Source organism: Urocampus carinirostris, chromosome 6, assembly GCF_059441175.1.
Source record: "Urocampus carinirostris isolate Australia breed hairy pipefish chromosome 6, RoL_Ucar_1.0, whole genome shotgun sequence".
Classification (NCBI taxonomy): Eukaryota; Metazoa; Chordata; class Actinopteri; order Syngnathiformes; family Syngnathidae; genus Urocampus; species Urocampus carinirostris.
In genome coordinates, this window is record NC_142354.1 from 17,761,737 (window position 1) to 17,822,684 (window position 60,948).

General features: G+C 39.5%; 1 protein-coding gene and 1 pseudogene across 1 annotated transcript; one reads left to right on the forward strand and one right to left on the reverse strand.

The window, feature by feature from the left end:
* Positions 1-5,396: 5,396 nt before the first annotated feature.
* Positions 5,397-5,516, forward strand: LOC148363974 (U2 spliceosomal RNA; annotated as a pseudogene).
* Positions 5,517-30,029: 24,513 nt separating this feature from the next.
* On the reverse strand, positions 30,030-57,981 carry slc6a11b (solute carrier family 6 member 11b). Its single transcript, XM_088338102.1, has 15 exons — positions 57,789-57,981; positions 57,345-57,636; positions 56,025-56,159; positions 55,813-55,953; positions 55,652-55,733; positions 50,254-50,386; positions 48,362-48,496; positions 42,060-42,163; positions 41,854-41,978; positions 41,222-41,334; positions 38,791-38,928; positions 36,307-36,409; positions 35,992-36,092; positions 35,590-35,760; positions 30,030-31,245 (listed from the first exon to the last, which is right to left on the reverse strand). Exons 2-15 carry the CDS (start codon positions 57,553-57,555, stop codon positions 31,102-31,104), a joined length of 1,836 nt encoding a protein of 611 aa, XP_088194228.1. The 5' UTR covers positions 57,556-57,636; positions 57,789-57,981; the 3' UTR covers positions 30,030-31,101.
* Positions 57,982-60,948: the final 2,967 nt, after the last annotated feature.

Here is a 60,948-nt window from a genome sequence, read left to right on the forward strand (position 1 = left end):
AAGTCAAGTCATGTTTATTTGAGACGCCCTTAATCACAAGGAGTCTCAAAGGGCTTCACAGACCACAGAATGTCAATGCCTAATGTGTAGCTTTGTTTTTCAGTACTATGCTCTATCATTACGCCTGCTTTGTACCATTATAGAGCATATTATTTTATTAAACGTTTATTTTTCATTTTCAAAACAATACAGGTTACCTATACAAGCCATAAACATATTTATATAAACCTTAAACATACAAAATATAGCACTAAAGCAACTTACGAAAAAATTCAACTTACGACCGATCGTCCGAAACCCATCTCGTTTGTAGGTAGGGCAGCGTCTGTACAGCATGTCTTGCATTCATTAAAAGGCTTAAATAAGGCTTTTATGTTTCATTCTTACAAATTTGTTTTTTGTTCTTTTATGTCCAATATGGCTCGTTCTACATTTTGGAGTCCCCACCCCTAGGCAAGCTTGATGTTCTACCTGCAGAGCCAGTTTAAAAAAGTACTCGGGCTTTAAATGTGCTACTTGTGTTCAATATATTTATTTGATTTATACTGTTATTATTTTGTTTTTCTTTCAAGTACTTGAATTTACCTTGATCACTTTTATGTATTTTTTTTTAAATTAATTTATTGTTAATTGGACGGACTTTGTTGATTTGATGCATGTTCTCATTGCTAAAGTTCTCGATAACTCTTTATATGTTATGTTGTTACTGAAGTATTCGAGCATCTCTAATATGTGCACGTATGTGTAATGTAAGTATATCTTACACTTATTCAGCCTGTTGTTCAGTATTTTATTTTCATTTAAATTGCCTTTCGAGATTTGTTTTTGGTGCCGGATTTTATCAAATACATATCCCCAAAAATGGGACCTATACTCAGGGTGCAACTTACATATGATTTTTTCTGTCTTAATCCTGCATGTTTTGGCCTCGTGCAATTTATACTGTGGAGCGATTTATAATCCTGAAAATATGGTACTTTTGATGACTTACAAAACCAAATGACACAACAGCAAAGTCACCATACATATTTGTCTGTGTAATTTTTTAAATGTACGAACTCGTAAATTTAAAATTGGTTGACAATACAATCTTGGGGCTTTGAGGTGAGCATGATTTATGTACCTATACTCAAATTGCACAAATATAAAGAACATTTAAGTGTTTATTTGCAGGGTTAATTGCTTACTTGGCCCCATAACAGTTTAATGTATACATAAATATTAACCACACATCATTTTATTTATTTATTTATTTATTTTTATGAATGATCAAAACAAATCTAAGTAAAGTGTAAAACTGTTTCCTAGTCCCCTTGTTCGGGTATGTTCTGGCCGCCTCATCTTTTACTTCACTTGTTTAAAGTGATACAGCTATTTCTCTCTGTGAGGCAAAGGCGAACATTGCATTTGCTACACTGCAGGCTGGTGTACCCTTTATCACAATGCCTGCAGCTTCCATTATTTGTTTTCAGTGGGAAATGTGCCATTTTGATGTCTTTGCGGACATCCAATGAGAGATGTCAACATGACTCGGGTCGTGCACATGGCTTTTTGGAGGGTGTCACACTCCCATTACCAGAGGTTGTTTGTCCTCTCTTTGTTATTTCGTTCACCCAATCAGAGCAGAATCAATTAATATACATACGAAAAAGACATAACGACAACAAAAAATGCATTCTCATCAATCTCATTGATGTCTATTCGTCATTTTGGTTTGCAGAAATTACATCCTGCACATTGAATCGATGACCTGTCTCTGTTAGTGGCCTTCTGAAACGCAAGCAGTCAAACATAAATTAACATACTAAAGTACCAATCTTATTTGCACTTTCCACATTCAGATCCGAACAATTCAAATCACATCTCAAAAGCATTCCCCTCATCTATTCTCCACTTCGCACATTTTGACTACCACCATGCTCAATAATGCCATATGGAAAAATTGACATAATGGGCTAAAAATCAATTTTGATGAATGTATTCAAATGAAACTAAATATGTACACGCTCTAGACATTGTATTAATAACAACAAAACTGTCTAAGGCTTTTCATTGACCGGAATATGACGATTTTAGGCCAAGGAATCAAAGGCAAGTTGAGGTTCAGACGTTTTGCAGGGTTTGTGACTGCAGGGCCAGAGGGCTTTACTTATCAACATGACTACCAGTACTGTCCAATGAATATCTGGGCAGGTTCAACAGGATCCATTAATAAATAGAAATGGGTTCTTTAGAAAATAAGAACATTGAAAGATGTTTTAGGGGTGGTAACTGTTCATTAAATAATCGATCCATCCATCCACTATCTGCAATGCTTATCCTCAGTAGGGTCACTGGGTGCTGGAGCCCATCTCATCTGTCTTTGGGCAGTGGGCAGAGGACACCCTGAACTGGTTGACAGCCAGTTGCAGGGCACACAGGGACAATCCGGACCCGCCAATCAACCTGACATGCATAGCCGCTGTTCACTCACCAAAAGTCCTTTTTTACATCTGCACAAAATCCATCCACACGCGTTAACCACTGCACTGCCCTGCTGCCCCATTTAATAATCCCAAATAACAATTCGCATTAAAAAAGGTAACATAAATGTGCTTTAAACATGAAAGACACAAAATGTTTGTGGCTCGCTTCAGGGTTAAAGAGAAAAGATGGAAATTTAAGTTGGTAGGTAGAAAGGATTTTGAGGACATTCATCAGAAAAAATATGACTGGAAGAGTGAAAAGGGAAAAAAAAACTTTTGGAGGAAGGGCTGAGTTGCTGTTGTCCAGTGTTGGCAAGACGCCTTGTGGAGGGAGTCTGGCCTGCCTGGGTCAAAGATGAATATATATAAAACAAAATAAGAGAGCGACAAAGTGCTAGCGGAGGATTAACGACAGCGAGGCGCCGCTGCTGGCTTAACTATTGCATGTCATCGTCAAGCAAAGGTTAACGTAAATGCTAGTGACAGCTCGGCCACGGGCCTCAGAGCGTCCCGGCCTTGCTCGTGACATAGGGAGAAGACTGAGAAGGAGATGAAAGTGAGGGGGACAGAGAAAAAGTGACGGAAACGAGAGAAACAAGGACAAGAACGTAAAAAAAAAGACATAACGTGACTGTCTGACTTTGGACATGGAGCTCAGAAGCGGTGACTGGATGCTGACTCACAAGTCCCCCAGACACGGCGCTTGTCACACGACCCGTTGCCGAGGTTGACAAGAGGACATGATGCTTGATAATTATTTTATGACATTTTTTTAACTTGGCTTTTTGATTTTTTAGAAACTTGTGATGTAGCTGGCTAGCTAGTCAACAGCTCACAGGGTCCCTGGAATTCCTATAACAGACGTCGCCAACCCGTTAAATGAGAACCACTTTGTAATTACTGTTTAGTGCAAAGGAATACCATTTTAATATGCATTTCTAAAATATTTATCAGGTTCTACTCTAGTGGTTTGGAAAATTATTTGCCCCTTTCCTGAAATCTGTGTTTTTTGCAAACGAATCACAAAGGTTTCAGATTATCAAAGGGTTGTCAATATCACACCTGAGTCAACCCAACGAAATAAAAAAATGCAGTTTTTAATTGTGTTTCAATTTGTTATGGCAAAACATGTGACAGAGTAAATGCCCCCTGAACCCAATAGTCCACAAAAGGTCACAAAGCCATTTCTAAGGCAGTGGCGCTCCACCGAACCACTGACAGAGCCATTATTCACAAATGGAGAAAACTGGGAACAGTGGCAGACCTTCCCACAAGTGGCCGGCCAAATAAGATTACTCCAAGAGTGCGGCAACAACTCATCCAGGACGTTACAAAATAACTGGCCTAAGATAAGATCAGTGTTCACGACTCCCATACAAGAAAGACACTGGTCAAAAATGGCATCCATGGGAATCTCCCAGTCAAATAAAAACCTGCTGGCACAAATTATAACACAAAGAGTCGTCTCACATTTGCCAAAAAGCATCTTGAGTATCATCAATACTTTTGGAGAAATTCTGTGGACTGATGAGTTAAAGATTTGGCCTAATTTTGTTTGAAATATATGGTATGGGTCTTTAAAAAATATTTTTTATATATGTTCCTATACTACACATGCCGTACATAGAGTCATCAACATTTCCAAGAAAATTTTTGTCTGCTCTATGCTCAGTCCAAAGAACATTGTCGGCTTGTAATACCGCAGCAGAGCTAACAACATTATAAAGGACTCCTCTCACCTGCCACAACCTCTTTGACCTGTTTTAGCTATCTGCATTTGTTGGTGATGTTTGTGGTGATTCCTTGGGCACTACTTTTGTTTTTTTTCTGTGCTGATTTCCATCCAATACTGGCTTGATACTTTGCCCAGGCAATTGACCAAATCTCTGAGTTCCTGTTCGTCTTCTGCCAATCCAGCAATATCATCAGCAGAATGGAAGTTTCAGAATTGATGTTGTGTCCTCCAATACTGACTTTACCTTCAGGTTGCTCCAAAACTTCGAACATGATCCCCTACAGGAAGATGTTGAATCAAGTTGGAGAGAGAATGCAGTCTTGTCTCACACCGACTGTGGTTCGAAACCATGCTCCACTGGTACCATTTTTCAGTACTGCACTGTAGGCATTGGCATGCAGTTGTTCAATGGTCTGAACTAGTTTCTGGCCCATGCTGTACTTATGCATGGTGATCCATGAAGCAGCATTCCATACTCTGTCAAACGTCTTCTTGAAATCAACATAAAGAGGTGTCTCTGGTGTTGTTGAAACTTCTCAAATAGGGTGCGCAGAATAATAATCTGTTCTGTGGTGCTCCTTCACTGGAATGACAAAAGGCTGAGAAGAGAATGCTTGTATTTGTGCTTTCCTTGTAGTAGTGACAAGGCAGATTGGTGAAGAGGGAAATCAGCTGGAAGGAGGAAACTTGAAGTCAGAAGTGAGTGACCAAATGTAAGTTTTTATTGAACTTAATTTAAGGAAATACTTTTTAGAGTGTCATATTGCAGTTATCCAGATTATACAGATGAGGAAGCCAGAGGTCCACTAAAAAATTTAACAATCTGTTTCACAAATACCTAAACATTTGATTTTATTTTGTTCAAGTATTGATCAATTCGCGGTTCATTCATTTTGACAAAGAATTACTAGTTTAAAATACAAGTTAATTTCAAAGACAAGTAATCAAATATTTATAATCAAACAATTCAACAAGAGGAAATTGGACAAGAAGGGTTTTCTGGAGTGTTTCGAAACGTTTCTTGTTCAAAGTCAAAATAGCTGATGAAATAAGCAGATATTTCTTATAGCGTGTTTACATTTTTCGTCCCCAGCACCAAAATTGGCAGTTAGGTATTTTTAATAATGTTACCAATACCTTGTGGGAGAAAAGGAAGACACAGTGTCTCCAGTCTTCCGGAGTTCTCTCGTCAGTCCTTAGCTTGGCCTTTGCCATGATCTTTGATTTTTGCAATCCGGAGATGGAATAAGAGCTTGCTCTGTCCACTCCACGCATCGGCCAGGTATTGCAGTACCTCCGGGAACGGTGCATTCGCAATGATCGCAACAAGGCTATAGGGCTAGGACCTTAGCTTAGCCTTTTGGCTGAGAGTAAGTGTCCCGGCTCCTAGGCTTTGTAGCGTATAATGAACTGACCGATAACGGATAATGGATAATGAATTACGAAGATAGATCAATAACCCTTAAAAACCCCAAAACCCCCTCTCTCTTTTTTAAAGAGAGGGAGATGTGGTTGTTCTGTGAGCTTTGGTTGAGAGAAAAAAGCGCTGGGAAAAAGCTTGTCTGTTGTAACAAATTTCAGCACACGTAGCATGAACGTCTTTGAGACGTCTTTCAGCACACGTGCCATGAGCATGGCACTTGTGGTTCTGGTGCCCCGGCAAAGAGAGCGAGGCAGCTCTTGCCGCTGGCTTCTAAATGCTTCATGACGTCATCAACCACCAGAAGCATGTCATTGGAACCTGCAACTTGACTTCTTTTAAAGACAAAGCACTAGGAACCATTACTAAAACAAACGTCTCTAGACACACAAAATGGGACCAATAATAAAATACTCAGGCATGAATCATGAATCATCACACATAGACAAATAACTAATCATTTTATTACAAGCTAACATTTGGGCGATTTGAATCTTGATAATAAAATGTAATTTTCCCGGAAATGGAACATTGTTGTCTGGATGCACACTTATGGATGCCTTATGTGCAAGTTTGAAGCTGTCACCTCACGGGAGTGAATCCGTCCATCAGTGGACGTCACGAGATGGCTTCAGTTGACTGGCGTGGTTCTGTCCGTCATAGTCGTGGGGAGACTGGTATAAGTAGGTTTAATAGGCGGTGTAGGAAGTCCAACAAGAAGAACAAGGAGTATCTTGGGGGACTAATGGTGAGGCTTTCAAACTTCCATCTTTTTGACAGAGTCTGCAGCTTAAAAATGGGGAGTTTGTATTCTTGGCAAATGTGTCACCCTGCACAAATAAAGTAAAGTCCAGAGAAATATGAGAGAGCAGAGAGGAGAGCGAGAAGAGATAAAGAGGGACAACAGAGTGATAGATAGAGAAGGAACCTACAGAGAAACCCCAACCTGATTGCATGTTTGTGACATTCACCAACAGTTACTTAAAAAAATGTTATAGTTACTCACAACTTCTTCCAAAAGGTTACTGAGTTAGCAACTGGGTTACTCTATAGTAAAAGTAACTAGTTACCAGGAAAAGTAACTATTTCCCTTACTTTAAAAATAAGTTGTTGTATGTCAAAGAATTTGAAATTTTCTGAGCCGTATTTGAATCAGTTGAACAAAGAAAAAGAAAAAGGTAGTTGTGTAATACAAACATGAAATATTTATTGCCCATCACCAACAACCGATTTATCCTACACTTGATGTGCAACAAAAATAAACAGTAAACAATATACTGTAATGCAACAACCATTAGTCGTAAACCATATAAATTTAATTGAATAAATTAAATCTAACTCTCACAACCTGAGACAAATGGTCCAGTTGACAAACCAAACTTTAATGGTCCGTTGTAGAGATGATAATTCCAACTTGTTTTAGAAAACTGTCTTTTTCGACCTGGTTCACTAAAGGCTCCAAAATGGCTCTTTATATTGTGTTGTTGTTTATTCCATGCAGACTTAAAAAGGGGGAATTTAGAGCCAAATCAACACTTAAACGTAACACGGGAAAAAAAAAACATACATTGAAATTTTTTTGAAGCTACAAAAAAAAGATAAAATTCAAACCAATTTAGCCCTTTTTATACCTCTTTTATGCTCAAGAAGTTCAAAGTCAACAGCACACAATCCCTGTAAATTTGCATTTTGACCAATCACAAGAGGAAATTAAAAGTAACCCTAATTCTAGCCCTAACCTTAACACTAGCCCTAAACCTAACCCTTACCCTAACCATAACCGGCTCTCAATTGGTAGGTAGCTGGTTCCTACTTCCAGTAGCTGGCTCATAGAGCCATTATGTTAGCGGACGACACAAATTGGTTGCTGCAACAGAGACTCAGACGTCTTTTGGCCCATTGGTAAATACTTTGTTCGTAATTATCATCTAACTAGTATACGTTAGTTGCTATTTTGAATGGTGACACGCTCGGAAAAAATCTGACGTAAAATACACGGTGATGAGGGTAAAACCGCTTTAGTCAAAGTAACGCACCGCTTTTTACTCAGTAAAGATAACTGCATTGTAACGTTTGAAACATATCTAGTTAGATTATCATGTTACCGAAAAAAAATGCTGTTATGTAACGTTATCCCCAACACTGTTCACCAATAACACGACGCAAATTCCAGCGATTTATGTTGTATCTCCTGCTGCCGAATTATTTTCCAATCTTTTGGTTGTGATTTCACGGCGCATGCAGAAGCTTTGCAAATAGCCTGGGACCGTACTGCTCGTGCTCAAGATTGGAGAGACACTCCAATACTGTACGCACATGAGCAAAGCGGATAAGAAGGCCCCGGGCTTTGAATTAGGACAGAATTAGCCTACTCTCTGTCTTTCTCTCCTCCGCGCTTTTTTCTTTATTCCCGCGCAGGCGCTCGTAGCATCGTAAACTAAGTCAATCCACTCGTTATCTCAAAGCTCATCGTTTTATGCTAAAAGCCTCGCCATGTTCACACGCCATTAGGAACGAGGAATCTGGATTTACCGTGCTACGCTAACGAGACCTTGGAATTCATAAAAAAAAGACTAATAATAATCCTTCATTATTCTGATTTCGCCCTGATAGATGAATAGCGGCGAAAAGGGACGGAAGGCCGTCGCCACGTGATCCGCCGTGGGATCAGGAAGAGGCGGAATCGGACACAAAAGAGGTAGCGTGAGCAAATTACACAAAATCGGAAGAGGACAAGAAATAGAAACCAAAGTGGCGGCGCAGGAAATTGGAACAGAGAACTGAAAATGAAAGTAGTGGATGTTCCGACGCTCTGCAGACCCGAGGCACCTCAGCTCTGTCCCTTTCAAACTCGGCTTGATTTATTTTTCCGCGACCTCAATTTGACACGTGTCTTTTTTACAGGCATATCTGTGAAGTTTTGCTCTTAATTAAAATGGCTTCGCGACTTCACAAACACGGTTTTCAAATCGTGCAGCTGTATGCCTAGATAAATAGAAATGGCTGTGCAGCACTTTCTCTGTTTTATCAAATTTATTTGACAAGTATTCTTTATTTTGCGTGTGGATAAGAGAGTACTCGGTTGGTCTGGACACATGGAGAGGATGGATGAGGAGCAAATGTTTAAGAGGACCTACAGAACAGAAGTCAACGGAAGGAGACCAAGAGGAAGATTGATGATTGATGGTGTTATGAATGCACTGCAGGAAAGAGGTCTAAATCTAGTGGAGGCTAGAGCTCTTGTTGGTGATAGTATTGAGTGGAGAGCTGTTGTGAAAGGATAGTGGGATGTTTGGATGCATTCTAAGGAATGGGCAGGGTACCTGTATGATGCGGCAGGGGTAAACCAGTGAAAGCTGTCGGGCCCTGCTGTTGAACAAAAGAGTGTGTTGTGTCACCCTGACCTGAGTGACATGGCCTCTTCCTTGTGTCCCGTTTCATCTGGAGGGACGAAAGCATGACCAACATGGGTGCAGAGGTGCTTAACTTGTTTGGGTGTTTGGTCGTTTGGGCTGGCCATGGTCCCAAAAAATTGTTGTGTGTGCTTTTTGCTACGTTTTCCCTTTTTTCATTTTCTTTGTTTTTGTGTATGTGTTTGTCTTTCTGTCGGTCACCCCTCTCGAGGGATATGACCAGGTTAAATAGATAGATGGATAAATCCTCTTTGTATTATTTTATTTTATCTAACATAGAGGTACGAGAGCAGATTACTGAGTAATTACAACCGCCTTGCCGGGATTATGATAGCCCCGCGTTCTCGTCTTCATTAGGAGTTGTTTGTGGTGACGTGTTAAAAAGAATGCGAGAAGACACATGATGCTTCATCAAGTCCCAATCGACCATTACTATTAGATAGCTCATAGTGCTGCTGCGGTACATTCCCGTTATTTAGATCCACCTCCTCACATTATCTTTGGTTACTATTGTAATATTGAAATATATTGCTGCATACATTACCTATTTTGTAGCCTTGTCATGTCAGTTCCTTTTAGAATTAGTTTGGTCAAAGACTCATTGCATTAGGGAAATTCTACTTCAGCTCACATAAGCTAGATTGGGAATTTTCCTTTACCTCTCTACCTCAGGTTTCGATTTTGTCATGCCCTGCTCTTCCAGTACAAAGGTAATTGTGAGCCATTTTTCATACATTCTGCAAACCATTGTATTGTAGCTCATTTGTGCCCAGAATATTCTGTAATAATAAAAGTTTGAGATAAGAGCTGTTTTTTAACCCATCTCACAACCCTGATATAAAATGAAGTAGGAGGAGCTTTCTCTTCAGCGTGTTCTAATCAATATCCGGGATGTAAGAATACATGTGTAAAAACAAGCGCTTTATGTTGAGGTTTTTATTACAATAACAACTTGTTGGAGTTGAAAAAAATGCAGCCAAGGGGTTCAAGCCTGGAGACCTAACCAATTTTTCTCATTTGCATTTATGAAAAAATATTTGCAAACGTCTACATGTACATATTATATTTCTTTGTATATTAGTTTTTAAATGGATTAAATCCTTTACGTTGTTTTGCAATGCTCACAATTAAAGTAAATCAATGTATTAGGTATAATATTTATATTTATTTTTGTGGTATTTTTGTAGCATTAGTCTAGTAATTTTGTAGTAATTCGGTTGCAGTATTTTTGTAGTAGTTCAGTAGTATTTTTGTAGTAGTGATTTTGAAGTATTTATGTAGTATTACTGTAATTTAAATTTGTAGTAATGATGTAGTATTTTCATACTATTTCTGTAGTATTTTGTAGTATTTCGGTACTAGGATTTTGTAGTGTTTATGTAGTACTTTTGAGTATTTCTGGAGTAATTCCTTGTTTTTATTGTATTACTGTAGTAGTAATTTAATAGTATTATTTTTTTTCAGAATAAAGACAAAATGAATATGATCGGTACCTGTTTTCAAGCACTAAATTAGACCTTTCCTTTAGTAATTCGATAGTATTACTGTAGTATTTTTTGAAGTCTTTTTGGAGTATTTTTGCTGAAGTATTTTTATAGTAGAAACACAAAAGTAGAACTGGAACAAAGATGTATCAAACAATCTGCCGGGCCGCACGTACCCCGCGGGCCGTAGTTGGCCCAGGTTTGACTTAGAACAATGTCAAGACTGTAAAACGACCGAATGAATGAATAGATTGAGACATCAAGTGAATACATTAACAAGTATACAAGTAAATCGTTATTAGAATACTTATGTGATGATTAAAATACTGTCAATGAAAAGGTTATATGGGAGAAGGAAACACATCCTCTAATGACTACCTATGCAGTGACACATTTCGAATTTCCAACAATGCGTACAAGCAGAGGAAAACTAAGTCCTTATTCAAATGAATTGTATCTCCTTTTTTCCCCTTGGCTTCCACATGGTGACCTTTCCGAACAAGATAGGTGAAATGTTGCTGATTGGAGCGGCGGCAGTAGGCGATACCTCACACGTTCCCTGAAAACATATTTCCCCTCCAGAACCCCCCAGCAAAATTCATCAACATGCATGTTGCCAAGTCCCTGCAGGTATGTTGAAGGTCCCTACGTACATCAGGAGTGTATGTTACATGTATGCCATTTTCCTGAAGGACAGACATTTGTGTTGGTCTGGAGTTTTATGACTGCTAATATGATGTTGTTTCTATAGTGCAGTGGTTAGCACAATCGCCGATCATGCAAGAAGTCCCTGGTTCGAGACTAGGTGGAAACATATATTGGCTTGGAGAGGGATGGATGCCACCAGGTTGTACTTGCCCAAGACACTACAGAAAATGGTGGCCATATGATCCTACTGGTTCAGGGATCCAACCCACCAATATGCTATTACTGTGAAAGATGAGTTAAAATTTGTGGGCTCAAGTGTGTGGCTGTTCTTGTGATTGAAGGTGAGGCAAAGCCTCATCTGTTATCATGTAAATATAAACTTAAAATTATACTAATTGGCGGAGCGCTCTGGGTGGGTGAGATTCAACCGGAGTTCATTAAGGCTCTGGATTATGTAAGTGACACACCTCTGCAACATCACCTTGACATCAGAGACAGTACCTTTAGACTGGCAGACTGGGGTAGTGGTCCCACTTTTCCACAAGGGGGACCAGAGAGTGTGTTCAAACTTCAGGGGATCACACTTCTAAGCCTTCCCGGTAAGGTTTAGTCGGGAATACTGGAGAGGAGGGTCAGTCATCATGTGTGCCCCACCTCTCCTTTCCTTTCTTTTGGGCTTCCAGGGGCAGGAGGACGTGCGGAGAGCCAAATGCGCCGGTGAAGAGAGATGAAGAAAGCTGTTTGCGCGTCTGCTTTGAAAGGGGGATGAGTTCACCTGAGGCGGGTCCTGTGACCGGCTGGGTTCCTGTTGAGGCTTTCCAAAATAATGTTCTCCGTTTTTTTTATTCTAATTATTATAATACTTACAATTGTTGACACTGGGCAAAATTAAATTCAGACACGCAGCGAAATAATTCCTGGCATGAACATGATACACAAATGCAGAACATTGATCTTGACTCTATAATGTGTTGCGTTCATCATAAGGCTTAAATAAGGCTTTTAATTGTTTGTGACTACTGACAAACTAGTTTTTTTTTTTTTAAAATCCAAAATGGCTCTTTCAACATTTTTGGGTGCTGGCTCCCGGGCTATCTTGTTGTTTTTCAACTTGAGTCATACCAATCTGAAGTAACAATACTTTTTCTTGAGTAACATTGTTGGCTACTCTACCCACCTCTGATAGATAGAAACAAACAAATTCCACTGAATGGTGCAAAAGTGGCACTATGGAAGGCGTCTTAAACCGCTTGCTGACAGTGAGTAGAAAATTTAATTCGTCGCATCCCGTTCATGATCCCGCCGCTGCTCCAGATAAGATTATTCAAAGACGCCCGTCTCATCCCTTTTCACCCTTTGCCGACTGACATTTTCACAGGCGACGGACGTAAACGTTCCACGCTAGCCTTCCGAGGTCGTTATATTGTTAACCTCAATTAGCCCGTGCTTGACAACAGGCGGTCGAGGTCACTTTCGTATTTCATATAACGCCGGAAGTGTTCTGGACGACAACGTCTTTGTCATTCTGCTTTCTAATTGTGTTTAACTCTTTTTATTCCTTCTTTTTCTTGTTTTGACACTCGTCATAACTCCCGATCCATTGAGGCTGTCACGCCTGCCAACAATGACTTGTTTGATGAAAAAGCTCATCGGAACAAATAGAAACTTTTGCTTGGATGAGTTTCCTTCAAAGGAATTGCTAGCATTAAAACTGTCCCCCGTGAAAAAAATGTTTTAGTATTTATACCATCATTTTTTCAAAATATTGGCACACAAAATGGTGACTCTGGCAAGAGAAAACATCTCATCTCATCTCATTAGCTGCACCGCTTATCCTCAGTAGGGTCGCGGGGGTGCTGGAGCCCATCTCAGCTATCATCGGGCAGTGGGCAGGGGACACCCTGAACTGGTTGCCAGCCAATCGCAGGGCACACAGGGACAGACAACTCGCTCGCTCATTCACACCTAGGGACAATTTGGACCGGCCAATCCACCTGAAATGCATGTCTTTGGAATGTGGGAGGAAACCGCAGTGCCCGGAGGAAACCCACCCAAGCACGGGGAGAACATACAAACTCCGCACAGTAGGTCCGGTAGCTGGATTTGAACCCACACAGGAGGTTCCCAAGACCTTAGAACTGTACCGCACATGCGCTAACCACTGCGCCGCCATTCTAATGAATTATAAGAACTAATAATACGCACTGTCCCTTTTACTTACTTCAAACTGTTATCCTGAGGGCCGCAAATGGCCCCTGGGTCGCGAGTTTGAAACCTTTAGTTTATTGTATCATATCACTCAATTAATATGAGCGTTTTTGAATGACTGCACTGTCAAATTAACAAACCAAGAATTATATCAAATAAGTGTAACAGCCTTTAAGGATTAGGAGACTGATTTTTTATTGAGTTTTAGTGTCTGTTACGAAGTAAAAACTAACCCAATGTGTGGCCCACTTTTGGAATCTGAGGAAATAACATTTGGCCCCTCCGCTATCCTACCCATACTTAAAAATTAGTGGAGGCAGTGGAGGCTTCGTATCCCACAGTATGCTCCATTCAACATCCGGGGTTCCACACGATCTTTGGATGAAGAAACAAGAGCTGAATAGAGCAGTTCTGTTGAGAACTTTTATCACAATGCAACAAATCAAGAAATAAACAGAATATTTCGGGCTTGTCAGCAGGACGAACTCCTTCCTTTCAGCGGTATTTTTCGATTGATCGATCTTTACACAAATATGGTCAAATACTACCATAAAACGTCGTGTATAATGTGCACCCAAATGCTAAGTACTTTCTTAGGTCAAAAAAAGGATGTTGTACACAAGAAAAATACATTTAAATAGATTGGCACATTAAGTATCAACCCTCTGGACTTGGTTTCATTATGATAAATCACCATTGGATGGCAGGAGTGGCTTTGGTCATATCTTTGTCTACACATCAAGGAAGCCCCCACTATCCTGATGTTGCTTGCCGTACCAGTGATTGAATTAGACCTGTATGGTGAGTAGGCGTAGAGAAGCTGTGTGGTGAGAAAAGCAAAGACATGGACAGCGATAACAGAGCTCAATTATTTTAAAAAGTAACAATGATTTCCCTTTGTTATATGTGGGGCATTGAGGGATGACGTTTCGTGCATGTCCGCAGTCATGTCATTTCCATGGTGACCAAAATTTGTGATGGTGTTATCGTAAACATTGGTCGCTCAAAAGTTCTTGCAAAGTTCATGCATTGTTCATGCAAAATTTCAATGTTCTTGCAAAAAAATGTTATTTTTCAAGTCAATTGGCCTTGTGTTTATGGAGAGCATTGTTAAGATTTTGGAAGTATCACTAATGCAAAAAACGCACCATAGTTAGTAAGTTCTGCTTAAAATGCGTCCATTTACAAAAAGCCGTTTTTCTCAGATGTTTTCTTAGAAACGAGTATTTTCAAGAACCTAGGAATGTTCTCATGAAATATGAGGGTTCAAGCGTTCTTATACGACCTAGGTGTCATGATGACTAATTAATTTCACTTGTGCCCGCTCGTTTGGCGGCAGCTGCTGCTGGCTAGCTGATTGGTTCCCCGTCCTACTCAAGCTCAGTCCTTTCACACGCCTGTTGTCAGTCCGTCAGCGAACCTCTGTTTTCACAAGGCAAGCATTTTTGATTCTGACTCCTGTCGGTCCTGTTCGTTTCCCCGTTTTCCACCCGTCCGCTCCTGATTTCCCAGTTTGTCTCCGGCTACGACCCGTTTTTTGACCCTGACCACGTTTTCATCTCCTGTCCCGGGTAAAGACCTGATTTCTGACCACGACCTCCTTCTGCTCTCCGGTTCCGGATAACGACCTGTTTTTTCCATCTACTACACTACGATCTCCCACTCCTGAAGATCCACTTCCGCATTCGGAACACGTTCCGTTTCTGTGAACGGCTTGCTTCCCGCGTCCAGCGAGCCCCGGATCGCTCCTTTCTTCTATATCTCAATAAACTCCTCCTATTTGACAGAAACGTCTGGCATGAAATTGGATTTATAAAACACCTTTTTAACTGGAACACATGACACATTAGTGTTGATATTACGCTGCTGTTACACTAACGGCCTTTAAAACGCCAGCAGCGTCGTTATTAAATGTCTTATCTTGTCCGATGGCCCACCTAACCAGTGACCCATTCAAGGCAGCCGACAGCACTCGACGCGGAAATGACTGACATTGTCGTCTGATGCTGGTCTTTTCTTTGGTTTCTTGACCCACTAATACTGAGCGTGTGTGCAAGAGTGTATATGCGTGTAGCTGCAGGGCAATTGGAAGGGGGCGGGGGCTATTAATTTGCAGACGATAGAGTGAAATGAGAACTGGAGAGACCATGTGAAAATGAAACCATGTAAGCGTATAATAAAACTCTGTACATAATCAATAGTGTATTTGTTATTACTTTCCCAATTAACTTTACAACATGCATCTTTTGTGGCTTTTGATGTTAATGTGTGCACTTGCAAGTAAGACTTTAAATATAACCCCCATTTAAAAGCAAGTTCGACATACATTTGACTTAGAAAACAATGATTTGTTTTTTCCTGTTTCAAGAAAATACATAATAGACATCATAGCAAGAACTGATGTCTTTCGTCATCGCTCGCTCCGGAACAAATGGGCACAGCAGTGTAGACGAGTGACCAGACCTAAAGCTATCAATCGAAATTGTTAACAAGACATCGATTGGAACGAACAAATCTCTCCTTACTTCCGTTGACTCAACCTGAGACAATGTGAGTGACGATAGACAAAAAACCCGAAATAGACAAATTGTGGTGAGTTTTGTTTCCGTTCTCTTTGAAGTATTAACCCTCTTATTACCCTGTTTGACAAGCACTATTTAAATTACCGTAACTACACAGCCATTATTAAAAAACAAAACAAAAAAACGATCAAAGTAGATCTAAAAAACACCCATAGAGGTCTCACAGACATCCACGTGTGGCAACGGACCAATCACAGACAAGAAATGAAACAGACGAGGCATAATAAGTAGCGCATTTAGTAAAGCGTTTTTTTTAAAATTCATAACCATTAAAACACTTAAAAAAACATTTGAATCCTTTGAACATTATTAGTTTAGATTGTCGATGGGGAAATGCATTGGCGGTACTGATGGTTCATGTATGATGTGGTTCTCTGTCTCCAGGAACTGCTTCACCATCTACCACACACGCCCATAAAACGCCTAGTCAGGGTGAAAAACAGTTGACAATGTAGGGACAACTGACAAGGCAAGATTTAAAAACTTTTTGGTATATATTTAATACAGTTCTTAATTCCAGTTTATGTTGTCTTACAATGTGTTTATGTCCAGTTCCAGTCTCTATCCATCTACCCTGGTTATATCCCTCGAGAGGAGTGACCGACAGCAAGACAAACACATACAAAAATGAAAAAAAAGGGAAAAAGTAGCAAAAAACCCACAAAAGTTTTTGGGACCATGGCCAACCCAAATGGCCAAACACCCAAACAAGTTAAACACCTCGGCACCCATGTTGGTCATGCTTTCATCCATCCAGATAAAACGGCCATGTCACTCGGGTCAGGGTGACACAACACACTCTTCTGTTCAACAGCAGGGCCCAACAGCTTTCACTGGTTAACCCCTGCCGCATCATACAGGTGCCCTGCCCATCCCTTAGAACACGCCTAAAAACGTCTAAACATCCTTCCAGTCTCTACTTCATCATAATCATGAAAAATCCAAGAGGGTGTTTTTGTTTTTGTTTTTCATTTTAAACTGTTATTCTAACACATATTTATGGTATAAATTGCTAGTGATTGAAAGTTTGGGTTGTTCTGGAAAAAATAGCTAAAGGTAATCACTCATAACATAATTAGTGACTCTTGAATCCGGGTGACGTATATGATACCTGGCCAATAGAGGGAATATGGTTGCTTTGATGCACACTGCTAGTGGTCAGGCTTGGGGTAATAATAGGATACATGGAATTGTGTTACGTAATTAGAACAAAATAATGTAATTGTATTCCGCTACAGTTAAAGAAAAGAATGACGTACTCAGATTGCAGGTAAATTTAGTTAAAATAGGGATTCCTTTTCATTTAAAAGTATATTTACATACACATAATGCTCCGATAGACTAAGTGTGTCTCATCATTACAATCACTGATACAAGAAAGACAGAGATTTCACACGATGTGTGTGAGCCAAAACTGTTAAGCATTGTACTGAATGCACAATTATCACACTGTTTGGCAGATACAAATCTATTTTATTTTTATTCTGTATTTTATTGTTTCCTTCTATTAGCACTCATTTTGTTAAATTGACACCGGCCTGCAGTTTCGTGAGGCTGTTGATGTGTTTGCGAATTCGTACACTAGTAACACATTCAGAAACATTTAGTAAATTTGAGAAATGTCTCCGTTTTGTATTTGTAGATAGATAGATAGATAGATAGATAGATAGATAGATAGATAGATAGATAGATAGATAGATAGATAGATAGATAGATAGATAGATAGATAGATAGATAGATAGATAGATAGATAGATAGATAGATAGATAGATAGATAGATAGATAGATAGATAGATAGATAGATAGATAGATAGATAGATAGATAGATAGATAGATAGATAGATAGATAGATAGATAGATAGATAGATAGATAGATAGATAGATAGATAGATAAATACTTCATTCATCCCCGTAGGGAAATTCACACTTCCATGAGTCTCCCTTGTTGTTTATTAACAGATTAACATGATGCCCTCGGGGTGCTGGTTGTAGTTTAGCGGAGTGGATGACGTCACAAGCTAGTCCGAAAATTCGACGTCCCTGCGGCAGATGGAAATCTTTGTGCCCAGGGATACACCACCTCGTGTTAGCGAGTCCACCTCCTCTCCGCTTCCCGAAGGCTTTCGTCTCTGTCTAACAGCGCTGAATCCGGGTAGCTCTGGCTAGCAGCTCCGGTCCGGGTGGCTCCCAGTTAGCGTCCGGGAAGCTAAACGTGAGCCACGTTTCCGTAAGACACAGCAAACTGCCCTCCCTTTGCGCTTTGAGGTTTTTCACCAGCACAGCCAGTTCGTCTGTCTTATTCGGTAGAAAGATCACATTTACCATGATTACGGAAGGTACCGAAGACTTATTACGCCGCTAGCCGCTTAGCTAGCTCCGGCTTTGCATCCACGATAGGCCTCCTCATCACGCCGGCACGAGAATTCTTCAGGGCAAGGAGTTGATTCCTCGAATAAATGCATTTTTTTGCGTTAAAACCCATGTCCATAGGATAGAAAGTAATCCAAAGTGTAGTTGTCAAACGGGACAAAAACACCGAAGATAGAAGCAAACAATAAAAACAATAAATCACAAAAAGTGTGAGATAACAGGGAGCTGCTGGAAAGGCTGCCGCTCGCAGCTTCGCCGCTTTGATCTTTAACTGTTAACTGTTGTTCAAAATCCTGTCATGGTTGCCATGGTGCCCAAATGGCCCAGCCCGTGTGGCGCCAGCTGCGGCTCGTTGACAGATTGGCTTCCCTTTTATTTAAGCTCAGTGCTCTCACTCACTCTTTGTCAGTCTGTCAACGAACCTCTGCCCTGCAAGACGTGCGTTTTGACTCTATACCGTCTATTTTGTCCTGTTTAATTTCGATATCCAGTTTTGATATCAACCCTGTCCGTCCGTCCTGTCCGGTATCGCTCCATCTGTCCGATATCTGCACGAGCAATTAGTATTGATCTCGTCGGCTTCTGGCTTCCTGTCATTCCACTGCTGCCTTACGTCTTCCGCCCAACGGTCGCCGAATAACTGGTGTTTGGGTTAACGTGCATGACTGCCCCATGTCCCGTAAAATAAAAGCTTGTGTGAGAAACGTCACGCATTTGGGTTCTCCAGCGATTCCGGTTCCTGACATATCCACAATTTAATCATTGTATTGTTATGTTGTGAGAATGTTTTACTTACTATGGTATATTTCCAGGAGGTTTAAGGAGTAAAACTTGAACTTGGACATAAGACATCCCATTATTTGTTAAAAATTTAGAAAGTGGTGTGTATAAAACAATATTGGGTTCTTAATGTCCTCTTATTGTAAACTAAAACAGAGCAAATCCTGTCTTTGATGTGAAAGAGAAAGTTTTATTTTTTGCTTAATAAACTAGGACATTTCTCTAGAACTAAAACTTTCCTCCAATTGTTTTTTAAGGTTACATTGCTAATTTATCTTTAACAAAATGCATTAAATGTATTTATATTGGTCCTTGACGCGACTTGACGGCTACAGAAACTGGAGGTGGCTGGGGGTAGGGACGTCTGGGCTTCCCTTTTAAGGCTGCTGCCCCCTCGACCTGACCCCGGATAAGCGGAAGATAATGGATGGATGGATGGATGGATAGTATTTATATTGTTTCTTTTATCTTTTACCTATATATATATATATATATATATATATATATATATATATATATACAGTATATATATTTGCTATTGGAGTAGTCTAAAAGTAATCGAAAGTAAACAAGTTACATTAATTCACTATCATAATATCCAGATTACTTTACTGATTACATTTTTCAATAGGTAAATAGTAAATGTATCGGATTACATTTTTAACCTTTGGAGCAGGCATTTTTTGGTGACACAATGCATGTGAATGTACAGTATTCGTGTCACAGTTGTCCATGGCGCCCAATTGGCCCCGCCCGTTTGGCGCCAGCTGCAGCTCATTGACTGATTGGCTTCCCTCCTATTCAAGCTCAGTGCTCTTACTCACCCTTTGTGGGTCCATCAACGAACCTCTGCACCCGCAAGACGTGGGTTTTGACTCTGTCCGGTTTCCTGCTTGTGTTTCCTGTCCGGTATGGTTCCCGTCTATTTTGTACTGTTTAATATCGATCTCCAGTTTCGTTCCCGACTATTTTGTTCTGTTTGTTATCGATCTCCAGTGTCTGGTAGCGTTCACGTGTAGTTTGTCCTGTTTAATTTCGATCTCCAGTGTCTGGTATCGTTTCCGTCTATCTCATCCTGCTTGTTATCGGACTCCAGTCTCCAGTGCCTGATATCAATCCTGTCTGTCCCGTCCTGTCCGGTATTGACTCCGTCTGTCCGATATCTACACGTGCAATTGGTATCGATTTTGTCAGCCTATGGATTCCTGTCATTCCACGCCAGACTGCTGCCTTACGTCTTCCGCCCAACGATCGCTGAATCACTGGCGTTTGGGTTAACCAGCATGACTGCCCCATTTCCCGTAAAATAAAGCATGCGTGAGAAACGACCAAAATTGTGAGAAACACGCATCTGGGTCCTCCTCCTGTTCCGGTTCCTCACAATTTGGTCGTGAACTGTCAGTGAGACACCTCAGCTTCTAATGAAACATTTTTGACTTCCAACCCCTCAAAATGTTCAGCGGTTTTAGACCTATCCATACACATATAGTTTTTGAAATATTTGTTCCTTCCCCTACCCTTAGGACAGTACACATGCTAAAAGTCACTATAAAGAAAACTAACTAAAGTGTATAAACATATACATTGAATTTCTAGGTGAATTTTTTATATGGCCTAATTAGATCTTCGTATTAGTCAAAAAGTGGCGACATTTTTTTACAATAGCAGTTTCCCCCAAATCCATTGCAGTCATCAATGAATATTTTTTTTCACTTCGAACCATTCAAAATGTTGGTGGCATCAGACCTATATATACATATGTAGATTTTCAATTATTTATCTCTGTACCCCCTAAACTTGAAGATGGACGTGGTTGCAGCTTACATCAAACAACCCATTGCTTGTCCCACAGGCTCTTTGTAGACTCATCTTGAGTCTTAAGTATGCATGTGTCAGACAGACGGTGGACCCAAACGTGTAACATTTTCACACTAAGCTTTATTTTACGGAAACGGGGAAGTCATGCGCGGTAACAAAAACGCCAGCGATTCGGCGATCGCTGGGCAGAAGAATTGGGGCAGAGAAGTCAGGGAAAACAGGAAGCCAGGGGAAGACGAGCGGAATACCGGACAGGACAGAACAGACGGGATCGATACTAGATACAGGATGCATGAGCAAGATACCGGACAGGAAGGGGACAGACGGGATCGATACCTGATACAGGATGCACGAGCAAGATAACGGACAGGACGGGAAATAAAGGATCCATACCGGATACAAGATGCACGAGCCAGATACCGGACAGTACGGGACAGACGGGACAGACAGGATTAATACCTGACACAGGATGCACGAGCAAGATACCGGACAGGACGGGACTGATGAGATCGATACCGGATATTGGATACACGAGCAAGATACCGGACAGGACGAGATAGACTGGATCGATACCGGACAGGATTCACAAGCAGGATACCGGACAGAAGGGATCAATGCTGGATGCAGGATACCAGACAGGACGGGACAGATGGGATCAATACCGGATACTGGATACACGAGCAGGATGCTGGACAGGACAGGACTGACGGGATCTATACTGGATACAGGAGGCACGAGCAAGATACCGGACAGGACGGGACAGACGGGATCGATACCTGACAAATGATGCACGAGCAAGATACCGGACGATAAAAATGAAAGTTATTGTTATTATTTTAAATTGTCATTGTAATTGGAAGTGTAGTCAATTCATGTTTATTTGTATAGCCCTTATTCACGAGGAGTCTTAAATAGCTGAACAGACTATTGCTAACTACAGACTTTTATTACACCATCCCCAGATCTAAAACCTACATGAAGGTATTATTGTGTGACTTTAAATCTGACCGTGCACATACATTTTATTTTTGCAACGTGTAGTAGGTTATCAACCAAAGTTAAAATAGATGACACGTCATCAAACTGAAATAAAGATAAAAAAAGGGCTAATAAACCAAGATTCAAATTTAGAATTTCTCATCTGACCTCATGAACCAGAGTTTTGTTTGACTGTAGTCTGTTATTTGTTGTGTTTTTAGTTGTTCATTAAATTGCGGGCTTTTGTTCAAAGTACTTAGACTTTAGTTTTTCCTCCATTCATTTTACCAAGTATATAACCTAGAACTACTTCATTAGCATTTCTTTCTTTTGCCTAACAGCATAGGTGGTAAGCATAAAACAAAAACTTGTACATTATCAATAATGTATTATTAACTCATTAATTAACTTTACAACTAGCATATTTTGTGGCCTTTGATGTTGCTGTGTGCACCGCAAATAAGACTCCACAAATAAATATTGTTTTTCAAGGTCAGGATAAATCAAGAGAAATTACACAGCTGCCAAAAGCCATTAGTGCACAATCATGCAAAGCAGAGCCCGCCCAAGAGGCAAAAAAAACCAAACACGCACACTCGTTGCGTTAGCACTAAAGTCAGCCGAGTGCACGCAAAACCGATCAACTGATGCAGTTTTCCTTTTACCCTTCAATGTGTGGACAAAAATAACAATACACTTATCCCTCGCTATAACATGGTTTTACTTTTCACGGTTTCACTACTTCACGGATTTACATTGTGCAATGTGTTCTGCATCCTGATTGGCTAGAAAGTATAACCGCTCACCATATTTTCAGGACTATATGTCGCTCCAACGTATAAGTAGCACCAGCCAAAAAAAGCATCATTAAGAAAGAAAAACATACATGGGGGAGGCTGCAGTACCTGGACTTGAACCGTAAACCTCTGCACCATGGGGCTGTGCGCTAACCACCCAGCCAATGTACCGCCCACTATCACTGATTGAAAAATGTATGCTGCTATTAAGTCTTCATGGTACCATGTCTGCACTTTTAATGTTTAAATTGGGTTATCTTGTTACGGTCTGGCATACCTCCCACCACCAGAGGGCCCTATTTGGCGTTTTGAACAGGGCACGGGCGCGTCCAGTTATCAAACACCTGTGTTGCATGATCCCAAACCCTTGAAAGGACATTTTTGTTCATCAAATTCTGTCAGGTTATTTTGAGTTTTTCTGTTATCCTTTGTGTCGTTTTCTCTTCTACGCCACGTTTGTTTGTTACTTTATTCCTTGCAGTTTGTAATTTCGGTTTTAGTCGTTTGTAGTTTGAACCTTAATTAATTTCTAGTTTTTTTTTAATCTAGTCTCTTATTTGGACATTTTGTTGGTTGCTTTTGTGCCCACTTGTTTGTTTGGTACTTTGGTATTGATTTTTGTTAATGGGTACCGTCCTCTATTTTTGTTGTTGTGACACCACACAAATTACACATGACATTGTGCTTTTCCGTTGTTGAAAGAAGTTTTCCTGCGATTCCTGATTGCCTCTGTCCTCTTTAGCTTCTTGAAGGGGTGAGTGTATGATTTGGCCCTTCTCTTCTGCCTGGCAGGGATGATGCAGCAGGAGGCCAGGTAGGGAATGATGCTAAAAGTGTGTCGTTAGACACACTCTTCGGCGTAGATGTGTAGAGGGGGAGCTGGGTGAAAGAGAAGCAGCGCTTTAGGCCAATTGGTGGAGGAGTAAACTATCAATCCAAGGACAGTCGTATTGATCCAATCCAAATAGTTGCTTAGTAGCGATAATATCAGTATTTGGATCGATCTGGTAAACACTATTTTACAAATATGCAAAATCCTGCCACTCTAATGTGTGGCAAATAAATATCTTTGGCAAACTGGAAATGTGCCTAAGTTAGTCTTTTATTTCTTCACTCTTTACACCTGAACATCATACGATATAAGTAGGCAGAACCGTTCAATGAAAGTGAGACCAATCTTTATTCCAAAAAGTAGTATTTGTATTCTACGACAATATAAAAAACGTGCACAGTTCACCGTTATGATAAAATACAGGAAAATAATTAAAACAATTGAATGCATTTATTGAAATTTTACATTTACATTTATCTTTAATGTGTATAAATTGTGATTTTTATGAACCGTCCAGGCTGTACTTGCCCAAGACACACTTCAGGAAATGGTGCCCCTACGACCCTGGTAGTTAAGGGATACACCCACCCACTACCCTGTACTGTCAAGAAAGCAGCCTCATTCATAGGGTATGATACGGACACATAAAATACCATCTACAATTGTTAACACTTTAAAATGAAAAAAGTAACAATTGTTATGAAGATAGTATTGTACAAAGTAGAGTCCACAAATAACTAAATTTAGTCAAGTCAAGTCATGTTTATTTGTGACGCCCTTCATCACAAAGAGTCTAGAAGGGCTGGCCAGGCCACATATTATTGCAAACCACAAACTATTATGACACTATCCCCTGATCTAAAACCTACACGAGGGCAATAAAAAACTCAAAACTTCAACATGAGGCGACTGAAGAAACCTTGAGAAGGGACCGCACATGAGGTAATTCCCCTTCCAGGATGACCAGGCTGCAATGGATGTTGCAATAACAAATAATACACCGATATTGTCAATATAAAATATAGGTTATTCATATGCTATAGAATAGAAGTGTGTTTTAAGCCTAGATTTAAACAGTTCCTCTGAGTTTGCAGATCGAATATTAGAGGGAAGAGCATTCCACAACATCGGGACCCGAATGGAGAAAGCTCTCGAACCTGCAGATTTCTTCTTGGCTCTTGGGATCACTAGTAGACCAGCATTTTCAGAGCGAAAAGTTTCAGGACGTGTAGAAAATGTTCAAAAATGCATTTTGCTTGATTTGCCGAAAAAAAAGCAAATTATATTAAAAGATGTTCAAAAATACTTAATATATTACTTTTTATTTGGAGGTACATCATTTTAGATTACACGCCACATAAAAGTGTACATTTTTAATAACCACTCTTTTCACCAGTAGATGGCACAAAACACAAACACTGTTCCTCTTAATATGCAACAATTCTAAATAAGGCATTGCAATTATGAAATGGAAAGAACAACCAAATATGAGCTTCTTTTAGAGGATGAATTCTTCAAAATGAGTAAGCAGACAGTTGATGTGTCCTGTGAACAACAAAAATCCGTGGACATTTTTTTTTTACTTCTAGTTTTATGGCGATAAAAATCGTTTCTGTGCAGGGTATCGAAAGTGGCTTACAATTGACAGTGCAAAGTACAAGTGTGCTGTCACGAGGTGGAAGGGAAGGGGTGACCGGACCAGAACGGAGGCAGGAGGCAGGAAGGGAGAACTCAATTGCGTGACGATCCAAAACTTTTATTTACCAAAATAAAAGTTGTCCATAACTCAGGGACAAGACAGAACCAACAGGTTTTAACAAAACGTGCAAACACAGGCTTCTTCCAACTCAACAAAACAGGACCAGGCATAACAGAACGGACAATGTGTATATAATGAGCCAGCCCCCGCAAAGCCCACAATCCAGCCTTAAATAGCAGACACGCGATTAGTTGAACTGCTTCAGCTGGTGCCCAGGGGGCGGGGCAGACCGGTCGCCAAGGCGACCATGACATGTGCAGTGGAAAAAGATCCACAATTACTTGATCTGTTAAAAAAATCTGTTAAATTTGTTTTACTTTATGTCACAATTTTATATGATGAATAATACCTTGTGTATTCACCTACATTTATGCGAAAAAAGTGTCCGTTTTAGGTGTTGCTTTTCTTATTTTACCACATTTATTTTTTCAACCATTAATTGTTGGTTTTGTGAAAAGTTTTTTCTTTTAACTGATCTCAAAAAGAGTTTCACACTCTTATTGTATTAAAATAATTTTGGAAAAACATACAAAGCAATTATTAAACACATCAAAACTTTACAGTTTATTTTAAGAATTATTATTCGTCAAAAATTTATTTTTATCAAAGTGTCTTATTTTACTTTTACTTTCTTTTAATCATTTTAGGAAAAATGTTGTTAAAATAAACAAGAAGAGTAAAATGAGAAGAAATTATGCTTAAAACGTGTCAGAACCAGAACTGGAGGAGGACCCAGATGCGTAACGTTTTCACACAAGCTTTATTTTATGGGAATGGGGCAGTTATGCGCATGAACACAAACGCCAGTGATTCGGCGATCGCTGTGCGGAAGAAGTAAGACATAGGTCCGGCGTGGAAAAACAGGAAGCCAGAGGCCCAAGCAGATACCAGATAGACGGCGTCAATATCGGACAGGAAGGGAAAGACAGGATCGATCCCAGATACACGAGCAGATACCAGACAGACGGGATCTATACCAGATACACGAGCAGATACCAGAAAGACGGGATCGATACCGGACAGGACCGAACAGACAGGATCGATACCTGAAACTTGAGACTGGAGCCAGATATCAAACCGGACGAGACAGACGGGATCGATACTGGATACTGGAGACTGGCGCAGGATATTGGAAAGGATGAGACAGGCGGAATCGATACTGGATACTGTAGCAAGATATCAGACAGGACGAGACAGACGGGATCAATACCAGACACTGGGGACTGTAGTCAGATATCAAACAGGACGAGATAGACGGGATCGATAACGGACAGGATTCACAAGCAGGATACCGGACAGAGTCAAAACACACGTCTCGCAGGTGCAGAGGTTTGTTGACGGACTGACAAGGGGTGAGTGAGAGCACTGAGCTTCAATAGGAGTGAAGCCAATCAGGCAACGAGGCGCAGCTGGCGCCAACTGGGCGGGGGCAAGTGAGAGCAATGGGCTACTGTGACAAAAGGAGGAAAATGATCTTAACAGCAAAACAAAAATTATTCGGAAAGTACATTACCTTATTTACCTAATAAATTGTAAATTCAGTGAGTCAAAGACAATTTATTTTCTCTTTTCTTCTTTGTGGATGTTCATCAGATATTTTAAATGTTAATTCCGTTTTTAATATTGGATACCTGCAAAGGATATTTCAGGATGCCATTTCCTTAATATGACGATTATTGCACACTGTTGTGCATTTTGACTATTATGAACTGTTTACATCATGGTCACCATCGGCCAATCTTGTCCTTCTTTGATATCCACACCCTCTAGGGCAGATGTGTCTTTGTAACCTAGGATATGTAATAAAAAGAAAGGGCTCAAGGAAGGGCCTTTAGAACAGCTTGGACTTTCTCATCTGAAGGCTCCTCTCCCTCAAGCTGGATTTAAACAAGCAACCTGAGAACCATAATGTGAAACTCTCAAAGTAAGAAAATAAGATATCAATGGGTTGTGAACTCACAGGGAAAAAATAACGAACTGGCATGCTAAGAAAACTCCTTTGCAGGTGTCCTATCCTAAAAACAGGATAAACCAATCACTTAATTAGCTAACTAGTAAACTAGCAAATGTCGACCTAGCAATCCCGGAAAATGGCAGGGATTTTTAAATTTGACGAAAGGTTTTGGTGAGGTTTGAAAATGTGAACTTATAGGACAGCCGCCTTATAATAAGGCCCATGGCCAAACCCAAAAATCCAGAAAGTTTGGTGACCTATTTACAGTTGTTTAACCAAGGTAGCATCAGCAGATAAAGTAGCACAGCGGTGAAGCGCTAGCAATGTTTGACAAGTGATGAACTGTGTTTGATGTTCGTAGAAGCCCTTTATCTTTTTAATTATATCATAACTACAGACAAAGCACAACTGAATACAGGTATGGTGGTGCCGTCTTAAGCACAGAGTATGAGAATGCTGAATTTCTCCCCATTGCGTATCTACTGTAAAATATAATACTCAAACCAGGGGGTGGTCAGTTGATATGTGCACAGGGAAGGGAGCATGGCGTATACGGAAACAACAAACCAACGGGAAATCAAAAGGGCAAACATAACCACAGAATTTATGGTGAGTGTGCTGAATTTTAGTCTTTTTGTTTTTAAAATTAATTTTCAATGGAGAAAAAGAAAATGCCTTAAACATTACCCAGAAATAGAGAAGGAGATGGGAGAGGGGTATGAAGCCCGAAGTTTGAATAAATACTGAGTGTCTCGGCTAAGTGTTCGTTTGCAAACTCACACAAGCCAAGAAATACGTCTTTCCTGTTTCCACACACATGTCTTCCGTTTATTTTACTTTGTGAGTATTTTAAAGCAGTTTTAGAAGAGCGGCTTCCATGCAAGTATATATATATATATATATATATATATATGCTAATTTGTAACTAGATAGTTACCTTTCGGAGGATCACTCTACTTTTTGGTGTCAGTAATATGGGGGTTAAATGACGTACCATTTAAATGAAGTAACTAGTAACTTTAACTCATGACTGTCTTTCAGTAATGTGGCACCACACATTGCAACAGACATTACCCAGAGTTCCTACGGCTTAAGGAAGGTTAAATTCAAAACTTTTTAAGACTTTTTAAATGCCTTTTGAAATCAAATTTAATACCAAGCCGAATAAAAAAACAAAAATGAAACAAACCAAACTGAAAAAAATAAATATTTCTTGCACACAATACACTGTGCACCGTACACCCGGCTCAGATTTTAGCCATGGCGAAGAAAATCTGTCGGACAGACACATCTCATTCATTTTATTGAATGATTTAATGATTGATAAATGTAACTAAATATTTTAGTTCAAACAAATATAAAAGTTACTACTGTATTCAAATTTTTAAGAGTTTTGAAAATGGGATTTAAGACATTTTAAGGCAATGCGTGGCTTATTTTTTGAATAATGAATTCAATGCCTTTCCAGACTTTTCAAGGATCTTCGGGAACCCTGTAATTAAGGGTCAAATTTTCGATTTGACACTTAGTTGCTACGTAAACAAGCCTAGGGCGGCTTAATTTTTTGTACTGACAAATATTTAGGAATATGGTGTAAAAAAAGTAAGTAAGAAAAGAGAGCAGGAAAGGAAGCCTGTCATGTCAGTTCTGAACAGATTGTCAAAATTACAATGGAATGAAGGGTAAAGAGTAATTTATTTTTCCATCGTCTTCTTAAGGCTCGGCCCGCCACTCGCTTAATGGCATGAGAAGGTTCTCCGAGGCTTTAGACCTGTTTTGATTTAACCGTCAGCGTCATCGTGAGGCTCTTCAGGCGGAGACGGGGAAACTCACAAAAGCCCTCAAGGACGAAATCCAGCCTGAGGTCACGATCAATATCCTCATCATTTCTTTCTCTAGAATCCAATAATGTGATTTTTTTTTTGCCTTTTGATATTATTACTTCACTAAGATCGTAAGACTCTGATAGTTCAATGTCCAGTCAAAAGTTGAATGCGTTATGAACATTATAAGCGTATTTCAACAAAAGGGTTTGACCATAGAATACATCTTTTTGATACATCTAATTCGTTTTATTGAAATATTTTTTTTTTGCAAAAAAAGATTCTCTTGAACCAACTCATTGTGCCTAAATTATACACTCATCACCATACAACATTGTTTTGGTTACGGTGCCTTACTAGAGAAATGTTTTTGATAAGAAATTAAGCATTAAACCAGTTTTCAGTACAGTGGTCCCTCTTCATACACGCACCTCTATGGATGAAAATTTCGATACACAAGTTTTCTTTTATAAGCTTTGTTTACATAGGAAAATCCAGTTCACGAGCAGTCCCAGAGGCTGCCACTAGAGACCGCTCAATGCTCGTAACTGCTCACCACCCTTGGTTGTAGAGTACCTGTATTCCGCAGAAAGTTCATTTTAATCTCATTACTTTAATCACATTTTATAGCATCTCCCATTGGTGACTTTTTGTTAGGTGTCTGAGAAAAAAAGTAGAATTGTGAATATTGAAACAAAGCAAGAAGTGATGGAAAACACATGTGCGGTGTCTGTGAGTGACCAGGCAAGTAGTACAAATTGGGAAGCAGTGGGCGCCGATCACAAAGCTACAGAAGAATTTACGCTTTGCTGCAATAATTTCGGAGGGAGGTTATATTGCCGTTGCAAAAAGACTGTGACGAGTAGGACGAACCAGAAAAGCTGGCATTTACAAAGAAAATCGGAGACGGCGGGCTAAGTGGGAAGAAGTTGCTGCTTTCATTGAAAAAAAAATGACCAGAAATAGGAGCAACTGGTCCAACAGCTCTTTTTATTGACAATTGCCTTACGCATTTCAGTAACATTTTGAAGGGGAGGCAGAGACTTGGATAGGTTTTTTTTTCATAAGACCTGTTAAAAGTGATAGCATTGCGAGAACCGCTAAAAAGGCAAAAAGAATGTGATGAAAGAAAATGGAAACAGGTAAAAAAAGGGATGTAAAAAAATGTATGGTCATGTTCGTTTAAAGTTACAGTAACTTTAATTTCAAACGTACAATGAGATGTTACGTATCCTCAAAAGTCATCCGCCGTCACTCCTACAGGACCATCTGTCCAATTTACGTAGCTCCAGAGCATGCGCACAACTTCATCACAGCAACTACAATAAACTTGCATTTCGTTTTGTGAATATCATATTCATCCCATCACTGTATTATTTAATATTTAATGACTTATTGAATATGGTTTTAGTGATCAGGAAGATGTGTTATTTAGATATTACTGATTCTCTATGATCTTTTTGGAAGGTCGGTAATGAGCCAATTAGTTTTTTATAATTTCAGATCAGGAAAATTGTCTCGTTACACGAGCAATTCGAGCTTCAAGCACAATCCCGGAACAAATTAAGTTCGTATGTCCAGGTACTACTGTATTTGATAGAGGAACGTCTTTGTGCGTGGCACTCAATGCCCTCAAAGATCAAAGGTAGGTGGCCGTCTCTTCGACATCTGTGCGCCTCACAGCAAATTCCAGACACAAAATGCTCACACGAGAGGCCTAATATCAATGCCAAGGCACAGAAGCTAATGTGGCAATATAAACATATCGTCAAAATCAACTCAATTAACCGGTTAGCCATGAAACTGTCGGTTTTAGTGACAACGTTAACAGAACTCAACTAACATGTTATCAAAGTGTGCAAAACAAAAGCAAACTACATATCTGGGCTTCCAGTTTTTTTTTCTGTGGGTTTTTTTTTCTTCGTTTTTTTACAAAATCAAAATAGCTTTAGAAGGGTTTTATATTTCTGAGACGGCAGCTGATGTCTGGTGCCGTTTTCGAAGGGTAGGACTTAATTTGAGGCCGGCAAGTCAGTTAGAAGTGTGATTCCTTCTCTGAGACGGTGGCGATTTTGCTGTCGGCCTTCAGCATGGCGTCGTTGGCGGCGTACGGGCTGAGAGCGGCTAGCTTCCCTCTCATTTTTAGGTCCGGACTGGGCGTCGTCAACTTCTTCATTCTCTGCGGTGGAGAAAAGGGAAAGTAGGTGAGACTCTGGTTCTGGCCCAACCAAGGTCAGAAGTCACAATGCTCAGCTATTCTTGTATGCCTCTCAATGTCTTATTTTACTGGCAGTGTTGTTACAAAGGATTGCAATTGCTTTTTGCGGTATTTGGTACTGCAACACGTTATCGATAATACTTTGTAACTCTACTGTTGTACACTCACTTATGCTCATGAATTACAGTGTCCTCTGAATGCCAAAGATGGATCACTAATATTATCACATAAATATTTGATCCGTCAGCATTTTTCAAAGGGAGGGCATATCTATATTTACCTACAAAATCCAACTGAATACAGTTAGGGCGGCGCTATCTCAAGTACAGAGGATGAGGATGCTGACTTTCTTTTCATGAAGATACAATCTTCTCCCTACTGCATATGCATGCATCTAAACTGAATTTAAAACCATAAAATAAAATACTGTAATAAAGGGGGTCAGCTTATATGCGCATATTTAGTTAAGCGTCATCAGAAGTAAATGGTATGCAGCGCGTGGTGGTGGGGTGTTCCTCATATAAGAACAACAAACCAATGGGAAATCAATGGGGCCAAAGTGAGCACAGAATTTACGGTAAAATTGTGCTGAATTTTGGTGATCTTATTTGTAAAAATCATTTTTGCAATACAGTACACCATTACTGGAGATAAAAACAATTTTTTGGGACAGTAGCCAGAAATGAAGAAGGAAAATCTTTGAGTTGTTTGAAACCTAGAGACAAAGTGCATATGGAGTGTTTCGGGGCCAAGTGTTCATTTGCAGTTTTCAAGACAGCACAAGCCAAGGGATAGGAAGGCTTCACTTCTTCCACAGGTTGGTGTACACATTTTCTTCTATTTATTTTATGATGTGACTATTTTAAAGCAGTTTTAGAGGGTGGGCTCCTAAGTAAGTATATACTGAAATGTTAAACAAGATAGTTACATTTAAGGTAACGCGCTACATTTGGTGTAAGTAATCTAGGGGTTAGCTAAATTAAATTTTGAAACTAATAACTAATTACTGTTTTTCAGTTATGAGCCAGACACTGGTAACAACTATTGGCTTGATACGCACTACTGCCACTCACTGGACTAGAGTAGAATAATTAAATCTTCAAGTAACAGTACAAAGCATGCACAGTCTAGTGCAGAGGTCAGGATACTTTATGACCCAGAGAGCCATAATAGCAAACAATTTTATGTTTTAATTTCTTTTATTTCATTTTTTTGGGGGGAGATAGCGAGACATACTATATATTGTATGATAAATTTCAACGAAACAACCAAACATAAAATCTATTTTTTTCAGTAAATTTCGTTTCACTGTGAGACATTAGATGACATTTATGAAATAAGAATGATGCCAGAGCCTGTGTCCCATATTACCAAAATGACCAATTTAAACTTGTCTCCCTACCAAAATTAAGATCGTTTTGATCTTCATTGTTTTCATAACGAATGGTTTCATATCAAGGTGCAAAAAGAGTTATTTTGTAAAAATGTCACTAAATACTGCAGACGAGAATACTGACATATTTACCTCCGCCGCAAGTGCGCTGTGTGCATAGCTCAGGCCTACCCCCTATTGCTCAACCAATCAAATGTTTTTAGGTTTTTATCTTAAAGTGCCTCAACAGTGAACATACATTATTTAATGAGCTCCATATAAAGGATTCTTTAGCGATATACAGCCAAAATGGGGTCTGTTGATGTAACACTTTGACTGTAAACTATAGTGGAAACTATGCATTGTATACACTGGACCAGACCAATTCCTTTTCCAGGGCTCCATTGGCTTTGCACAAGTCAATGTTGCAATGGGCATGCCAGAATTGAAATAACACAGTTGAAATATACTTGAGCAAACTTTTATCCCTGATCCATATGTATCAAATGTACCATATATGGCTCACAAGCCCTAGGTTCCCAACCCATGGTCAAAGGAATTATATATTTTTTCTACACATTTTTGAAAGCTCAATTTTTCAGCTCGTCATAAACAGTCATCTCCAAACAAAGACTGAATTTCCATTAGCACATGACCTTATCTGCTGAGAGCGCTGTCATAAACATAACAACTAGAGCACAGCAGTGATAAAACCAGCAGCAACAACAACATTAATTAGTAGAACATTTGCAATTATTAGATGCTGTGCTAAGTGCTCCTTTTCATAACTAATTTGGCAAAGGAAAAGCATTTTTGTTCCAATTTTGGAGCAAATAGTTATATAGATACAACAGGCAATGGCATCAAACAAATGGATTTAAGTTTTCAATGAAGACACGCAGATGTTTTTCTTTAATGGTTTGGCTTATGACTTGTGTTCCAACACAATAAAACTACAGTACCTAATAGTACTCCAAATCCTCACTTCCTAATTTTTGTGAAATTGTGTTTTTTATTAGAAATGGGCGAGTGCTGCTACTAGGTTTACGTATCGGGGCAAATAGCAGAAAAAGTCAATAATTTTGCTGGGGGCAGGGAAATTTATGTAATGGTATGGGTAAGTAGTTTTGGTGACTCAATATTTACATATCAGTATCCAACAACCCTATTCGTGCATTAAAACAAGTAAACAGAGTGGCACAAATGTACCAAAAATGTCCATAATCAGAAGTAGGTTTGAAAAGATGTAATGAGAAAAAAACAGATTAAAAAGTAGTAGTTGTGGTCGGGGCGGCACAGCAGATAAATGGTTAGGGCTTCCGTGGCACAGTTTTGAGGTCATGGGTTAAAATCAGGCTACCAGGTTTCCTGTGAGGAGTCCGGGCACTCTGTTTTCCTTCCAAAGTTCGAAAATCATGCATAGCAGGTTATTTGGTGACTCCAAAATGACCGTAGGTATAAGTGGGCATAAGAACTGTTGTCTGTCTCTGTGTGTCCTACGACTGGCTGGCAACCAGTTCAGGGTGTCTTCTACTGACTGCCCGAAGTTAGCTGGGATGGGCTCCATCACCCCTGCGACCCTGGTGAGGATAAGCAGTGTAGATAATGGATGGATGATAATTGTGGCCCAATCCTATTTGTTTAATAAAAAATATATACAGGTAAATTACATCCGATCTCTAAGATTTTTGTATGTGAACAAATGGTGCATAAAAAAAAAGTATTGAGTGAATTGAGAACCAAATTTAGCTTATATGCATTAGCTTATAAGCGATGGTTCACATATCTGCCTGTGCATATAAAAAGCTGATCCAACACATGCGAACTCAACTGTTTGAACAGGTGTGAAAGGACTCGCTCACCTCAGTGTTTCTGAATGTGTGTTTGTGTGTGTCAACTCACAGGTTGACAAGCAAACAGAACAGACCACTTTGGGTAAATGTTGATGACCTATCTAAATAGTTAAGAATTTTCTTATTAATGATGCATTTTATTGACCTGATTGAGCACTAGTTCTGAGTTCACGGAAACCTTAACCGCATGGGTCGTCGGGGCACCAATAAGGACACAACTCTGCACAGCCTTCTCCACTGTTGATGGTCCCTGGCTTTGGGCACAACATTGATGACCACTATACTCTGCACTTTAAGTCACGACCACATAACACACTGTCAGAAATAAAGGTTTGCCAAGAGTTCGTCAGGCGGTACTTGTGATCTGGAAGGGCAGGCAAGGGTTCGGTTCACGGTTTACAGTTCACGGATCCCTTAACCCCATAGGTCGTCTGGGCACCAGTGAGGACGCAACTCTGGATACTGCTGATAGTCCCTGCTATGTACATGGGTGGAGACATGGTGGCACCAGTCCATTCCTTAATTTTGTTCTTTTTCGGTCTTCCTCTCCTCCTGCCCCATTGGACCCCAGAGAATTATCTTGGTCAGTTCTGATGATCTTGTGACGTGACCATTCCACTGAAGTTTCCGTCTGGGCAAAGTTGACGACAGTTCTTCGTTGGGTCCAATGTGCCCTCTGATGCTGTTTCGCACTGTTTCGTTTGTCACATGGGCTAAGTAGCTAATACCTAGAAGTTTCCTCTAGCATCGTATCTCCAAGGCCTGAATTTTCTTTTTCAGTTTTTCTATGGGAGTCCATGTCTTGCAAGTGTAGAGGAAAATGTAAGTAACCAGAGCTTGCATGGGTCTGATCTTTGATTATACTGCTATGTTCTTGTTCCTCCAGATGGGTTTAAGCCTGGCAAGTGTGGCTGTGGTTTAAGATGGCCATAATTGCTGTTCTGACCCCTCTTCTGATATGACGTTCATTTTAGTTGACCCACACAATTCCCAGAAGTCAGATTTGAGTAAGCCACGACTGCATTTTGTTTGCTATTAATATGACCTAAAAGCTCTTCTGGCATGCGCATGAAACTTTACCTCAGAAAAGGTTCCGGGGGTCTTCCAGATCATCCAGATGATCCCCAGAGGAATACACACCATAGAGGACATGGCCATGAACCAGCCGATGCCATAGCCCCAGTCAGGGTAGGTGTACACGTTGTTGTATTTAAGCGGCTTGTATTTGATCAAGAAGAACAGGAAAATTCCCTGCAGCGGAAAAAAAATCACATGCACTAGTTGTAGCGTTAGAAACTTAAAGTCATCATAAATGATCTTTGGCCTTGTTTTCACTTTTTTTTTGTCTGGCTGCTGAGCTTGTTGGTGTTTGTACGGACGAAGCAAAAGCTAACACCTGAGTTCAAATCTTTGTGTATGATTTTTTTCTGCCTGTCATTCTACATGCGTTTGCTAATCTTAGTAATGTGAGGGCAAACTCACAGCACAGATGCCCGGGGTCAAGATCATCCAGCACCATTTGATGAAGAAGACAGGCTTGTAGCCAATCATGTCCTCAATGTTTCGGTAGAATCTGTCACTGCCTGAAAAACATAAACATTGTCCACTCTTATTCTCTCCTTGGGCTTCAAATGGATGATACAAGTAATGCACAATGACAGTTTTGTTGCGTTATCCTTAGTTCCAGCAGATGGCAGACTTGCCACTGGCCTGATTTTCTTCCCTTCTGTATCAGTGAGCAGACAAGATGGGACAGTGTTACAGAGATAAAGTGAAAAAACTTGCGTGACGTCTCACCGTAAACCCATCCAATACATATGGACTCAAAGATGGCCACAAACAGCAAACACATGCCACTGGCTGCGTAAGAGTCAAATAACTGGAAGACGTACATCCCTCCCTGCAATGAGACAATATGCAAATAAGTATTAATATGGTAATTTGGAAAAGGCTCAACATATCTGATCAGAACCTTTTGGGTTTAGGATGTTCAAAACTTGGGTCTGAAAGTGGAAATGCACCTCTGTTAATCCCCAGCACTCTGCATGTGCCCAAGGGAACATTTGTAGAAATGTGATTGGATGCTGGGTGCAATTCCGTGTATAATCTTGCCTTTCGTCATGTAAGAAAAATATGGATCAAATCTGATAAGGCAGAGGAAAAGAAAAGCTGCCTTATATCAAAGGAACACAGTGGATTATGGGTAGTTTTATTTTGATAAGAAATTGAGATAGCTGAAGGAATGGCAAAAAACGGACACTAGATATATTCCAAGTACACAGTAAACATGATTTATTATATCACAAAATGATCTGATCATATGAGTTTATTGTAGTAATCTGATCTTTTATACAGTAGCGTAGGAGATTCTATATAGTTTGTTTCTGCTAAAAGGACACTCATGAAAAAAATCTGAGTATGAATCCCACTGCAGGGCCCTATGAATAAGTATATCCTTCATGCTTGTCCAATATTTCTGCTTCCTAAAGGATATTTTAACATCCCACTCTACTATCCTTAAAGTGAAGTTGTGTATATTTGACCACAGTCGCTGTCTTGTGTGAGGCAACCAAAAATAAGAGCTACAAAGCACACGAAGGACAATAAACTAAGCAGACTCGAAGTGAGCAAATTGCACCATTCGTCTTTTTTGCCCAGCCTTTCACAATGATTTTAAATTTTGGGGTGTTCTTAGTAGCAAGATGACGGACAATCATGTTAGCACCCAATACCGACACGTTTTTATTCTTTGAATAAACGTTTGTATAAAAGTTTATGTATTTTTGCTATTTAAATGTTTGTATTTTTCTCAAAAGATTAAGTTTATATACCACTATGAGACCCTGGGTAATACACAATGACCCTTTAATGAATTTTATGTCTAAAGGCTACTTTGTGGAAGGTGATGTATGCACTGTATGTACAGTATAAATGACAACAGTTGGTGACAATTTAAAAAATAATACACTGTAGCATATGTAATAAACCTTAGCACAAGTATATGAATTCAGCATAGTGCATTTGGTTAGGTTTTTACATTTAATGGCACTCATGGACCCTGAGAACTGAAGAGTGGGTGGACTAAAGACGGCACTTATAGAAAAAAGCACGAGAAGCTTTTAGCGGGTGATATAAGGAGCAACCGTTGTTCCAAAGTACAGTACAGAAAGGCAGCTTCTAAAAGCATTGGAGAGGTGGCGCCTCCTCCTAGTATACATGACTGCGTATTAAAGCATTCTCACAACCTAGTGAGCCCTATTCAACACACTAACCAGAATGGACTTCGAAATGTAGGATTATGATGGGATGACACAAAGGCAACAAAATGTTTTGTACCTGCAGGCTTTCATCTGGTGGGAATGACGATGAGAGTGATGATGGTGGATCATGGAAGCGAAAACAATTCAATTCTAGGCAGTAAAAACAATAAATGGGCGGACAATAAATGAATGAAGATGGATTTCAGTGGAATATCCCAACTTGATTTTGAATACATCGGTGCCTTAGGGTATTTAGATTATTTCTCCTTCTTCTTTTTCCTTTTTGCTCTAACTTGACATCAAAGTTTTGAATTATAGTACATCTCCTAGGTTGTGGCATTTTTTTTTTTCTTATATTAGCATATCATTAAGAGCAGAATTGCTGTCATTGGCCTATTCCATATTAAATACTATTTTCATGCTGATTTATAAGTACTATTTTTCTGACCCATATATTGTCATGTATTTTTTAAATAATTGTTCTTACGTAATCCATTATTTGAAGGATTGTCTTATATTAAAATGTCAAAAATATATAATGAAAAATTGTATAGAATCTGTTAGGCGCTGTGAAAGAAATCAATTTTCTTTTACACTCACTTAAATAAGAGCATTTCACGCTCAGTTTCAATATTTGAACTCAAATTGTGAAGCAACACATCTAAACTGACAACGAGGTATTGCTTTTGGCAAGTATTAGTTTGCTGAAAAGAAAAAAAATGTGTCACAAATAGTCTCCATTACTGTATGACACTGCCACCTGGTGGCAAATATGCATGCACTAGAAAGTGTCACAAACTGTTTAATTTAAAAAATATATACCTTTTTCATTGGAATAAACCTTTAAAAACTACATTTTACAGAGTTGTGACTAACATTTTGTGAATGAGTCGACACAGAATCTTTACTTTCTCGGAAGAAGATAGATAAATTACAGGTCTGCATGTGGCAGTTCAAATAGAAATTGTATCCCAAAAGGCACCATGTACATGAACAACATGGATGTGTTTCAAAGCCTCACCTCTGTGCACATAATGAGTCCTATAAGGAAGGACACCACCGACATGCCAAGAATCAGCAGTTCCCTGCGGTACCCTCTCCTGAAGGTCTCCGGGTACATATCCACCACAGCCGTCACCAGACTTTCCACGCACACAAACTGGGAAAGGACCAAAAGTGGGTCAAGTGGTCAAAAGTGGCCCTATGTGCAAATGTACTTAGTACTTAGCATAACAGCTTTTAGCATGGAGTTTTTAAAGAATTCTGAACACAAGAAGGGGTGCAGCTGAGGACTCTTAATAGACTTGTCACCAACTATTAAACAGATTACCGGTAGTCGAATCATTATTCATTTTTGCTTAAATTTAGCATGAAGTTGATTCAATTATGTGGCAAAAGATCATTAACACAAGAAAAAATGTTACAATGAAAAATACATGTTTTATTGAATATATTTAGGATTCTTACAAAAAATGTATAAAAATCCCTAGGTTTGAACTAATAAGGCACAGTTTCGGAGAGTAGAAACATAAATCAACAAATACACCTCGACCCATTTTATGGGGACATGCAACAATATCCAAATACTGTAAAGATTTTGAATCCTTGTAAACCAAAAACCAGCAGTAAAACAGGAAAAAAAACGTGCTTTTTTTTACTTTTATTTGCCATCTGCAACTAACTGTAACAAAAGTACTCATCGATTCTCCACAGTTTGAAATCAAACAGTTTTAACAACTGACATTCATCAGTTTTAACAGTTCAACAAATGACCTTTGTTTTTCGGACTCCATGGGTTTAATTTCAAATACGTTTGTTAAATTCAGTCTAGGAAATTACTCAAACTCTCTTTCATGAAAAAGATATAAAATGTACAATGCATGTCATCAAAACTGTATAAACTTGAATGTTAGTTGAATCTTACCAAGGCAAGTCAGACCCAATTTTTTTTTAACTTGTTTTCTTTTTAAATGTTCATGCATCACTGAGTTACTGCCATGATAAGCAAAGTCTGCTATGTAAACTTTACTAATACAGTAGTCTTTTTTATTTGCTGTATCAGCTTTAAAATTTCCTAAAACTAGTTTTGGTATGCTTGGTGTTGACCAGTGTTCCTTCTAAGCTGCGCGCGTGCGCAATTGCGCACTGCACGCACATTCTCAGCGCACAAGAAAATCTAGCCAACGCACAAAAATGAGGGCTCAAAATTACTCAAGCGACTCAAGTCAAAGTTAAAGTGCATGAAGGTAAAAATTCACGGGTTCCCCTGACGTTGTGTCCTAAATGCGGTATTTTGAAGTCGAGTCGAAGGAGAACGAAGTTGAGTAAAGTTAGTAGAGTCTGTCGGGAAACCGGCTTCTTCGGCTCGGCTCACTAAAAGGAACCGGCTCTTTCGGGTCCTAAACGGCTCTTCGGGTTGTTTTTGCTTCTTTGATCCCAACATGACCAAATATTATGTAAAATTATGCACAAAATGACCTAAAAGAAAGCGGGAATAGAACAAAATAGAAAAAAATACCAAAATGAAAATGTAGTGAAAAGCTGAGAAAAAAAGAATCAAAAGGAGGAGAAAAAAGAAGGAAAATTTTAGAAAAAAGCCAGAAAAAAAGAAAATAAAGAAATGTAGGAAAAAAAGTAAATAGAGAACAAAAAGGAAAAAAGTAACAGCTCGGAAAAAATAAACACAATGAGATTTTTTTAAAGGAATTGAAAAAAAAGTAGAAAAAAAAAATGTTTGTGTTGCATTCAAATAATTTCCAATTATATCAAGTGAATCTTGTTGCCAACATTGTACTTCCACTAAGAATGTGATTAAGTACAGTTCTGTATCTTACAACCGACTAGATAAGCCCCCGAAAATGTGACAAAAGATATTAGGAAATAAAAAGAAATGGATATCTTGTGAAAGAATTGTAAGAACAAACGGCGTTTGTAGGCCGTACAACCTTTGCAATAGTACATGAGTCAATTCATTCAAAACAGAAAAATAATTTTGCATTGCCGGAAACTCAGCAAAATGTAACTTGATGTCAAGTTTTGGACATGTTTGCTAATTAATTATCTTGCCACACTTGGGATTATGGTTGCTCACTGTTGTTTCAAGCGCTGCTCACCGAATTTGTGTGAACGCTCAGACCCGTGGAAAATTAGAGGGAACATTGGTGTTGACACTATAATCTCTGTATGTTACCGCTCGAGACGGATGCTGTTCCGCATGAGCGACTTGTGCAGAGATATAATCATGTAAAATGCCTCACTGTTTGAAAACACATCCGGTGACATTAGTCCAAAATGTAATTAATTGTGTACTATTTCTATTTTTCTTATGCCGACATCGTCGACTTAATGTTGCCGCCCTAGTCACAAGTGATGTGTTCACCAAGCCCTCAATTATTACATGATTAATTCAACTGTTCAGAGATGACTCTTGTGTAAGTTGTGTTTGCGCTCACCTGACTGTCCAGTCCGAGAAAGATGAGCATCATAAAGAAGAGGCAGGCCCAAAGTGGAGACAAGGGCATCATTGTCACAGCTTTTGGGTACGCAATGAAGGCAAGTCCCGGACCTGAGAACAGACATCACCTTCATGAATCCAGCCCCAAAAATTGTTATTGATGAAAGCTTGTAGATTTCATATGCATGCTGAGTCTCTGTTTTCCAGTTTGTATCCACAAATACAAAGCAGCCAATTTATCACTCAGTTGGAGAGTGGCGCTGTCGAGTTTATTGCACAACAGAGGAGATGAATTGCTCAAAACAGTAAAAGCGGCCCACTGATGATCTTTCTGCTGTTTTCAAATCAAAACTAACTGGCTCAAAATAAGATGCAGCAGGCAGCCATGTTATCTTGAGGTGGCCTGCTTGCGGAAAAGCATTAAGATGTTTCCACGCTGTGCTCCGAGGAGAGCATTTGAAATCTCTCACGCTGTCATTCTCACTAAATGATTCATACCTCCTTGAATAAATCATCACCTTGTGGTCTGAAAGGTAGTGCTAGTACCAAGTTACATAACGTTTCTTAACATTAAACACAAGGAAACAGCCTATAATATATGATTTGGTTTGGTTGCTGTTGCGCACTCACCAGATTCTGCCACGGCCTCGATGGGAACGTTCTGTTCGTAGGCCATGAATCCCAGCACGGAGAAAATGGCAAAACCGGCGACGAAACTTGTGCCGCTGTTTAGACAGCAAAGCATGATGCAGTCCCTGAGGAGAACAACGGAAGATAATTACACTTACGAAAGTAAAGACAGACTTAAATAGGGACAAATGAAAAACCATTCTTACCTGTAGCAGTTGTTGTTGTAGGCGTTGTAACTCCCGAGAGCGGTTAAGCAGCCTAAGCAGATGGCGTAGGAGAAGAAGATTTGCGTGCCGGCATCCACCCATACCTTCAAATAAAAGCCATTACTGACAAGGACAAGTATGGAAAAGTAAACCAAATCCATCCATTCCCTGCACTGCTTATCCTCACTAGGGTCACTGGGGTGCTGGAGTCCATCCTAGCAATCTCCAGTCAGTGGGCAAGGGACAACCTAACTGGCCAGTCACAGGGCACACAGAGACAGACAACTCACTTACTCAGTCACACCTAAGGACAATTTGGACCAGCCAAATAACCTGACATGCATGCTTTTTCGAATGTGGGAGTAAACTGGAGCGCCTGGAGGAAATCCACGCAGGCACAGGGATAGAATGCAAACTCCGTACAGGGAGGCTGTGATAGCCGGAACAGAACCCTGGACTACCGCACCCTGGGGCTGCATGCTAATCACCCAGTCATTCTAAAAAAGTAAACCAAATGAATTCCAATTATTTGCCATTTAAAAAATCAGTAGCCTGTGTTTAATTGTGTAGACAGTTGAGTTTAATTCCAATTACTAAAAGTTGGTGCGGATTATTTAAAGCAGGGGTTTTAAGTTTGCGGCCCCCTGGGCCATTGCTGCTCCCGCCTTAATATCAAAGCTAATGATAGTGTGGCCCGCGCAAGCGTGATACGGATGCTACCTTTGTGGCAATCCGTTGGGCAGGACTTAAAATTCCCACACTAACATTTTAGATCAATTTGCATCCCTCCTGCTATTTGATTGGATAGCCACTTCCCTGTTTGACCAATGGCAGTGACTATATCATTTTTTTGCAGTCAAACTGCAAATTAATTTATTTAAATTGAAAGACATAAAGAGAGTCTTCAAGGATTAAAGTACAGCAGATGTACTTTGCATGTAACTTGATTTTCTGCCTTCGAATCAAGTTTTTTTTTTACTTTTCCGCTCATTTAATTTCTTAAGTCTTTATTTTTTGCTGTTTTCCTTTATTTCCTCCAGAAAAGTTTTCAAATTAAATTTTAATATTTGTTTTAATCATATTATGTTGTGTGAATAAAGATATTTGAAAACAGTAGTATGATTCTCTTGTGGAAAACCCAACAGGGCCAAACCTTACTCAGACCCCAACTCTGGGGAACCCCTACTAAATTGACTTTGAGACCCCTGATTTAAAGCTTTTGCACACATAAAGCAATAAATTTACTTTAGGCCTTAGCTACCTAATTTTGGTCAGGCATAGCTATGAATATTTGAAACCATGATTGTTTAACATATGTTGGAGAGGTTAGATGTGTTTGAACATTTTGCACAGGATTCTTCCTGTAATTTAAGTTTGTTTCAATGAATGATTGTTGAGTTATGTGTATGGTTTGTTCAAAAAGCTATAAAATTGATAAAATGGAAGTTTTCCTTTATTGCCATACCGCTCAACCCTATGGAAACAAAAAGCGTATAAAGGTGCCAGTGCCTATGGCAGTTATAGATATCTAAAACACATTTTTAAGTGACGGACTATAGATTGACTGTACATAATTCCTCGATAGAACACGGTTCACTATTTCTCGGTACTTCACAGATTTTCATTGAGTTATGCAATCTTATAGGCTTAGGTCTCTAAGAGATTCATTGTAAAAGAAACATTTATTGCTATAGTATGCATACTCAAATGCTAAGGCCTGAAAAGTGTTTTTGATTCAAAAAATGTATTTTACCTTACACATTTCACCTTTAACAGGTACATTTTGGAAAAAAGATTTGAGGGAAGAGTTATTACTGTTTTCTACAGATAGTCAGGTTTGTGTTATACAAACACCCAAAAAAAGAAGAAATGTAAAAATCCTGGAAATATTTTAAACCGGTCCAACCTAGGACCTGTGAAATACAGTATTTGAACAAATATGGTTGAATGAAGTTGCATTCAATGTCATTGAAGCATATCAAATGTACAATGAAATTAAAAAGTGCACCCTGAAGTGAAAGATAATTTACAGTAAGATAAAATATTACAGTACGCAAGTAATGAAGTCATCTCAGCAGCAGTAATACTTCATTAAAAGTGAGAGCGAATTTAAGAAAATAAAGAACTTAAATCCGTGGTTCCACATGATACTAAATAAAGTAAAGTAAGTATTAGGTAAACTGCATTATGGAACGAGTTTGACGTCGCAGCACAGGACCTTTGAACTGGCGGGTCTACTATGGGGCGCTAGCAAACCCAAAGCGAATGCAGCACAGCTTTTCAGAACCCCCTTCACATCACCATTCAGCCACTAATCTCATTTCAGCAGCACAACACAATTCACAAACGTGCAATCTTCGCTCCCTCTTGCGAGTAACCACGGTAACTTCCGTGACCCCACAAACACAGGCCTGTTTCCTGTGGGAGAACGGCCCTTTCTTCCTAATGTTCATTAATGTTCCTTTTAGTTGGCTCTGGGCTGAAGGCTGTGCAACGTAAGGGAACCTTGGTGGCCTGGTCCCCGAGAGAATCTCTTGTTGATGTTGTTCCTAATTTGGTAAACGTGTGCTTTCAAGTGTTCTTGGAAACATTGTCTACCAAGTGAAAACGTTCGTGTTTCTTTCTCCAGATGTTGCTGCCATCGAATATTGCTTTATGGATTGTATCCACTATCAAAACATTAAGGTTAGGATATTGGTTTAGTATCACAAATTTGTCAATTTTGGTTTGGTCTATCTCAACCGCATTTGAAATGTGTCTTTCATCTTGACCACTGGTTCTCAACTGAAATCAGCACCCACCATTCTGCCCTAATTGCAAGCTGCTACACAAATAAGGAGATTCTCAAATGAATCAAATGAAAGGATTGTGCAATTTAAAGCATAGATGCAATATAGTCACCTTTATTTTTCAAATAACAAAATGGCCCCGCAAAACTGAAACGACTTGAAGTACCGTGTATACTCGCATTTAAGCTTATGTTACATAAAAGCAATCCCCTAAAACTGCTTTATTATAAAAGAGCCACATACTAAAGGAGCGTGTACGCCGATAATTATTTATGTGCTTAATAAAGATGAATATCCTCGTAAAAATCTAAAATACTGCATAACATTTTTAAACCGTTTATTGTATCCTCCAGCAGCGCTTCAACATCAGACACTCAGACAAACATTCTTGTATTTTTCAATCTTTTCTTTCTTAGACTTGATAATTTGTGTCACTGTCCACTTTTACTTCCCTTTATTACAACTTTTATTGAAACCCATTATTGTGTAAAAAAATGGAAATAAAACCAACAAAATTACAATAAAATGAAATGTGATCCCTCTCAAGTGTGACGATTGATTGAACAGGAAGAAGAGATTAAGCAGAGCTTAATTGCCACTGTTAAGGTGTGTAATTGACTCTTTGTTTTTTGTTTTCAGCATTAATTTACCAAGGCAAAGGCCCACAACCCACTGAAAACGGGTTCATGACCCACTTTGGAGTCCCAGCCCAACATTTGAGAAAAACTGATCCAGACCACTTGTGTATGACTCATAGCTTGGGGGCTAAATATGGCCCACCACAACATTTTATGTCTAAATATTAAAAACTCAAAATATTTTTTTAACAACAACCCTACATTACCCACATTCACATTTACATTTACCCTCATTTACATTTAGTTATATGTGAAAGTTACATCAGACAATTTAAGGAAGGCCATTACGCTAATGTGGCCCTTGTTGAAAAGTAGCTCACGTCCCCAGAACGAAACATGTGAGTTTGTTATGTTGTATTGAAATGTTACTTTTCTCCCTGGTTATTTTACACAGATAAATAATCTTGCCATAACTATGGGGATAAAGCAAAGCAATCGTCATAATGATGTAATTGTTAACTTTAATTAACTTGAGGAATTTCTACTCAATGATGGACCCTCTCATATTTATTTCACAAATTATTAAGACAGCTTCAAACTGCTTAAAACAATTGCTGGGTTTGAAGCACAACAGCTGCGCTGCTGACATTTAGCAGACACGAGTCGATCTCATTCAATGGAGTTCAGTTCATTTTCAAAAGTTCAAACCAGGCTAATTTGCTAGTCAAGTTACATAAGGTTACTGAAGTAATGCTAACAAATGTCAACACATCTGTCAAATGTTGACATGTGAAATCCCTGAACCTGAAGGTTTGACTAGATTCTGAGAAACTATTATCATTCATACATACTCAATGAAATACTGATGATTTTAATATGATAATAAAACTGAGTGTTTCCAAATACAGGCAACCAAATTCATATTATGATAATTGTCCATCCATTTTCTGCACCACTTATCCTCAGTAGGGTTGCCGGGATGCTGGAGCCCATCCCAGTCATATTCGGACAGTGAGCAGGGGACACCCTGAACTGGTTGCCAGCCAGTCGCAGGGCACACGGACAGACAACTCACTCGCTCATTCACACCTAGGGACAATTTGGACCAGCCAGTTAACCTAACATGCATGTATTTGGGAAGGTGGGAGGAAACCGGAGTGCCCTTAGGAAATCCATGCAAGCACAGGGAGAACATGCAAGCTCCACATGGGGAGGCTGCGGTCACTGGACTCGAATCCTGAACCTCTGCACTGTGGGGCTGCGCACTAACCACTCATTATGATAATTGTGTGTGAGATGAATACAAAACACTACCGGTAATAGCTAAATGAATTGAAAAAATATGTTTACCGTTCTTTCAAGTCAAGTCACCTTTATTTGCATAGCCCTCAATCACAAACAGTCTCAAACGGCCGCACAGACCACAGATTATTGCAAACCACAGGCTATTATGGCACCATCCCTTTCAAAAAGTATAAGAGCATGCTTGCACACTGGTGAAGAAACATATTTTAAGGTACAAGAGAAAGTGTGACAAGTCAAAAGTGGCACTTGGAGGGTAAGGACTTGGAGTTGAACAAGCGCACACTCATACAGGTTGCAAACAGCCTGCTAGTGAACAGTGCCCTGATTGTCATCCGAGGAAGCCAATTTAACATCCGTGTCAGAAGTAATGTCCTCCTCTGTCACTTCTTTATCACTCTCCTTAACTACCGCTGTTTGGACCTTGAATTCTCGCCCAAAGCGCCAAAACAGATACACACACAATCTTCCCTAATCTTGAGTTTTACTACTCGATGTTCCCAGCGCTTTACTTTGCTAAGCGTATTTATCAATAGACACCAATCAGCACTAAATGGTTGAAATATAATAACACCAAAGGATTCCCATGCATGTGTTGTAAGCCGTTTCCACAACAGATGCACAAATTTCTTTTTATTTTCTCACAAGATTAGAATATCATGCAGAATCTTCCCTCTTTGTCACGGTTGCCATGGCGCCCAATTGGCCCCGCCCGTGCGGCGCTACCTGAGGCTCGTTGACAGATTGGCTTCCCTTCTATTTATCACCTCTTTGTCAGTGCGTCAACAAACCTCTGCCCCGCAAGACGTGGGTTTTGACTCTCTCCGGTTCCCTGCCTGTTTCTCCTGTCAAGGTGTTGTTCCCGTCTATTTTGTCCTGTTTAATATCGATCTCCAGGTTCGTTCCCGTCTAGTATGCCCTGTTTAATTTCGATAACCAGTTTTGATATCAATCCTGTCTGTCCTGTCCCGTCCGGTATCGCTCCATCTGTCCAATATATGCTCGAGCAATTGGTATCAATCTCGTCTGCCTCTGGCTTCTTGTCATTCCACGCCAGACTGCTGCCTTACGTCTTCCGCCCAACGATCGCCGAATTACTACCGTTTGGGTTAACGCGCATGACTGCCCCATTTTCCGTAAAATAAAAGCTTGTGTGAAAAACGTCACACATTTGGGTTCTCCTTATATATATAATTTTCAGGAAATAAAAGAGTAAAACAAAAACAACTACCTGGGAGGAGTTACTCTGATGAGTTAATGCAATAAAACAAAAATATCTTAATTGAGCATATTTTTAATAGTTTTGTTGTGGTTTTTTGTCAGTCAGCTACCTACAATTATATATTTTACGTGGGGGTTGCTAGTTTTTTATATCACACCCTCACTTCATGATAATTTTGGCATTTTGTTAAGATAAATAGTTATAACAAACTAATCATAAAAAAAAAACTCTTTAATGGAAGAAACTAATGACTGAACAATGAGTCCCCAGGTTCAAATCCAGTTACTGGCCTTCCTGTGCGGAGTTTGCATTAGTGGAGGGATGCGTTTCAGAGGATGGATGGATGAGTGACAAAATAGATCTCTCGGGTGGAACAAGCTCCAAAAGAAATGAGGGTATCCTAAAGCCTACCTGTGGATCTGAAAGGCGCGAGATATCCGGGTAGAGGTAAAACTTGATGCCGTCATACGCTCCTGGCAACGTTACTCCTCTGATCAGCAGAATCAGCAACATGAAGTAAGGAAATGTGGCTGTCACATACACAACCTGCAGATAAAAATCAAATGTTGGAATATCACAGTTTAGTATTGTAGACAAAGATTGGTGCGCAAAATGTATTTGTCAAAAGACAACGGCAATAACAAACCTGTGATCATGATTATACTTCTGTTATTCTTATTTAGGTACACAAAAACTTGTCTCAAGTTAGAAACAGATAAATGCTTTCAATGCAGTCTGTTCAAAAATGTACTTTGATGTCATAAGACTACTTTGAGAGCATCTGTTTAAAGAGTTGAAGCAAGTTTCCAACTAACCAATTTCCAAATGCAACCTGTGCTATAAGTCAATCAACAGATTTGTGGGGTGAAAATTGAATATTTGAACAATTTTATGAGTTTAACAACATTTTGTTTGAAGATGTAGATTCTTGAGCCATATTTAAATTGCACTCATGATTAGGGGGTGGCAAATACAGCATAAGCTCCACACAAAAAAATTGAGACTTGATCTTAACATTTCAAGAAACCTTTTAAAAAAAGTACGGTTTGGGCAACATATATCACCTAGTTTTCTGGAACTCTGTCAATGGTCACCGATTGAGGGCAGGACAGAACATAACAGAGCTGGCTGTGGCAGCATATTGAAAAGAAAGCAAGGGCTCTTTTGGCTCCATCTCTTAAACAGGAGGAGCCCATAGGAGTGATGCTGGCAGTGTGGGAAAAAGTGCTTCAAAGAGAAGCACAACGGAGAAATACACACTTTCATTCACAACGTGGAAGTTAGACACACAGACAAAATGTAGCTGTACACTGTATGTAAATGGAAAATATTTTTTCTGCTGTGTAGGCTCTAAATAAGGCAAGACACTAAATTCCATGTTGAGCAAACATTTGGGAAGCAGGAAAAGTCATGTTTTATGATGCTAAAGACTTATTAAAGCTGTGTCCTTTAAGCTGTGCTAATCCTAAAATGTCCAACAAGAAAAGTGTGGGAAAAGCTGTCTCCTGCCATGCGGCTCCCTCCTTTCAGGTTGACAAATACGACAATTACACTTCCTAAACCCCTCGGAGTCTTTTCCGTCTGCTTTTGGGGCGACAAAAAATAAGATATTCACTCTCCGCGTGAACTTTTGAAGCGTTGCGCATTGCCTCCACCCAACCACGGGATTCAACCGGCACAGATTTACGGGTCAGACTTGCCCCTGCCTCGCCGTAAATCTTAACGGGAGGGCTTAAATGTGAGAATGGCTTGCAAACACAGTCACAAAGCAAACAGCTTAGCGGTGTCGCGGCTGAATGGGCCCGTTGGGTCGGTGGAGGAGAGAGTGAGAGAGGGACAGGCCGAGGATATACTCTGCATGCTCTTCATGAACGCTCCCTCTTTCCTCCACTGAATACAGAAATCAATCTTGGACCGGCTGCTAAAGCCCGGCCATGAAGGAGCATTCTATCCTCTTTACTTCACAGATGGACAAAAGACACTTTAGAGGGAAATCGTCGCTGCCACCTAGTTGTTTTGTTTTCCTTCTGTCATGTAGAATGTGAACCCATTCATCCCCTCCCGCCCTAACACACCACTTTTTTAAAATGTTTTGCCATTCTTGCAACCCTTTTCCCTTATTCTACCTCCAGCTTCCAACTTATTCTGGATCACTGGGCTTTGGGGAATTTTCCACAATGATGCTACTGGGCGCACTTACTAACTTGCCCAAGGCATCTCAGGCCAAATAAGAAATGAAAGGTGGATTCAGCACTGGAGCAAAGTAAATAAGGGTAAATAAGAATAAATTAGCGTCCCCTCACCTTGCCAGTCGACTTGGGTCCCTTCCATATACAGAAGTAGCAGATGAACCAGGCCAATGCCAGGCACATGGCAAGCTCCCAGCGCATCCCTCCCATGTGCTCAATGCCATCAGATATCTTTAGGACTCTCCGTCTGTTTGGGCCAGGATAACAAATCAGTATATGTGGTGGCTAGAAGGCAAAATATCAAATGTATCCCCCCCAAAAATGTAAGCCATGCTAGGACACCTACTGGTGACAAGCATATAATTCACTGGCCAGAACCAATCCCATGGAATGCAATACAACAAGAATGGAAGCCATCCAAGCTAAGAAATTGACCTTATTTTATGAATCGGAATCGTTGTTGTAACTGTCAAAGTCAAAACTCACAGGAGCTACTTTAATCCATGCTAAGGAACAAGAGTAAACAAACATGGCGCACTTTCAGGTTTGTATGTTTTTCTCTCCAGCATACTAAGTAATAATGATAGACTTCTACCCCGTCAATGATGACCCATCATATCAAATCTTGTGGAGTATTCAAATTTTGGAACCGAACTATGTTGGTAAATTCGCACTTACTAAAAAAAACTCTTAGTGCAAGCCATTAATAAAGAGATGGGTGAAATCTGTAACAATAGCCTCCCATTCATAAGATCATGCACTGGACAGGAGGCATTATAAAGATAAAACAAATCTTGAACATGTGGAATTATGATGTACGTTGTGATTATTGTGAGAATGCGTATTTTAACTAGTTTTTTTTCTCATGTATTTATCTTTACAATTTCAACAGGTAAAATCGAGTCAATCATTTGGTTGGTCATTTTCGACTTGCTGTCAGAACCACAAATTCAGAGAGAAACAATTTATTTTGGGGAGAAAAGAAAAGAAAAGCATCATGACCGGTGAGTCATGCCCTTGATTAACTTTTTGTGATTTAATGGATAGACTTTCTATCAAAAGGCTTGTACAGAAATATCCTGAGAGCTATCACTACACACTATAGAAAATGGTCATTGGATCAAGCAACACTGTGAAAGGGGGTTTAGAAAAGGACTAGCTGCCTTAATAATAACAAGCATACCAAAAAATAAATTCCTTGTTAGCACTGAGTATTAAATCCCTTAATTTTTGGTTAGTCTACTCGATTGCCCTACCTTTACTAACAAGAGCAGAAGTCACCAAAAGGGTATAGTCCATTTTCCATAAATCCTAATTTAAGGAACAACAAGCAGCATTATTGGCCTCTAGCAAATTGGAGCTCTATTCATTCAATTGAGTCAGGACAGGCTTTTAAAGCTTTAATTCAATTGATACTATTTAACAGCTAGCAGATGCGCACATGTTATAAATAGATTGAATTCTTGAAATTTCAACTGACATATGAAATGGGAAGCAGTTACTCTTCCACAACCCAAATATATCTTGGTGCTCCTGCAGGTGTCACAGTCAATGCCTGTTCAGCAATGTACACCTTCTGCAGGTCGTTTTAAGTGTAGGGCTGTCTGAATTAGTCAACGTTGTAAAAAAAAATCCATAGTGGAGATAGTCAACAAGGAATTCCATTGTCGACTATATTCACCAAACATGTTTTTCTGACAGAGTGAAGCATCTGACATGGTTACAATCTCTGCTGATACTCGCTCTTGGGCAGTATCGTCTGTATTGAGTGGTAACACACAAAAATGACGGTGTCAATATCAAGAACACATACCAAAACTTAGAAAGTTTGGGAGCATTTTAGCCTTGATACGACAAATAAAAAGACTACGTGAAAAAATTACAAAGTATACAATTTATAAAATAGCAGTACATTGGTGAAACATGATCCTCTCAAAAGAAGAAAGCACGTTGGACAGTTGAAAAAAACAGAGCCTGACTCGACTCGGTAAGACCCAAGTAACATTCAAGACAATACGGTTTTAATGACAGTGTACGTTTTATGCACACTCATTTAGCTATAAAGAGAACTTGAGTGTTATGTAAGTCCGTGCCTGACAAACAAAATTAAATGCATGCAGGAATGTTTGAAATTTTTAACTCTCAATAGAATCAAGTGCAATTGCACCTCCACTACACTGGGGAGCAGTGGCGCTCCCATCTGCAGTCTTTTGTTAACCTCTACACCGTGCATATAGCACAGAGTATAAGTGTAGATACAAAGTGGAGCATACCCTCAATCGACCCCTTTAAATAATAATTAACCAGGATGAGGAGACAGACTTATTGGGGTGGGCGCGAGGGGATTTCTTCTTTCGAAGGGGATATGACAGAAAATAATTGAGAAGCATTGGTTTACAACAACCAATCCATTTTATGTTTGTCAGTTCCTAAAAAATGGACTAAGGTGTATGTATGGGCTAGGGTGGTCCTTAATGGGGGTCGAAATTTTTTTTTTTTGAAATATTGGGCTCTGACCCCCCGCATATGTTCTTATATCGATAAAAACACACTGTGTGCAATTTTGAACAATTTGGATAATATTTAGAGGTAGCTCAACGACTTTGAAATTTCCCAAAATGGTAAAATTTTGGCAATTTTCGAGAAAAAACGGAAATCTTAACCCTATGTGTACGGCGTTTTAGAACATCCAATTTCAGTCCATTGCTTATAATTGTAACACAAGAAAAGTTACAAGTAACTTTGTACACTAGGTCTGATATAATGTGCGAAAAATCCTTATTTTTCATACCAAAATTTCAGAGGCCTTGAGCGACCTCTAAATATCCTTTGATTTTGATGAAACTTTGCCTAATTACGTTTTGTATATATTGGAACATATTCAAGGGGTCAGAGCATGAAATTTTAAAAGTCGAAAAATAAGGACCACCCTAGTATGGGCTTATGTCTCGCACTGAGCTTAATAGTTTTATTCATTTATATTTACGAAAACGCAGAATGTTCAATAAAAGATGTATTTTTCATCGTACCCATTTGTCTTATGTTTATTTAACAGAAAATAAATAATGATCTGATTATATAATTGTTTAAATAGTCTGTGACTAGTCTACTATTAAAATAGTCGTTAGTTCCATCTCTATTTGGGCGGTGAACCAACCCCTCGCTTCCTGTTTGTCAAAGCATTTCCAGGGAACGGCATTTATGGAGGATGCAAGACGGCGGACCCCGACGCCATTTGCCAAATGTTCAAAACCAAGTTCACCCCCGGAGATCCTGAAGCAGCCATTGATCATAGTGACATGTTCTTGGTGGCAGGCCACAAGCTAAGTCCAACACAGAAACCCTGTCCCCCTTGGTCAGCCACAAGGGTTACCTTGGAACGGATAGATCGATCTGGATTGCACTTGGAGGAGGCATTAGCAGTGGAAGACTGTGGGGGCCTGCAAGCCCTTCTTTGCTGGCCTGAAAATATCTGAACCATGTGATGTTGATTATATTTTGTCCATGAATACTTATTATCTATTCCAAATTGTCTGTGAGCTTCCTTTCATTGATTTTCCCCTGGTTAAGCTTCTTCCACATGTATGCTTTCATATTTAAGCATTTAAACAGTCACTATCACCCATTACTTGTTGCCAGGCTCAGAAATTTACCCGAAGGCCTTTACAATCAGTTCTGCAGACCCTAAGGCATATAATAACTGACGATAAAGCTGTTGGATTAGCATTAGCTTGGATGGCGATAGAAAAGAACTGCTTGATGGAACTGAAACACACAGACAGTCTGTATAACAGAGCAATTAAAATAATTACGAGGAAGGAAAGGAAGATGGATTTTGTGCAAAGAAAATCATTTTTGGTGATAAATTGTGGCTATATTCCTAAATAAAATTGCAATATTATGAGGTCATAACTGATGTTTTTTTTTGTGTCACAGCTGTAGCTGCAGTAAATGTTTTATGGGATTAAAATAGCTACTGAGGGTTGGCTTGATTCAGACTTAGCACTACTGTAGACCTAGGTGTAAAATGTGCATCCAGCCACTGGGTTTTTGACAGGTCAATAGCATTGCATTGATTTGAAATAGAATTGTTCGCATTATGCTAGCTGCTTAGCTTGCTCTATAAAAAGTAGATTAAATGATTTTTCTTATGTGATGAAATCTGATGTGTCTAAATTGGATTGTGTTGGTAGAACCACAGGAATTGGCAATGGAACTGAAAGTGTGGTCAGCGTTGCCTGCTGGCAGAGGCCAGTCTGCTGCCACATTTGTGACACCGGCTGAGAGGCAGTTGGCCTAGTAGACCCTGCTGACAAATGTAAAAAGAGCTGACTAATTATGGAAGGGAGGGAAGATGAAGGGGTCAGTAAGACTGACTGAGAGAGTTGGTGATAGATTTCCACTCAATATTACACACCTAACATAGAAATTTCTGCAGTGTCTTCGAGTGGAAACTGTTTCATGTTTGATAAACAGAGAGATAAGTGGCAAAATCAGAAGCAAAGATTTTAGATAACATTTTGGGAGAAAAATAGGGATATAAGGGTCACTTTGATTTTTTTAATGCCATTTACCGAACACACATATATATTTTTTCAAAAATAGAAACCCAAAGACCTTTCTATAAGATTAAGTTTTAAATTTTCATTAAAAAATCTATTATTGTAACTTCCAAATATTCAAAGAGTCAATTTCTATTTTTGTATCATTGAAAACAAAAAGCTGTACATTGTTTAACATGACTCTTTAAATAAACTAATGTTGTCTGCAGCGGGCTGGAGAATGATGGCTTGCAGGCCACAAATTGCCCCAGGGCCTCAACTTGTACATCCCTGGTCAAAATAACTCAAATTTTTAAAATTCCCCATGTTGAATTCATATTCTTGAATGGCAATTACTATAAAGTATTTACAAACACAGACATATTACGATAGGTATTTTTCTATTGTGCAAACGTATTTGAAAATAAATTGAAACAGACTTACTGCAAACACCTGTTGAATGACACATTAACAGGCCAACTACTATACAGATTTAATCACATTTAAAGTAAATTAATTGCTGTCTTGTATGTATGATTAATTCATTGCTCTGTATTTCATGGTGTGCTTACTTCTGTATACGTGTGGTTAACGTTCTTATGGGAAGAATTTGCAACCAAACTCGTGTACGGCATGCATAACAATAATGATACAAGTATGTCTACCTGATTTTCGAATATATTGGTAAAATGCCAGCCAAATGTAAAAATAAAGGACATGTATATGTTTAACTTGTGCATGAACAAGTCAACGAGGCGTTATTACTTTAGCATTGATGTACGGTTAACCGTATTTGCAAATTCATTGGAAAGTATAATCAAATATGTTTTCCAATATATTAAAACAAACTTGAAGATAATGACTTAAACACATATAAACATATTCGCCAATCAAAACTGTTGGCTTTAGGTTGACAGGCTCTTTTGAAGACGAAATGGAGACATGGGGGGTTAAATTTGTACTGTACTCACTCCCAGAATTCAATAACAGGAGAGGTTGCATTGGGGTTAGTAATGTTGGTTGCATTCTCCCCGTAGAAGTCGACGCAGTTCTCTGTGAAGACACAATGACTGGATTGGTTTGTTGATGAGGAATACAGGTGAAAATAAGCAAAGAGGTTTGCTTCTCCCACCAGTATTCCAGTAGTGGCCGCAGCTAGCCCATGGAAGTTCAGTGGTGAAGCAGTTAAAGAGGTAGAAGATGGCCCAGGCCAGGATGACTACATAGTAGACGTTTAAATGTGCTTCGATCACCTGGGTTGCATAGCCAATGCCTGCAAATGACAAAAAAGTTTGTGAGATTTTGTGTGAAAAAAACGATGAAATCATATTGAGTGGTTCTTACCCTCGAACAAGGGGCAAACTTTTCTCCAGCATGTTATTCCGCCCTCACTGGTGAACTGACCAAGGGCAGTCTCGAGGAAAAAAACGGGGATACCACAGCACACAAAGAAGATGACGTATGGAACAAAAAAGGCACCTTGAGACAGGGAAGAAAACAGTTATAGATCAAGCGTCGAAAATGGTGAAAATTTAGTCAGATAGTGTACACAAGAACCCCCAAAAATGCCCAAATTAGGATCTCCGTCACACTATAGCCGGAAACCCATCCATTCAACAACTCCTAAATAGAACTGATTGTATTCATCCAGATTTGCAAATTGGTAAATCAACAAAGTCAATAGCACACAAAACCAAAACTGTGTGGTTGGGCAAAAAACAATTGGTCATATAAGAAATGGTCTCCCTATTGTATTTCACAAATAATTGATTGTTAAAAATAGTTTTGTACACCAAAACCTAATTTTAAGGGGTGTTTTTAAAAAAAATGGTATACACAGATTATTTATTGATGTATTTTGTCCAAAGACAGTGCATTTTAGTGTAATCAAATTTTGGGGGGATGGTCTTTAAAACTAACAGGGGATCGACAAATGGATCAGTCATGCGGACGTTGTACCGGTTCGTGAAGAGGGAGCTGAGCCGAAAGGCAAAGCTCTCCATTTACCGATCGATTTGCTTTCCTAGCCTTGCCAATTGTCATAAACCGGGGGTCATGACCGAAAGAACAAAATCCCAGATACAAGCGGCTGACATGAGTTTGGTAAATTTTTACTCAAATGTTACTTTTCTTGAACCAACTACTCTTTTAGGTTTTCCGCTCCACTGACGTTGGAAACTTTTAAACAAATACAAACCAAATGCTCTCTTTGGCCTCTAAGAGTTGAGTTTGTAAAGCATGGTGTTTTGGTCTAGGTGTAAAACTGCATTCACTCAACTGTTAAAATATTCCAGTTAACACATCCAATGCCAAACATGACAATCATTTTTCCCTGTTGTTTGTGAATAAATGTGTTGCTTTTGGAAAAGATGCCTCGTTATCCGTGACTATAATACATCGAGTAGGTTACTAATGTAGGCTGAATGATAAAGCATAATACTGAATAACAAGCTACAAATTTGGAGTTAATATTCTTTTACTGATATGGCCCGCCTCCGAAAAGAAACTCTGGATTGGTCCCAAGAGCCAAACTGAGTTTGATATAGACCTTCTGTGTGTCGCACCTTGTCCAAACAATGAAATAGAAGCACGAATTCAGAAGATATAAAAAATATTTGCAGATGTGTCTGAGAAGAAATATTGCTCGGAAGTGAGCTTCCTTACCTCCTCCGTTCTTGTAGCAAAGGTATGGAAACCTCCAGACGTTGCCCAGCCCAATGATTTCTCCAGCCACGGACAGAACAAACTCGATCTTGTTGTTCCACTGGCCCCTCTCATAGTACTCCCTGTTGTCCAAGCTGGAGCTGGAGTCGTCCGTGTCCCTGCCATCCTCCGGTTTCCCGTTTATAACCGGCCCGCTCTTCTCAGCTGTCATGTCGCTGCCGAATCGCAAAGATTCTCTGGCGACCAAAATCAGGAACTTTTCGCTTCAAACACGGCAGCGCGGCCCTCCGCCCTGAATAAATCAGCACGGGCGGGGGAAGTGGAGCGTGACATTTCATTAACAATTCATTTATGGTTTGCTTATGGAAGAATGGAATCAGGCGAAGATTGCAAAACTGAAATTATAACTCTAAGTAGGTGCCAAAATGCATATCAAGTACTCACCAAGTTCACTTCTGAATGCAACTGTGGCTCTCAATGATGACTCTGTTGCAAATTTGGGGGGGTAAAAAGGAGCTATGAGAGATTCAGGTGAGAAATTTCTTGCCCAAACAAAAAGAGCCCCAAAAACAGTTGGACAGCGTTGCGCACCGGGCGGTGGACCGTGTGCGACTGCGCTCCTGTTATCCAAGCTCAGCGCTCTCAAGCGCCTACACTTGGACTAAAGCCACATAGTGGGAGGGAGGTGAAGGCAAGGCACATGATCAAAAATGGATGAGTGCCGGCCACGCGCAGGTGAAAGGATGCAGGCCACAGTGAAAAGAAACTCGCGCCTAAACAAATGTTTTAGAAAGACATAAACACATACTTATCTTTAAAAAAGCCAAAGAGAGAAGCCTAGGTCGGGTCGGGCTTAGGATATTACTCTCGGCGCTAAGCCAAGGGTCCCCAATCTTTATGAAGCTAGGAGCTAGTTTTGTTACTGGTTGGCAGAAAGGGCTACCATCTTGATATCCATTATCTATTATCTGCACTGCTTATCCTTAGTAGGATCACAGGGGCGCTGGAACCCATCTGAGCTGTCTTCGGGCAATGGGCAGAGGACACCCTGAACTGGGTTTCAGCCAGTCGCAGGGCACACATAGACAAACAACTCACTCGCTCATACACACTTAGGGATAATTTGGACCGGCCAATTAATCTGACATGCATGTTTTTGGAATGTGGGAGGAAACCGGAGTGCCCGGAGGAAACCCACGCAAGCACGGGGAGAACACGCAAACTCTGCACAGGAGGATTTGATCTCATGACCTCAGAACTGTGCTGCCCACACGCTAACCACTGCTTCGCCGTGCTGCCCATGTTGATATACATTTCGAAAATAATAACTTATGTTATTACAATGTTGTTACCATGTTATTACCTGGTAATTAGAAGTTAAGTCAACCGATACAAAAAATCAGGTCAATAGCAAGTCAAATTTAATACAAAATCACAATAACCCATCACTGGTGGGCTACTTTCAGAACCGGTCTGGGGGCTACTCTTAGGGGTGTTCTTAGGGGGCTATCTGGTGCTTGCGGGCTCCACGTTGTAAAACCCCTGTGCTAAATTAATTAAGTACCAGTATTTTGCCGGACAAAATGTAAACTTTTGATATTTTCAAACAGTGAATTTTAAATACATCTTAGCAATAATACATACCAACTTTTTTAGAAGGCAGGAAACATCATCAGATTCTAACACCCTTAAACATTATTCCGTTAAAATAACTTTAACCAGGTAGTTTGGAACAGAGAACTTCAGCTTCATATAATTTTCATTGTCATATGACAGATGCAAGAAGTATACACCTCAATATTACCTATATTCAACAGGTTACCCAATAAAATCAATAAAATAATTCAAAAAGTAACAGAAAACAAGTGCTCAAGCCTGAAAACATGATCTTTAATTTGTTAATTTGTGAGAAAAAAAAATGAATTTTTGGGTGTGTAGAGCAAACGACTGTGTCCCTTTTTGGACAGTACCCGAACGCACCAATTCACCATGTACCATAATAAATTTTGATAACATGAAGTTTGAATGTGATTCAAACATCCAATGCTATGTATTGATAAAATAATGTATGACGATCAGAGGGACATTCTCAAGTACAAATCATTATGCAAATTTCCCACTTCTTTGGCTTTCTAACAAGTTTTACAACTTCAATCACCGCCATCCGAATTCTGCTGGTCTCAGTTGTCGTTGACCCCGCCCAAAGAGGCATGACCTGGTCTAGCGTCCCTGGTCCATATATAAAGGGGAGCTGACTGATAAATCGCCCACTTTTTTTACGCCTTGCTTCATCGCAATTCGATCACTTGACACGGTCGTGAGGGCCTACACTGTGGCCCTGACAAGCACGAGACCAAATATTTTCTCAACAACAAGTAAGAGGAGGATTTTCAATGTAAAACCATGTTTGCTGGTTCTTGGGAATTAGCATTTTTTTCTGTACAAAGGAATCTCCCCAAATCGACTAGTATTATAGCAGGAAACTTTTGTGCTGGTAACTTTTAGTGGTCGAAAACTCCCATAAACTCCGGGACTTTCCCATCCCTTTTTGTTTCTTTATCATTAATTCTCTGTGTTAATAAATTATTATATGTGTGGTAGTATAATTGGGCTGTTTCATTGAATTCATTTTCTTGGGATTAGTAATTCATATCAGAACTCAAGAGAATTTAACGTGACAACGAAAGTTTAATTTTTATCAGTGTCGGAAATTCTAGCATTTTTAAGAGAAAACCAAGATTTATGGTGAAGCACAAGCAACATCTAGAGGCAAATTCGTTTGCTGACTGCAGTAAAGAAAAATTTGTTTCAATCTTAAAAATTTTGAAAAATAAAGCTAGAAAAATCCCCACAGGGGTAACAAACTTATGTTTTGTACCTAAATAATACCTATCACGGCTATTTTTCGGAACCTAACCCTAACCTAAAACAAGCTATTCATGTTGCAAGCACCACTGCTACGTGTACTAAAAGTATTTCCAATACAAGTGGTACATGTAGTTTTACATGCACCTCAAGAACTGCTGGCATAACTACAAGAACTACAAAACATTATTACAATTAGTGCAAATACTCCCCATCCTACTTAATGGTTTGTAAGCTTTACATTTCCAACAACTACAAATCCTAAAAGTAAAAAACACAGAACTAAAAGTACAACAGATGATGGTGTTACAAGTGCTGGAACTTCTACTTGGAGTACAACAATTATTAAAAGGAATATAATGTAAAAAATGCACTACATGTAGTACTGTCTGTTTACTCTGCCATTTACGATTCTTACATTTATAAATTCCAAAAATATTAATATATTTATTATACATGACTTACATCACTCTTCACTCCACGCCATATATGAGTTTACAATCCTTCCCCTATTTACTTATTAATACTTGACATATTCCAACTATGTATACAGTTTTGATGAATATAAGTGTGTCGACAAGTGGCTCAGGGCGAGTGACCTTTAATAGGATCGAAACAAATAATGCGTCAACTTTATTTGAGTCTTAACATTGTACTTTGTCAAAAGCATAACCAAAATTTACAACGCCAGGATACTGCATGAATCTGTTCTGAGGTGGCGATCATGAAGCAAAATTGC

Coding starts and splice junctions, on each gene's coding strand:
- slc6a11b (XM_088338102.1), bottom strand. CDS start 57,555: ATGACAGCTGAGAAGAGCGGGCCGGTTATAAACGGGAAACCGGAGGAT. Junction 48,497..50,253: donor GACCCAAGTCGACTGGCAAG/GTGAGGGGACGC, acceptor TTTTATCTGCAG/GTTGTGTATGTGACAGCCAC. Junction 31,246..35,589: donor CCCCCGGAACCTTTTCTGAG/GTAAAGTTTCAT, acceptor TCTCCACCGCAG/AGAATGAAGAAGTTGACGAC.